Source organism: Paroedura picta, chromosome 9, assembly GCF_049243985.1.
Source record: "Paroedura picta isolate Pp20150507F chromosome 9, Ppicta_v3.0, whole genome shotgun sequence".
NCBI lineage: Eukaryota > Metazoa > Chordata > Lepidosauria > Squamata > Gekkonidae > Paroedura > Paroedura picta.
In genome coordinates, this window is record NC_135377.1 from 63,727,535 (window position 1) to 63,799,623 (window position 72,089).

Genomic DNA, 72,089 nt, shown 5'->3' on the forward strand with positions numbered 1-72,089 from the left:
GCGCCACAAGAGGCTCATAGATATATTCTAGTCTAGGAAATAGATTCAGGTGGGTAAGCTTTTTGGGGGGGACTCCACTTTTTAATACCTGGAGTCTCAAAGCTGCTTACAATTGTCTACCCTTCCTCACCCCATGACACCCTGTGAAGTAGGTGGGGCTGTGAGAGCTCTGAGAGAACTGTGACTGGCCCAATGTCACCCAGCTGGCTGCATGGGGAGGATGGGGGAATCAAACTTGGTTCTCCAGATTAGAGGCCGCTTCTCTTAACCACTACACCAAGCTGGTTCTAGGCATCAGAACAACGTTTGAGTCCAGTGGCATTTTTAAGACCAACAAAAGTTAATTCTGGGTATAAGCTTTTGTACACAGGCACATTTCTCCAGAGACACTGAAACAGACTTCCTCAGTCCTTACATATAAGTAGACAGAGGATGTGCATAAATAACTGAAGAATAAGTATAGCTAAGATTGGATTAAAGCAGTAGGTAAAAACCTGTGAATAGCAGCAAATTAGCATACAAGTGAAAGAGTTAACAAAATATGTGAGAAGTAATGTTGAGTCCAGTGGCACCTTTAAGACCCACAAAGTTAGCCACTAAACATAATAAAGCTCAAGTTGACAACTTACTCCCTACCAGATTGGCCCTCCCTGCGGGTGTGCCACCAATAGAGAAAGAACACTCTGCTAATGAGGGCCAATCAGTTCAAATTGCATTCTGCCAATGAGGACCAATGAAAATATTTAATTGACAAAAAAAAAACTGGCTTGAAGAACTGAAAACATTTCAGTCTGAACATTCTTCAGTTCAGTTCAATATCAAAGTAAATAAAAAACAGTTGTATGTTACAATCAAACATGAAAACGTTGGTTGCCTTATTAATCACACAATCACCTCTCCATGTAGGGAATAGTGTCTCTCTCCTTAGGTTGTTCTGAGAAGCCATTGGCCAGAAGATCCAAGTTTAAAGGAAAAGTATCCAGTAACAGTCAATGAGCAAGTCAAAAAAGACTTACACCATTCTCCTGCAACAACTTTTTCTGCCTGTGCTCTATCTACATCTCTTTAAGGCAATGGCAATTTGTACAGCTTGGTGTAGTGGTTAAGAGCAGTGGCTTCTAATGTAGCGAGCGGGATTTGATTGCCTGCTCCTCCACATACTGTGCTAGTCACAATCCTGTTAAAAACTGTTCTCACAGAGCAGTTTCTCTCAGAGCTCTGTCAGTTCACAGGGTGTCTGTTGTGAGGAGAGGAAGGGAAGGCAATTATAATCCATTCTAAGACTCCTTTGGGCAGTGAAAAGCAGGTATAAAAACCAACTCTTCTTATGTCTAAAGTCACCAGAAATCTGGGGCCGTAATGCAGGACGCGCGGCGGTGGCGGCGGTGGCCCTCCCGCTCCCCAACTGGCCTCAGAAGGGCGGCAGAGCAGCGCAGCATGGCAATGGCAGCCCGGGTAGAGCCCCGCAGATGGATCAGAAGGCGCGAGCAGGCGGCAGCAGAGCGGCGGGCCCTGGCGGGAATGGCAGCGCCGTGCAAGCCCTGCCCCAGAGCCCGTGCGCCTGTGCGGGGGCCTTCTGAGCCCGGCCTGCCTGCTGGGCTGCCTGCTGGGGGGAAAAAATAATATTAAAAAAATGAAAAAGTTTTAAAAAATGAAAAAACTGGAGAATGCTGCGGGACATCTGAAAAATGCTGCCGGACGTGGGGAAAATACCCCAATATGCGGGACTGTCCTGCCAAAGACGGGACATCTGGCCACCTTACTTATGTCCCAAGGTATGACTGGAAGGCACTGCAATCTTGAATACTAATCAGACTTGGAACTAGTCCAGGCTTTCTCAGGCCAGGCTTTGTGAAACCCCGGGGTTTCTTGATGAGCCTGGGTGGAAGTTAAATATTTAATACATTTTTAAATATATGAAAAATTAATTATCAGGTGATATGACCATATATGGTCAAGTTGACCCCCCTCCCATCACAACATGATGGATCTGGAGGGGTGGGAAGGGGAGGGGCCCTGGGTGGTCATTTATACAGCTATGCTTTTCAGCCATATTCTGCTCCATGTCTAAATGGAATAGGCCTAGGGATGCCTCCTCCAGGTGGGACCTGGGGACTTGCTGGAATTACAGCTTATCTTCAAACTTCAGAGATCAGTTCCCTTGGAGAAAAGGACTGTTTTGCAGGGTGGACTCTATGGCATTGCACCCTACTGTGATCCCCGTCCTCCCTGGGCTCTGCTTCCAAATCTCCAAGGGTCTCCCAACTTGCAGCTGGCAGCAACCCTACCCCCACTCCCTGCCAATGACCAGGGGGAACCATCAAGCTCATGGACCTCTAGCATACCTTATGCATATCCCATTGAGTTCCATGGTGGAAGAAAGGTAGGTTATAAATGGAAAAAAACAGAACTGTTCCAGATTAATCGCCTCAATTTAAAGCACAGATATTTCATTCCCTTAAATAAAAAGGTTATCCAATGCAACATTTAAAGTTGAGTAAAATCAATCTAAAGATGAAATCAGTGCTGAAAGTTCAACCCTGTTCTTGACGCATTAAAATTATAGTCTTCCTTACGTTGTTATGAACGATCTAACATTTGGAATTTTCCACACAGAGTTATATACAGCCAGTTACTAACCAGAAGGAACCAACTTAAATGTCAGGTTTGCTTAAGTGTATAATAAAGGACAGAAAGTTGAACAGGCAGGTTATTGCAAGTGTAGTACAAGAAAAGGAGGGGGGATGAAGTTAGAAGAATGAGAAACAAGAATACACACAATTTGTTCTCTCCCAGCCATACAAATGTAGTACCCATGGACTTGTAGTCTCTATTGGGGCCGGATTTCAACTGTAAGTCATTGATTGCCCAAACAGTAGGGTGTAAATATGCCTAATCTAAACTGGAAGGTCAGACTGATGAAAGAAAAAGGATCTTGGAGATTCTCCAAGAAAACCTACAACAAGACAACCCTCCTCCTTATGCCCAAATAGGTGAAAAAAGAAACTCATCTTCCAGTTTGGATTTCAGGTTATTTAACGTTCCAAAGTCAGGCCCTGAAGGTTTTGCTTTGTGATAATGATAGGACATCGCAACATGAAAGTGCTCAAGGGAAAGCAAGGTCTATCTTTGATCTTGGTTCTTCTGCAATATTAAGGTACCCATGGACTCAAACTTCGTTCTGCTGCTTCAGATCAACATGGCTACACACCTCAATCTTTCTTGGTTGAGGTAAGTATATAAATGGAAAGTGGATCTAAATCTGGTAGGAGAAAATATTTATAGAAACCTCATCTTCTAATATACAATAACTCCTTTTGTTTAGACTGTAACTTTGCATACTGCAAATCAGCTTTAGAATCCTGCCCCCCCCAAAAGCACCACAATGATAAAAAAACAATTAAAAAAAAATTGAGCAGGAGATACAGAGTTTATGGAGTTGGTACAGGGCTCCAAATCACCAGACCCTTGTGAGGAATTCACTCATAGTCTTCAGCCTCTTTCAGGACCCATTTCAAGATTAGGAGGGCCCCTGGGTACCCGTCAACCCACTACGAAGGCTCCCTCCTGCCTTCCTTTCCATCCCCTGCCTGCATGGCCCCCACATGCTCACGCATTATTTACCCAATTGCAAGCCCTCCCTGTGCTCAATGGCCTGCAGCACCCTGGCCAGTGTACATGACCCTCTCAGGACTAATAGATACTGTCATTATGAGATTGGTGGCCTTGGGCTTCACCTGCCCCCTTTTCCTCTCCCTTGTTGGGTAGAATTGGGATTCATATGGGTTTTCTTGTTTCTATTGTGTCTTTTTATGTCTGTGGTTTTAAGGGAATTTTATTGGGATTTTTATACCAACATTTTGTGACCCGCCATGAGCCATTTGGGAGTGGTGGGCAAGAAATCTAAATAATAAGAATAAGAATAAGAATAAGAATAATACATTGCTGAGTGTGTTTCTGCCAGTACCCCTAACTGCCTACATGCCCTTCCTCAATGTGCAGCTGGGAGCAGCTGTGACGGAGTGGCCCCACGGTCATCGTCCACAGTGCAGGAACTCACAACTACCTGCTCACCCACTCACAATCTGCCTAAGTTCATAAGGGGGGCCAAGGTCCCCCTTTTTCAGAGTCCAGCCTTGCCATTTTACCACTCGATCATGTATGTTGTTGGGAAGGTTTTGCTTCAAGAGCTTACTTGTATATGCCTACATGCTTCTTTTCCAGAAGAGATGCATTACTTTAGATCTGCTTTGTTCCTTGGTAATTTAAGACTTCAAATATTTATTTGGAGATTATATGCATGGACCCAACCAATGTCAACAGTCACTTTTTAAGGAAAGGAAAAAGTCATTGCAATCTTCTTGGTGACTTCTTGGCATTTGAACAAATGTTTACATTGGCCTTAAGGCTTTCTCAACTATGGTTTTGTGAAACCTTCAGGTTTCTTGGCAGCCCTGGAGGAGTGTCCTGAATGGGTGGGAGTTAAATAATTTGGTATATATATTTAAAAATGTGTTAAACACTTACTGTGTGATATGACCATACATGGTCATGTTGATTTGCTTCCCTCCCAAAATGGCCAGTGATGGGTCTGGAGGGGGTTGGAAGGGGAGGAGTCCTATTGAGCATGTACTCAACTATGCTTCCCAACCATATTCTGCATGATCGTGCCACTTCTGAAGTTTGAAGCCTGAAGAATGTTCCAGGGGTTTCTCAATGATAACAAAGTTGAGAAAGGCTGTTTTAGGGGGTCTCAGTAAGAGGTCCTTGATCAGAGAGCAAACCGGCAAAGAAACAGAGTACATCTGCATTTCTTATGGGTACCTTATAGGGAAATTATATTTAAAATTTTAGAATCCAGCTGAGTTATCAGAAGATTGGTTGCAACATGGATGATTTCTATGCTTCAGTGAAGACATTATGTACCCAAGAAGAAACTGTAATTACAAGAGGAAAAATTGGCAGGAAAAACAAAATAAAAAAAAACAAAAAGGAAAACAAAGACCTAACTCGACTGGACAAGTTAGGAACCTAAAGGTTGAGCTGCAAAAAAGTTTGTGTTTAAATTGCAAATATTTATTATAATCAGGTGCACATAATAAAAATTAAATCTTCATTAAAGGTAAAGGTAAAGGTATCCCCTGTGCAAGCACCGAGTCATGTTTGACCCTTGGGGTGACGCCCTCTAGTGTTTTCATGGCAGACTCAGTACGGGATGGTTTGCCAGTGCCTTCCCCAGTCATTACCGTTTACCCCCCAGCAAGCTGGGTACTCATTTTACCGACCTTGGAAAGATGGAAGGCTGAGTCAACCTTGAGCCGGCTGCTGGGATCGAACTCCCAGCCTCATGGGCAGACCGCTTCAGACATTTCTGCTGCCTTACCACTCTGCGCCACAATAGGCTCTAAATCTTCATTATAAACTGTATATTATAATCAGTAATAACACATGGCACATAGGAGGAACTAAGACTAGGTGCATTTCGATCTTAAGGGTCTTCCTCAGTGGTCAAATAATTTAAAATGCACATATACAGTTGGGACTCATCTGATGGTAAATGTTACAGTGTACATTTCCGCTCCCTATTGGTTCCATGTTCACTGCCCTGAGTCATCACAATAAGGGGCAGTAAATCGAATGAATGAATGAATGAATGAATGAATGGGGATCCCCCTGCCAGCCAGCTGATCTATGGAAGGGGGTGATGCTTTCACTGGAGGAAGTGTTGGCAAACCTATCTGCCATTGGGAGGTCTGGAGAGGACCTCTGCCCCAAACTACGGGGCTTTCCGCACCGGGATCCATGTAGCAAATTGTTTGCTGAACGAAAAATCGCCATTTAAAACAGTGGAATTTGTTGTTATGTATACCTGCCTTTGTAGTGGAATCCAGTTGCGTTTCTATCGTTTCCCACAGGCTTCTGGTCTCGGCAAAAATCGCTAGCCAGGAAGCACTATTGCCAAGCTCGTCCCGCCCCTGGCCCTCAAGCAGCCAATGGGCGGCCGTTAGCATGCTCCCAAACAGCCCCTTTCCCTTTAAGAAAGGTTTAAAAAAAACACACCCGTTGCAACGAATATGCGTTGATTCGTTGCTACAGAGAGACCCATCCAGCTAGCAGGTGGTGTTTGAGCTGCCGTTTCATCGTTGCCACGCTCCCCCCGAGTGAACCCCCCCCCGTCACGGGCACGATTTTTGGCCGAAAACAGTGTGAAAAATAAAGGGAAAATAAATCAGCAAATGGGCTTCTGTGTTGCTTGTGCTTAGTGACTGTAAACAGAGGGACTGCAGACGGGGAAGCCTTACTGGCTAAACGGAGGCTCGCCGGTGCGTTGATTTCCGCTCGCTCGGAGAAAAAAAAATGGCGATTGCTTCGCCGGAAGATCAGAGGAGAGAGCCAGGGGGAGGGACTTTGCAGAAACCGCAACAATGGTAACGCACAGAACTTTCCCGCTAGTGTTGCAGATTGGTTGCAGTAGTGTAGCGCTTTCCGGAGGGTGAATCCACTTTTTGGGATTTCCCTGAAAGCGCTACAAGGAAGCGCTTTTTGCGGATCGGTTTCAGATGTGTGGCAGATTGTCAACGACGTTGTGCATAACGGCAAATCAGTAGCGATTTCAATTGGCAACCATTGTGCAATTTTGAAGGAGTGCGGAAAGCCCCTACCTCTTCACTTGGCAGTGGTCTTCCAGCCATGGGTCAAGATCTTTATCTTTTGTTTAAGTGTTTCCTAAACACTTCAATATACATTCTTGAACTTATCTTAAAATGGATGATGTTAAGAATGAAGTTGTCTATTGCTTGGGTCCACACAGTACAAGAAACATTACATTGCTATGCAGAGCACAAAGGAGAATGAGATCAATAATGAAGATGAAAAGATCCAATCCAAGTGGGCTTGAGCTGCTCACAGACTAGTAATAAACCGGCCAACAAAATGAAGTAGGGTCACTAAAGAAAGTTACTTTCTGTTGCAGCTTACCTGTGAGCCAGTGGTACAGTGTATCAGACTGGTATCTGGAAGGCTACCGGTTCAAATCCCAACTCGTGCCACAAAAGCTTGCTCGGTGATGTTGAGCCTGTCACACGCTCTCAGTCTAACCTACCTCAAGGAGCTATTGTGAAAATAAAATAGGAGAGAGGGGAATTATGTAAACGACTTCGGGTCCCCACTGGGGAGAAAGGGGAGTACAAATGAAGTAAATCAATAAATTCTGAGTCTCTGTTGCTCCCAAGTGTGATAGGGTCACACCTTCATTTGAAACATTTTGAGGCAAAGAATAGCAACTTTCTAGTCTGTTACTCAGTGTGCTGATGAGTGTACGCATTCTTGCCCTGGATGCTGAATATCCTCTTCCTCTAAGGAGGCAGGCTATACTGGTAGGTCTAGCATCTGGGAGTTCCCGGTTTGACTCCTTGCAATTCCATGGAAACTTGCTGGGTTGCCTTGTGTCAGTCATTCTCAGGGCCTTTTCGCACGGGGATCTTTGTTGCAAATTGTTTGCGGAATGAAAAATCGCCATTTAAAATAGTGGAATTCGTCGTTATGCATACCTGCCTTTGTAGTGGAATCAGTTGCGTTTTTTAGCGTTTCCCACAGGCTTCCGGTCTCGGCAGAAATCGCTAGAAAGGAAGCGCTATTGCCAAGCTCGTCCCGCCCCTGGCCGTCAAGCAGCCAATGGGCAGCCGTTAGCATGCTCCCAAACAGCCCCTTTCCCTTTAAGAAAGGTTTTTTTAAAAAAAAAACCGACCCATAGCAACGAATCTAGGTAGATTCGTTGCTACGGAGAGACCCATCCAGCTGCCTAACGTGAGCTGTCGTTTGATTGTATGATCGTTTGCACGCTGCCTCGAGTGATAAAAAAAAAATCCCCCCCCCCTCTCACGGGCCCGATTTTCGGCTGGATTTATGTGTAAAAAATAAAGGGACTTTATTTCAGCAAATGGGCTTTTATGTGGTTTGTGCTTAGTGACTAAAGGTGAAGGACTGAAGCCAGGGAAGCCTCTAAACAGAAAGAGGCTCGCTGGTGCGTTTATCCCCGCTCGCTCGGAGAAAAAAAAATGGCGATCGCTTCGCCGGAAGTTTGGAGGAGAGAGCCAGGGGGAGGGACTTTGAAGAACCAGCAACAATGGTAACGCACAGGTCTTTAGCGCTACTGTTGCAGATTGGTTGCAGGAGTGTATCGCTATCCGGAGGGTGAATCCACTTTTCTGGATTCCCCCGAAAGCGCTACAATGAAGCGCTTTTTGCGGGTCGGTTTCAGGATTGTTGCAGATTGTCTACGACGTCGTGGGTTATGGCAAATTAGTAGCGTTTCCAATTAGCAACCATTGTGCTATTTTGAAGCCGTGCGAAATGGCCCTCAGTCTAACCTACCTCACAGGGATGTTGTTGTGAGGCTAAAACGGAAGAGGCAAGAATGATGTTGTATATTGCTTGGACCCACACCGATAAGGAAAGCAGGGTTAAAACATCACAATAAAAGAAGGGATTGAGGGCAATGGACCCTTTGTAATATTATCCTCATAATGATCCTGTGAATTGTCTTTCTCAGTCTTGTTCTGGGAACTGATCCAAGGTCACTTCTGAGAGCCAAGTCCAGCACTTGATCCGCACTGGCTGTTCAGCACTGCTAATGGCCCCTGAAATTCGGCCGTTTATTTATGTCCTTTAATTTGTGGACCGAAGGCTCAGGTTGAGTAGCAATCACAGCAAACATATAATCAGACCACATAAAGAACTTTTAAAATAAAATCCTCCAAATGTCCCTCTGAATAGCTTCTCGGACTCACAAATATCTGCTGGTTTTCACCTTGGGTGACAGAAATGATCAGGCAGCCAAAATGAACGACCCCCTGGTTTTGGATCAGAGAATTACTGCTCAAACCTGAATAGAGTCCACTGGCACCTGTCATGTGGGAATCTAGCCATCGGGCTACAAAAGATGACTTGTCTAGCAAGCTGAAAATTTTGAGCACCCCCCGCCCCCATGCTACAGTTCTATACTTCATGTTGGATCTATTATCTGAATCCAAAAGGAGAAAAAAAATTATGAAATCAAAATCTACCTCACAAGGTGCTTGTTGTGGGGAGAGAAATGGAATGTGATTGTGACTGTATGCCACTTTGAGACTCCTTAAAGTAAATAAGAGGTAAGAGCCTCTTGTGGCGCAGGGAGGTAAGGCAGCAGAAATGTTGTCTGAAGCTCTGCCCATGAGTCTGGGAGTTCGATCCCAGCAGCCGGCTCAAGGTTGACTCAGCCTTCCATCCTTCCGAGGTCGGTAAAATGAGTACCCAGCTTGCTGGGGGGTAAACGGTGATGACTGGGGAAGGCACTGGCAAACCACCCCGTATTGAGTCTGCCATGAAAACGCTAGAGGGCGTCACCCCAAGGGTCAGACATGACCCGCTGCTTGCACAGGGGATACCTTTACCTTACCTTTAAAGTAAATAAAAGTGTGGTGTAGAAATCTACTTTTCTTCTTCCACATTTTTGTGGAAAGGGCAAAACTGGGTCTGGATGTTGGTATTATGTCTCCAGGTGCCTCCAGCAGAGACACTTTAAAATCCTGATTAGGATTCAAGACCACTTTTACCCTTCCTGCTGTAGCTTCTGGGTGTTCCCCCTCTGCTCCTCAAAGGTGCTGCATATTTTCATCTCCCCCGCTCCAACACACCCTGCTCCTGTATCATTTAACAGAAGCCTCATTCACAGATATTTAGCCTGTCAAACATTCACCATAGTTCCCAGCCAGGAAAAATAAAATCGTGACATCTTTTTGTGATGAAGGTTGTTGTTAAAGCAATAGTGCCACAAAGAAAAGCTGACAATCTTGTTTGCCATGTGGCTTCCAGTGTAAATTGTTTTCAGCAACGCACACGTATCCGTGTCCTGTTTGACAAAACACTGAAATCAGACTTTGGGGTTGTACTGAACAAAGTCCATTGTTTAAATCCGCCTTTCCAAAGCTTAATCCTTGGGAACCAAGGCTGAGCTTTCAAATCTTCAATATTGCCCAGTAGGTTTGGGGATTACTGTGTGTGTAGGCACTACATTTTTAGAGAACCAATGAGCTTACATCTTAACAGAAAGATGTGTCATATCTCCATATCTCCATATCCGTATTTGTGGACTGTGTGTTATTACAGGGGAAGATGTCCTTTATTCCCTGTCTTTGGCTCAGTGTAGATCACAGTGCTGAGTAGTTGACAAAAATTATTTGTGCAAAATGTCTTCCAGCCAGCCTGCTTTTAAAATTGGATCCTTTGCTGCTCTCTGTGCAGCATTAGCCTGTACACAAAATGTTTCCCATGGAATTCAATCTCAAGTGAATGCAAACAAATCCAAATTGCTGTTTTTTTTCCTATTTATCCCTGGAATTTGTTAACCATGTTCATTATACTGTATGTAAATTTACTCTTGCACTTTGCCTATAGGTATGAACTGATTACTTCCATTCCATTCCCTGACATTGTATCTGAGGAAGTGTGTGTGCATGCCTTGAATAAAACTGTATTGGTCTTAAAGGTGCCACTGGACTCTAAATTTGTTCATTAGCCCAAATTCAGCTGATGAAGGGAGGTATGGTGACCTCTGGAGGCTAATGGAAATTAGCAAAGTGTGTGCAACATCGAAAATTCATCTCCTGCAAACAATGACTTTAAAATGATTTCTGCTACTCTTCCATCCAGAAACGTAATTTAAAGGCTTTCAGGAAAAACTACTGCTGTGGAGTTTAATTGTTTTATTACCTCTTGCTTTCATGACCTATAGCTTGACGCAACCTGAAATCTAGTTATTCTTTGCTTGCAAGCAATTCTACCATCCTACATGGGCATAAGGAGTTGTTGTTTTTTTAACACATGACTTAAAAGGTTGCTTAAAATCTGCTTTTACCCCTGTTTTTAAGTCTCATATCATCTGACTGCTCTGACCCAGATAGTCCAGGCTAGGCTGATCTCATCAGCTCTTGGATTTGAAATAGGGAGTATTTCTGCATGCACACCTTACTTTTGATTATAACTGAATTAGAGTCGGCATTCCTTTAATTCAAATTGTGTGCCTGCACTCTGTACCTTATTTTAAAATTTGATTTTCTCTTGGGAATCACAGAGTATGTGTTCTGCAAAATAATGGGGGGGGGGGGAGGTGGGTTAGTATCACAGCATTGATTTTGTATGTGCATGCCCCATGGTTGATTTTTCTTTATGACAGTTTCATGCTGGGAACATTTTGGGAATTGCTAGGAGAGATTCTTCATTTACTTTACTGAATATTTAGTGCTCCTCCCACCCTTCAGTACTGTTAAGCATTTAAAACTTCCTTTTTCTTTTCTTTTTTTAAACAAGCACCTAAGGTTTTTTTCCCTTTACACCTTAGGGCAGGCCTTCTCAGCCAGGGTCTTGTGAAATCTTGGGGTTTCTTGACAACCCTAGAAGAGTTTTCTGAATAGGTGGGAATTAATTAATTGTGTGTGTGTGTTATTTATTTATATAAATATTATTTATTTATTTATTTTTATACCACACTTCTCCTGGCAACTGCCGGCCCAAGGTGGCTCACAATAAAACAATAAAAACAAGAATAAATATCAACAATAAAACATCTCCAGCCCTAGTTAAAACAATCCAATATTAAAACAACAGCAACAGCAATATGGCGGAAACAGCACAAAAGAACCCCATAGCTTCACCGCTCCAACCATCATTGCCTACCACAGTTCTCATGTGGTGAGATCTTCCATAGCAACCAGTCACAGGTTGGGACCCCAGATTGAAACTCCTGGCTCCCTTTCCCTGGCCTCAACCAAACGCCTGGTGGAAGAGCTCTGTCTTGTAGGCCCTGCAGAACTTTGACAGCTCTGGCAGGGCCCTTTGCTCCCCCAGGTTGGGGCCAAGGCCGAAAATGTTAAACATTTATTGGGTGATATGACCATATATGGTCATGCTGATCTGTCCCCTCCCAGAATGGCCAATGAGGGGCCTGGAGGGGCATGTAAACAGCTATGGTTCCCAACCGTATTGTGCATGATAGCACCACTTCTGGCATTTCTCTGTGTCTCAATAATGCTGCCTTAAGCCTTGAATCTGCCAGCAGAAACTACTGTCCCTAACAGAGCCCTCATGAGGGACAGAATTCCAGCAGCCCTGATTATCCTTGGAAGTTCACACAGTTAGCCATCATATGACATTTGTTCTGGGTCTGGGTAGGCTAGAGGAAATCTTGAGGCTGTGGTGACTCTCAGGGGCCCTGGCCCTCTGTCCTTTTCACATGCTAGTAAGAAAAATCCCTCTGAAATTTTGGGAAATTATCTTAGATAACAAAGAATCTACTTTAAAAAAAAGTCCACAAATTGTGACAGTAGTGTCAGGCTTTTCTCTGTGACTCTTCTTTTCTGACCCTAGCCTTTTATACACTGGTGTTTTCCTTTGGTTTTTCAGTGTATTCCCTTCAGGATCTTTCCATTCCACATTTTACCCCATTTTTTCCCCTCCAGATATGTATTGGGCTTGATTTTCCTCCTTTCCCTTTGCTTTCTGACAATATTTTGTGAGAGTAATTTTGTTCTGGTTTTTCATCTTGCTTCGCTCACAAGACAAAGGTAATTAAAAAGCAAAAAGATTTCCTCAGATTTTCCTCTTTTTCAGCCCTTTGGAGACCCCCTCCTGCACTGCCCATATTGTATGGCATGGTTGGCCTCTACTTATTTGTCAGTTTCATGCAGGGCATGTTTTTTTGAAATTGTAAGGAGAGATTCTTCATTTACTGGGGAGGGGGGAATTCTAAAACCTGTTTGGTGTTATGGAGTTACTCACAGAGTCCCTGATAGAGACAGGGGTGGTGGTGGTAAGATGTCATGCCTTCTTTCCCCCACATCCTCTCTCCTCCTTTTAGGTAGCTTTATGGCAGAGGAAAATTAGAGAGATACAGCCACCCTGTCCATCATAAACCAGGCGTACCTGCAAGCTGGCCTGGGAACTCCCAGAGATAACTTTGTTTGTCTTTTTAAAATGTATAATCCTTTGCCCTTTATGAAACAGAATGAGGCACATAGTAAACAGAAAACAAGGCAGTGAAAAGAGTGTAAAACACGACACATATAATCACCTAATGAGGAAGTTAACACAGTTTCTGCAGGCTGTTGGGCAGGAAAACAGGATTCCTCACTGAAGAAGAAGAAGAGTTGGTTTTTATACCCACCTTTCACAGCCTGAAGGAGTCTCAAAGCAGTTTACAACTGCCTTCCCTTCCTCTCTCTACAACAGACACCCTGTGAGGTGGGTGAGGCTGAGAGAGCCCTGACAGGACTGCTTCATCAGAATAGCATTATCAGGGTGGTGATGAGCCCAAGGTCACCCAGCTGGGTGCATCTGGAGGAGCAGGGAATCAAACCCAGTTCTCCAGATTAGAGTCCATTGCCATATTAGAAGCTGTCGTTCCTAACCACTACACCCCACAGAATTCCTGATGTGATCAAGTAGGACTATGCACATGCAATTGTTCTTTTGTAAGGATTCCTGTCTAGTAGAGCAGCAAGGCCTACCACACTCACATTTTTAGTGGCCCATATATCGTGCCTTTACAACCCCAGAAATGTAGGCGAAACTGTTCCTGGCATGAGAATAAACAGTAGAAAAGTTTAACTTCCTCCAGAAGATTAAGCAGGAGATAAAGATCCAGACAGAAAAAAACGAAGGCAGCTTATACAAAGATGTTTGCTTAAATCCAGGAATCCTGCCCTTTGGTTTACAAGCATTTAGTGGTATTACTGACAGTGTAATTGCTACCAATCACAGTCAATAATGACGCAGTTTCTCATGTTTGGATCATTGTAAATCTGCATATGATTTCACATCAGTAATAAGGCAGTAGGAGTAGCGGTAGTATAAAATATTTTATGTCCTAATATAATATTTGTGTGTGTGTGGGGGGGGAGGGAATTCAATAATGTAAATTTTAGTTTCTAATGCTGTTATGGGGGTATATAAGAATTAAAACTAGAAAGAAAGAAAGAAAGAAAGAAAGAAAGAAAGAAAGAAAGAAAGAAAGAAAAAGAGAGAGGGAGTGAGGGAAGAGAGAGAGAGAGAGAGAGAGAGAGAGAGAGAGAGAGAGAGAGAGAGAGAGAGAGAGAGAGAGAGAGAAATTCATATCGATCAGTTTTGGGTTAAAAAACATGAGCAGGGCTGGTAAAATAAAAAGGGTGGGTGGAGGCAACCCTAACCCCTCCAACAGGAACTGCTCCTTTGGAATTATGTAACCTGCTATTTAATCCTGCTGTAATTAAAGCTTGTGGTCACAATCCCATACACAGTTATGCACGCTTTAATTTCCATGGAACGAATGCTGAGTTTAAGTACATATCACTCGCTATCAGGTTACGGCGTGTTGAGGGTGAGGAGGATCTTGTTTATTTCTAGGTAAATGGAAGATGTCCTCAAGGTTATCTCTCCCCCCCCCCCCCCAGTCCCAGCCCCCAAGCAGTTGCTGTGACCTTCAACCAAGTGGGATCCTGGCCCAAATGTACCAGCTGCAAAGACCATTTGACAGATTTGTCAGGTTTCATGGAGACAACTCATAGAAGCCAATTCCAGCCACCTGGAGAGGACAATTTTCAAAGGCTGCCTGGTTGCTATCAAGAGATAAGCAGCAAGCCAAAAATAAACAAGGAGCCCTAACCAATTTCAGTCAGGAAATTGACTTGGGTTAATTTCAGCGTTTTCTTTATTCTGTTTTGAGACCCCCTGCAGCAATACACACAAGCTTCTATTTCCTCACCGGTGGTGTACACATTTGCACAGATGGCAGTCACAATTATACTGTGGTTAGGATTATCAGCTAGGGTTGCCAACTGCCTGGAGAAAAAAAGATGTCCAGTCTCTTCAACAGAAAAAGAGAAGAACAGACAAGATTTTTACATATTAAAGGGGCTTTTATCTCCAGGCATGTTTGTTTTATGTTATAGATTTCATTTGTGTGTGTGTTAAATGGTCATTCCTGTGTCTTCATGCTGAGAAATGAGTCACCTTACTGAATTTTTGCAGGCTACAAAACTGTTCTAAGTCTTGCCTGGAAGTGAGCTGGCAAACTTAGCTGTGGTTAGAGTTCTTAACACCAATTATTATTATCATTATTAATATTAGGATTTATTACCCACTGCTATCTCACAGCATCTCCTGATGGGTTACAATAAAATGATAAAACCCCCAGGCAACTCTGCTCTAATCATCCAGCTATGGCTTCCAAACATCTGGAAATTGTATCGGGGGGGGGGGAGTCTAGGCATCTTTCCATGAGGAGAAAGAGCTGGGTGTCTTCTGTGTATTGATGACAACCCCGCCCACAGCTCTTGACCAGCTGGGCCAGAGGGCACATAAAGATGTTGAAGAGCATAGGGAAGAGAATGGGTCCTTGAGGAACTCCACAAGGGAGTTGAAAGGGGCGTGAAAGCTCTCCCCCCATTGTGACCTTCTGTGTTCGGTTCCGAAGAAAGTAGAGTAGCCACTGAAAGGTTGTCCTGGTGAGTTGGTGGGCCAAGAGATCATGGTCGACCACATCAAATGCAGCCAACAGATAGAAACACAACAGACCAACTCATTACTATGTCTTGAACAGAGATTTGATGCCCAGAAGTCAGCAGGTGATGTTTTCATAGCATAAAGCTCAGCTTTCCTGCCTGTTAATTGCTGGAAATCCAATGGCTGCAAGGGGTCATATGAAAATTAGCAATCCTATCATAAGCTAGTTTCAGAGGTCTAATAATACAACAGCAGAACACCACTGGTGGTCATATATGGCTGTGAACTCAAATTGGTTCAAGAATCATTAACGACCTCCCTCCTATGCTGGATAATGGTACTCTTCTTTCAGAGGTGTTGGAAGGCAAACCTTTTCTGGCCCACAGGCAGCCTCCTAATCCTTAAACAACATCTCACCCACAATGATGCCCTTCCTAATATGGACACAGACTCAGGGACCACAGCTTGCAACAAACCAAGGTGCCAACTCTGTCCTCATATTTCCATCTGACAACATAATCACGGGACCTAACAACTCCAGACGCACTATCTCATGTTCGTTCCCTTGTTCATCTTCATGAAATGTCTATGCTATCAAATGTCAGCAGTGTCCTTCCACTCTCTACATCAGACAAACGGCTCAGTTCAGTGTAAAAGAATAAATTGACATAGCTCCAAGATAAAAAAAATCCACATCCATAGGGGGACATTTTAACCTTCCAGATCATCCCATGACTGACCTGTCAGTGTTCAAAAGCAGAAAATTCAAGGGGGGAGTACAATGTGAGATAACTGAATCTTGAGTTCATTCACAAGTTCAGAACAATGGACGTCCCAAGGGCTGAATAGGGACACAGGAATCTTATCTCAATTCTTGTTGTTAGGTGCGAAGTCGTGTCCGACCCATCGCGACCCCATGGACAATGATCCTCCAGGCCTTCCTGTCCTCTACCATTCCCCAAAGTCCATTTAAGCTCGCACCAACTGTTTCAGTGACTCCATCCAGCCACCTCATTCTCTGTCGTCCCCTTCTTCTTTTGCCCTCGATCGCTCCCAGCATTAGGCTCTTCTCCAGGGAGTCCTTCCTTCTCATGAGGTGGCCAAAGTATTTGAGTTTCATCTTCAGGATCTGGCCTTCTAAGGAGCAGTCAGGGCTGATCTCCTCTAGGACTGACCAGTTTGTTCTCCTTGTAGTCCAAGGGAATTGCAGGAGTCTTCTCCAGCACCAGAGTTCAAAAGCCTCAATTCTTTGACGCTCGGCCTTCCTTATGGTCCAACTTTCACAGCCATACATTGCAACTACCAATGCTGATTTTCTGCTAAGCATATCCCTTCTGCTTTAATCAAGCTACTTACTATGGGCACTGTACCTCTGCATCCAGAGTTCCTTTTTTGTGACCTCCCTTCCCTCACTGGGGTAAAAGGACACCATTCCAACTCATATCTGATGATGGGAACTTTGACACTTTAAAGTTTATATCCTCAAAATCTTAGTCTCTAAGGTGCTACTGGACCCAAATCTAGCTATCCTAAGCTGTGGTGGATTGGAAGACAATATATGGACTTCAGGAAGTGGTAAACTGCTTTTCCTCTTTAATCAGTTACCGAAAGATCACTTTGTATCAGCGACAAAATAAGAGTCCAGCAATCACTTTGTGTCAGCGAGATGCACTTCCTTATTAGAGCACCCCGGCTGATAGAATGTTGCTGTTGTTTTTCCTTGTTAAAACTGCCACCATTTGCCAGAGAAGCTCAAGGCTTTTGATGCCTGAAAGACAGAAACCAAATAGATAAAGCTTTTCCTAGCAAAGACATGCAGTGATTGGAGTGGGAGGCAGAGGATTTCAGCTCCCCCCCCCATTATGTTAAAAGTTCTCCAAATGTAGCAGCTGGAGAGAATTCATAGGTGTGCTGAGAGAAACTGGTGAAGTTTTCAAGTAACGTTCCGCAATCATCTGTGAGATTTCCCCCATACCGTCCCCTTTGGCTTCCCTTCTCTTTCTGCATATCATCTGATCATTTTACTGATGGTCCCGCTTCCCCATTCTTTCAAACAACATCAAAAGCAAGTTTCCTTCTCTGTTCTTTGAGTCTTTTCATTCCCCTTCCTCTCCCGACACAAGCCCATCTTCCGACTGTGGGGAGCCGCGTCGAAAGTCTGGGACGAAGGAGAAAAAACGCTGCAGTCTAACCTATTTTGTGCCAGCGAGAAACCTGCTGTTTCTTTTTCTTCTTCTGGTCCAAATGATTCAGCCTTTGAATGGCTAGGGCTCCCCAGCAACCAGAGTAAGAAGCGGCCTTTCTGATTGGCTCTTGCCTGAGGAGTTCAGCTTTGTGCAGGCGCTCGGAATTCTAATCGGCCCAAAGAGAGAATTGCAGTGCTCATTCACTCCCCTTACAACCTTCCTAAATCACCCATCAGGCACGGCTGGCTTCAACCGAGCCCCCGCTGCACAGAGCTCGAGGGAAGCGGTGGAGCATCGTGCGCATAATTTCTTACCTGCACTGTGCCCTGAATACCATATGAGCTGCTGCCTTCTCCTCTTCCTTCTGTGGTAGTTTTGGAATGGCAAGCAGCCCTGTCAACTCGAGAGGGCATCATCAGTCTCTTATTGCTCTGGCTAACTCTGCCGGCGTGATGCTGTTGGCGTTCCCAGGACAGTGGGAGCCAGGTTAAAGCAAAAGGAATGCCAAATTCAAAGAAGAAATAATCTTTTGGGCTTGCTTTTGAAAGCTTTCGCAAGAATAGGAGCCACCTGGCTTGCAAGGGAGGAGGGGATAAATATTTCCCAGCTAGTATATGTGAGTGTCTCTGTTTTGCATTATGCTCTGGTCCCTCATGGAGGATTTAGAGGCAGGCATCCCTGGGGCACCAGGCTCACGGTGCACTTGTCAGGGGCTGTCTATTCAATTTAGCCACTTGGCAGCCGGAACAAGTAGGCCAAACGGTCCCTCTTTGCCTATGAAACTAGCAACACTAAATTGCGTGGTCAGCATGATGCTCATGTTTATTGGTTGGCTGGCTTATGGAAAATCGACAACACTGATGTTGACAACACATTACTTGACATGAGTACATTTTGATAACAAGCTACAGGAATAGGAGAAACACATTTCTTTTTAAAATTTGCTCCTGTAGGACATGAATAGGAACAAATTCTACTGCATAAATATGAACGTATACTTCCTCAGACGTAAAACTCTGTTGGTCTTAAAGGTGCCACTGGACTCAAAGTCTTCTACTGCTCCAGACCATCATGGCTGTCCACTTGAAACAACTGCACAGATGTATTTGTTTCTCCAGCTATGATACCCACTTTTACAATTGACCTCCAGGTGACAGAACTCATCGAAACATCAACAAAACCGTCATAAAATCCTGAGCAACAGTAGCTACCCTCCATCCACACCCTTGTCCATCTCTCGCCACCATCAGGCTGGTCATTCATTGGGGGTCCCTTTGGAGAGGGGAAGAACACTGCATGGAAAAAGTAGGGGGAGAAAAAGTGGAAAGTGGAAAAGTAGAAAGAGAGAACCAACTGGATAGTAGGTTGCCATGGTGTCAACCATAGGTCTGGTAGAAGACTGCTGAACTGCAGGCTATACAGAACTTTGATAGCTCCCTCAGGGCCCGCATCTCCATTGGCCATTGGCCACTCATTCCACCAGGTTGGCATCTACACATGCTTAGTCTCAGTTCTCACTTATACCCAGCATTGAACCTTGTTGTGACTGGACCTAAACTTATATTTTTTCATCTGCTTGTTCACTCTTCTATTTGTATGCTAATTTGCTGCCATTCCCCAGTCTACCAATTGCTGTAATCCAATCTCAGCTATATTTTTCATTCAGATACTTATGCATCTTGACTCTAACTAGCCCTTACCGGCAACTAATCCCTCCCACCTACTTTTGAGGCTTGTGGGAAAATGTTTTGATGTATCCGATGTAAACGTATGCAAAAGCCTATACCCAGGATTAAACTTTGTTGATCTTTCCCCCACTCCCCATTTCAATGGAATTTTAATGAAAATCCACCCAGGAGTCTATTTTAGTCTTGCATCTTTTCGAATGTTTCTTCCTTGTACTTTCCCTTCTCCTTTACAGCTTGGTGAGACCTTGCTTTATGTTCCAAGATATTTTTACAATCCTTAACCAGCTTTAGTCTTGTGATGGACTCTTTGCTAGGGTGGGTATCCGCATGAACAGTTGTGCCGTTGGCTTCCTCATACTGTACACACTCCACGTAGATGACGTACTTCTTTCTGTAGATCTGAACCACCTTGCTGATCTGCTGCCCTTTGCTATGGCTCTGGATGTCCTGAACTTCATCATCATTTTGGATTGGCATAGAACGAACATGGTATTTTTGCTTCAATTCCCTGGAATGGGGGAAAGACAAGAGCTTCCTGTGAATGCAAGGCGATGTGTTAAAGTGTCATTTGCGGTTCTTGCTGTGGTCTGAGGTCACAAATGGATTCAAAGTCATTTTGACTGCTGTTGCCTCACCAGCATGATGTTGTGGTTAAGAGCATCAGATTCTAATCTGGAGAACAGGGTTTGATTTCCCACTCCTTCACATGCAGCCAGCTGGGTGATCATGGGCCCGGCACAGTTCTCGTAGGGCTGTTCTCGCAGAACAATTCTTGTAGAGATCTCTCAGTCCCACCTACCTGACAGGTGTCTGTTCAAATTTCAAAGGCCTTTAATGGCATAATAACAAATTGTGGGGAGAGAGGAAGGGAAAGATGTTTGTTTGTAAGCCACTTTGGAACTCGTTCGGGTAGTGAAAAGCAAGGCTTAAAAATCCCAGCTCTTCTCTCACAGTGGCTGTCCAGAAAGAGCTTTGTTGGTGACACTGGACTCTAAATTTGTTCTGTTGCTTCAGAACAACATGGCCACCCACCTGGTTCTGTTGGGGCTGCAACTGATTATGCAGTATGAGACAGCCTAATGATAGAATGGTTATTTTCAGCATGTCAGTTGAGGACTCCAGAAACCCAGATTCTTATGCTCTCTTCCCCACGAAACCTGCTGGGTGACTTTGGACATTCACTGCCTCTTAGCTTAACCAACCTCACAGAGTATTTGTGAGGATAACATACAGGGGGGGCAGAACTCTGCCTCCCAAAAATCCTGCCCAACCTTTAGCCCTCGTTTCACTCCTGGGACGTCATACTTATTAGGATGACAATAATAGCGACAATCTGGATATTTGAAAGACGCAGTTCTTAGGGCATCAAAATGCAAATCAACTAGAAATTTCTGGGATATTGGAACTGCAGAATCCTCAGAGTTTTAATTGTATTACTATACAAAGCTGGGGTGGGGAAGGAGGAAAACCAAATAAAGAGTCCAACTACGTCCCATAAAATCTATTATGTGTGGCGAATATATCTAAATACTTTGAAAGCAGCACTTAATGAGAATATTATGATATTTTGATGGGGATTTTTCTTTTTGAACAATCTGTCTGCAGCAAATTACCGTTTCAGTTCAAAATTTTCACCCTGTAAATTTTGCTCTTGGCCTTCAAGCCATTATATCTCTTTAATCTTACCTAATTTAGTCAGAAAGGAAATGGAAATAGCAGGGGGTTCTCTCCTTAGAGAAAAAGAGACAGATTTTGACTGCTGTCCTTTCTTGTTATCATGCTTCAAAAGAAATATTCTCAGTGTTTGGAATTTAAAAAATACAGAAAAAAGGTAGTGCCTTTGAATTCTGTAGAATGCTATAGTTTCCTGAAGCCTAAAATTACATTGCTTTGGCAGGGTTAATTTGGATGGTACTTTCTGTTCGCAGAGTAATTAACACAGCAACATGCACAACCTGATTAAAAAAGAGATAAAGGTTTATTTCGGAATTAGCATACTTGGTAGGAAAGAGGAGAGACATATCCTATCTACATATCGAGCTGAGCGAGGGGGTAAGACTGAGTAGGGCACTTTTGAGAAGGGGGGGAATACAAGATACAAAACTGTGTATGGAACAGGTTGTAAACTAAAGTATTCTCAAGAATAATCTCAAAATTGATTGAAGTACATCTTCAGATAAGCTTCTTATTCAAATACACTTCTCTGTAAATTAATGATTTAATTTATCAATATATATAGTATGATGACAAGTATAGCAGTAATGAATTTGTTTCATTCCACTTCTTCAGATACTGAAAAACTAACAATATACTGAAAGATTAGCAACCTAGTTGTACCACATTAATCAAGAACAATGCTCTTTAATTCAATACCACATAGTGCTGTGTTTAATTATGTTTATCACATAGTGCTGTGTTTAAATCCATATCACTCACTGTACATATATTCCTCTAGACCTAAGCCTTATACAGCATTCAATTTTAGCACATTTGCTCATCTGCATGCCTTTAGTTAAATGCTGGCTTTCAAGTTTGGTAACTGCACAATTGTCTCTGTGTCCCAACCATCTGTTCCATAGCCAGGAACAATTCTTGCAATCACAATGTTTAGTAAAGTTTGCTTTCTGAAGACAAGTCTCAAGAGAACATAAATTCTGATGTTCTAAATTCGTGGTGATCAGCAATTCCCTGAGTATGCAAGGAAGGGCCACAAGAGAAAAACACCGACACATCCATTTCTGCCCACACAACTCACAATCTGCTTAAGTTAATAAAATCAACATTTTAGTTCATAATAAAAACATTTATTTAATGGCTGCCACTTAAATCTGATTGGAACTTCCTCACCATTTCCTGACAATCCCTCCTTATTTGTTTGTTTGTTTTTTATTTAGATTTTTAGCCCGCCACTCTTCAGAGATTCATGGTGGGATACAATATATAAAATCTCCATAAGACATCATAAAACCCCCACCCCAATGACAGAACAGACAAACATGGGCTAGAATAAAATAAAACAAGATTGGCAGCATAATCCCCCCCTCCCATCCCAGTAGCCGTCCACCTCTTGGGCTGGAGTACACGGAATGTTGCTGCGTAGCCATCTGATCAGCATTTGATTAAAATTCTTTGTCAGTCTTTTCAAAGTGTCTCTGGGTGTATGTTTCCTCAAACTTATTTATAAGTTCTGTGAGGGACAAATTACTCTTAGATTCAATCTGAGACCCTGCATTTTCATGACTCTGGCTGGCGTATTAATTTCCTTTTCTGAATTCCTCAGTTGCTCAGCCAATCCAAGCATTTCATTCAGATGATGGTGAAAATTACCTCCCTCTTTCATTTTAGGACTGAAAAGTTTATTTTGTAGATAAATCTGGCTCTTTACCAAAGAATTCATATGCAGCCTTTCCAGGTCACATCACTTAATTTTGGCTGTTGGCATCTGAATGATTCTTAAGATATTTCTGTCAGTTAAAGCCTTAATTATGGCCCCGTTTGGCTTTTCATTGTTGGTGGCCCAGGTTTTCTGCTTCGCCAGGTCATCATCTCCTGGTCAGGCATCCTAGATAATGTCCCATAAGCCTGTTTCCAGAAGATGAGTCTTCATTTGTTCTCTTCAAATTAGATAATTGTTCTCTGTGAGCCTATCTATCAAATGACCATTATATTTACCAAAGGAGGTTGCCATCTTTGTTACTTTATTCTTGCCTGATCATGCCAAGAGCTTTCAGCAATATTTCTACCTTTAATCAGAGAGGTGCTTAATCTGGGCCACCCTAACCCCTGTTGGCAAAGTAATTAACACAGCAATGGTGCACAACCTGATTAAAGAGAAGATAAAGGTTCATTTAGGAGTTAATATATTTGAAAGAGGAGAGACATATATAGGTTCTGTGGACTGTGTGCACCGGAGGATTTTGTCCCCTGTGCTTACACAGGAAGAGGCGGGACATGCCCACTGCCATGTATAATCAGTCCTGGAGTGTCTTCTCTTTTTCCTTTGTACTCCAGACACATTGCCTTTTCCAACAATTTCTAGGTGTTACAAATGCTGGATGGCAATAAGCAGTCTTTAAAACAGTCTTAGCCCCAGGTTCCAATGAATCCCTCCCTCGGCTACCCCCTGTAAAGTTTTTCTGTGGAAGCCCAGAGGCTAAGCACAGGTACATCTCATGGAAGGCCATAGCAGAATTACATATACTCAAAGCAAAATACACACATACATTGGCAAACCTGCATGATGTGAACAAAGTGCAGTCCTGACCTGGATGTCTCAGGTTAGACTGGTCTCATCAGATCGCAGAAGTTAAACAGGGTAAGCCCCTGTGGGTAACTGGCTCTGAGAGCCAGTTTGTTGTAGTGGTTAGGAGTGGGGACTTCTAATCTGGCGAGCCGGGTTCGATTCTGCACTCCCCCACATGCAGCCAGCTGGCTGACCTTGGGCTCACCACAGCACTGATAAAGCTGTTCTGACCGGGCAGTGATATCAGGGCTCTCTCAGCCTCACCCACCTCACAGGGTGTCTGTTGTGGGGAGAGGAAAGGGAAGGCGACTGTAAGCCGCTTTGAGCCTCCTTTGGGTAGAGAAAAGCGGCATATAAGAACCAACTCTTCTTCTTCTTCTTCTTCTTCTTCTTCTTCTTGAATGGGAGATTACCAAGGAAGACCTGGGTCACGACCCAGAGTCAGACAATGGCAAATCACCTCTGAATGCATCTTGTCTGGAAAACTCATACATTTCCTTAATGCAGGCTTTCTTAACCAGAGTTTTGGAAAACCCTGGGGGTTGTTGATGGCCCTGGAAGTGTTTCTTGAATGGGTGGCAATTTTTAAAATACTTTAAATTTTATTAAACATTCATCAGGTGATATGGTTATTTTGACTTGTGTCCCCCAATGGCCAATGGTGGGCCTGGAGGGGGTGGGAAGGGGAGGGGCCCCAGGTGGGCACGTGCACAGCTCTGCTTCCCAGCCATATTCTGCACAATTGTGTCACTTCTGGGGTTTCTCAGTGCCTGAAGAATGTTCCAGGGGTTTCCCAATGGTAAAAAAGTTGAGAAAGGCTGCCTTAATGGAAGGAATATGGGGGCTGGAGCTGTCTGCCTAGGATTAATTTTTTAAAGGAGACACAAAGCATTGCAGGCTTAGACTGCTAAACAGTCTTTTACTCTGAAGTTGCATAAAGGGGGAAGGCTATGTCAGCTTCCATCCTGCCTCACTCCCCGGAGATATTCTGGCAAGCTTTACAGAAAACAGTTTTTAATTGGGATGCATAAAAAACGTTTGGCTCAGTTCCTGTAGCGTATTCATAATACATCTCACGCTGTTGTCCATTTCAATATTATAATTATCTATAATTACTATTAATAATATAGCTGTTGCACTGTCTTGATTGCAAACAGACCATTTTCATTTGGAAGCCTCTTAGATTAAAATTGCTGCCTTGTTTTATTAATACAGCCCCCCTCCCCATTTTTAATCTGCAGCATCCTGTAATATCCAAAGTATCAATGCATGACAAACATTGGAAAACATAGACTCTCTCTCTGGTGGGCTATAAGTAGCATTTCTCTGTTTGAGCACATAGATTTAATTACACATCTGATAACTTGGGCTTCAGCAGCAGAGCAATACTGAGCAGGGAGAGAGAATGTGGTTCTTTACAAACGTATTTCAAACTGTTGCCCTTAACATGATCTCAGCCCTAAGGAGAGTCACTGCTTTCAAAATAGTGCCCTTTGCCCAAAAGTAGAATCTCATAGTGGAGGGTGGCCTTCTCCTTCCCTTCCCCCTTCCCTTCTACAGGCAGTGGTTAAAAAAATGATGAACTCTAATCTGGAGAACCTGATTCCCCACTTCTCACATGTAGCCAGCTGGGTGACCTTGGGCTAGTCATAGTTCTCTAAGAGCTGTTCTTGCAGAGCAGTTCTGTTAGAGCTTTCTCATCCTACCTACCTCACAGGATGTCTGTTGTGGGGAGAGGATGAGAAAGGTGTTTGTAAGCTGCTTTGGGACTTCTTTGGGTAGTGAAAAGTGGGGCATAAAATCCCAGCTCATTTTTTCCTTTCCTTTTCTTTACAGAGGATCTGAAGAGCAAAGTCTTATTGAAGTGTGAGAGCAGAGCAACTGCGAAGAGGTGATGCAGAAGAGGTTAAAAAAAAAGGGGGGGGGGAAATCAGCAGTTTCTACAAGACTTTTGCACATGGAGCTGATGGTCTAGGGTGCAAAGAATTGCAAGGCCTCTGGAAAAAAGGGAATGTGTGACTATAAAGCCGACATCAAACATTGCTGCATTCAAGACAGTTGCTCTGATGGCTTAAAGAAAAGGGTTTGCCTTATAATGGAAGCATTTTGCCTTTCATTTCTTATTTTGCTCAAAGCCATCTGGTCCTCACTGTACTTTTAAGTGGGAGGAGTTTCTATGACAAATGGAAACAGGGGAGCAGAGAATAGAGGGCTTGCCTAGGCAAAAAAACAGACAAAAACCAAATCAACCCCAACCCCCTAATACCTTTGTGCATCTGAGATGTTTGTTTGTTGGGTCACTTGTGAATGTGTTCGTTTGTTTGGCAGCCTGATCCACAACTTGGGTTGTGAGCTCTGTATGGGGAACTACCTGGATATTTTCGGGATGGGGCCAAGGAAGGGGAGGGGAGGGATCTCAGTAGAGAGGCTGTAGATTTAACCTGGGACCTTCCTTCTGCATACAAAGCAGACACTCTACCATTGAGCCACAGCCCCTCCCCTACTTGACTTGAAATTGCAACGCTGGATGACACTTTTACAAGACTTCTGCTTCTGGGGTTGCCTTGCTTGTATGCTTAGAATCTGTGTCACACATAGTCCTAGCCTTGTAGCCCCTCCCATTCCTCTGGTGGCAGTGTTTAACTATACAAACAGGGCGAAGTATGAAGCTGCTTAAAAGAATAAAATACTTTTATTTATAAGAGAAGCAAACTTTGTACAGAAAAAGGAGAAGGAGACCTAACTGTCTAACTGTTCTGATGACTTCACTGTGTCTATTGTGGAGGCAAGCAGGGAGGAATTGTGCTCAAAGGACCAGGAAGTCTCCAGTTGTGTCAGTCAGGACACTGGAGGAGACTATTTGAAAAATTTCAGGAAGTTCCTGTTCTAGCTATGCTAAATACACATCTCCTCCAATGCCCCCTGTAGGATATTCCTCATATGCTCTTGAATCATGCACCCTACAGATCTTGCATATTCCAACACCCTCAGCTCTTCTTGTGCTCCCCCTCCAGAAGCTATTTCACTTTTTGGCTAATGTCTTACATCAAATTAGTCCACACAGGTCAGTGTTGCTGATTCTTAACTAGCAGAACTGTGGGCAGAGAACGGTCTTCTTCAACATCTTTCTTCCTATGAGGAAGTGCTAAAGCAGAGATTCCCTCACATTGTACTCACTGCACTTTCCTGGTTCCTGCCAAGTGTTTGCAGAAAGTGGGCCGGGCCCGGTGGGGCCTTATGCTCAGCAGTGCTTTGAACTGTCCGTTGCAGATTGCATGGATTGTGCAGATTTTTAGGTTGCTTTGGTAGCACCAGGTGTCCTGCTGAAATGTGTCCCCAACGAGGATAAATTTTAGCACCAGAGTGGATCTGGCACTACAATATGTTCCCTATGGTCCTCACAGTAAACTGCGGAGCTTTATGCTCCACAGCACTGCGGTTTCGGTGGCCCGATGGGCTAATGAGAGTTCTGTATGACCTCACTCCCTGACATACGGGGTTAGCTCCATCTGCTCAGGTTGCCAGGTACCCCTTGCAGCCAGTTGGAAGTGGGGCGGGGATGTACTGTGAACAAGAGGGGCCTAGGTTGGTATACACTAATGTAATGCCTCGTAGCAGACGTTTTGTGCTTGTGTGACCACCTAGGGTTGCCAACTCTTGGTTGGGGAATACCTGGAGTCTTTGAGAGTGGAACTGGGAGTGGGTGGGATGTGGGGCGGGAAGAGATCACAGTGGAGTATAACCCTATAGAGTCCACCCTCTGAAGCAGCCTTTTTCTCTAAGAACTTTCACCTGGGGATGAGCTATCATTCCAGGTAATCCTAGGTCCTACCTGGGGACTGGCATCTCTATGACTACCCTATTTTGAAATTCCAACAATTGCCACCCTCCAAAACTGAGGACCCTGGGATAAAAAGCCTGGAGTTCTTCAGTTTAGCAAAAAAGTTGAGACACAAAAAGAGGATTTCTTCTCTTAAAGAGCAATTAAACTGTGGCATTCTCTCCCAGTGGACATAGCATACCTTGCTTTAAGGGTGGATGAAACAAATTAATGGAAGCTAAGCCCATTGATGACTATGGTGACCAAGCAAAACCTTCTCATGCACAGGCACTAAGATGCTGAAAATCAGTGATAGGAGGTAACATCATGGAACAGTCTCATTCTCTTTCCCCAGTATGTTGTCCTCTTAGGGAAAATGGCTGGTCACTATGTGAGAAAGGACGCTAGCAGAGAGGGACCACTGGTGGTCTGATCCAGCAGGAGTTCTTTTACTTCCTTATGCTGAGATCTTTCGGACGGAGATGCCAAGGAAGAAACTCAGGACCTCCCACACACTAAGCAGTACCACTGAGACAGACCCTATCCCTCTGCCTAGAAGTATGATGCTCTAGTTGTTTTTTGAGATGCCGTATAAGACAGCAAGAAGCGGAAAAGGGCAGCAAGGGGATCTGCTTCAGCAGAGCTGGAGTCACATACCTCTGCAGCTGTTGTTACACAAGCTTCAGTTTTTTCAAATGCCTCCTGCCAGAACTTAATCTGAGTCTCATCTTCCCATCACAACAGGCAGCCGCACCTTTCAGCTATTTTTTTCCTTTTCTTTCTGCTTCAGGTGCAGCTGGAAAGAACTGCTTCCTTTTGGCTCCCTGGACTGTTCTCCTTTGTATCCTTTCAGCCATTCGCTGTTGTCCAAAAGGCCAACAACTGGGGGGAGGCGGTGCTCTTATCAATGTGGACCATCTTTTCTCAGCAAGGACATGGAAGCGTCATTCCTCAGGCTTCCCTTTGCAATTTATTGGAAAGGCACAGGCACAATACTTGCTCAGATTTAGCAGGCCTTCTCATTGTGCACAGGCAGCTTCTGAAAACCCAATTACTGCTTACAGCAGGGTTATTCTTGTGTCCCGTTGCGGTCGTCCCGTCCCCCCCCCCCCATATTATTCCAGATAGTTGCTTGGAACATTTCAGCATACTGCTATTGTTTACTTCCTCCCCAGCCCCCCTCTGTATTGCATATCCTGATTGTTTCCTTCTTTGTCTCATTTAAATACCATAATGCCCTACTGTTAGTATTATTGCTGTGTGTTTTTAGTAGCGCTGATCCAAAAGAGCGGGACTGAATTGTGCGGAGAAAACAGCAGAGTAGGGCCCTATGCAAATGGGACCCCCTGTCGGGAAGCAATTATCCGGCGCTCCCTATTGTGAAAACAGTGGTGTTTTTCTCTCAACTTTTCAAATCCTCTGCAGTTGAGCACATGGTGAAACTGGGCTGCCTTGTTCTCCACTCCCACCCCCAGTCACTAGACCAAAGATCACTGGGCATATTCTGTAGCAATCCCAACACAGCGACTGGTTATTTATCACCATCATGTTTTATTTATAGTGTCAGAAATTACTAGGCACTGCACCATAAATTATTTAAAAGACGGTTCTCTGCCCACAGGCCCAGTTGAAGATAATAAGCTGTGAATAAGGATACAGGCCTTCAGGTGGGATCTGGGGACCCCCAGAAATTGCAAATCATTTCCAGACTACAGTTCTCGTGGAGAAAACGTTACACCCCACCAGGCCTGTGTACAGGATTTTAAAAGGGGGAGGGTTATAATGCATTTCAGTGCACTTTGTGGAACTTCTCAATTTGTTCGTTCTCACTTTTTCTTGAATTTTTAAACTTTTTCTGTCTCGTACCATTGTTGATAAGTTTTCATTGATCCAATGAGTTGTTTTTTGTATTATTTCTTTTATTTAACCTTTTTTTGAGGTTAACCCCCCCCAAACCCTCCAACCCTCCCAGTCCACAAGAGAAGTGCTGTGCTGTGATTGGTGGCTTGCTGTGATTGACAAGCCAAGGAGTGGAGGGAGAAGTTCGGCTTGTTTTCCCTTGCAGCCTTGTCAGGAGGCAAAAAGCCAGGACAATGAGGCAGAGGGAAATGCAGGAGGGGTCTCCCCGTGAGGAGGGCTGCAAATGCGAGATTTAACATCCCGCATTTGCAAGCAGGAAGCCACTCATGTTTTGCTCCTCCATGTGGAAATAGTCTAAATTAAGACATTAAAACGTAAAACCATTAAAACTTTTATAATCGAATATACCGACTGATTTGCCAGCAGACATTACGGTTTTCAGATTTTGGTTTTGGAGGTGGTGGATGAATCCACATAGAAGGAGCTGATGGATGTTTTATTTCAGGTTGTCATGATACTCACTGGCTTCAACCAAATGCTGGGCAGAAGTGCTCTGTCTTGCAGGCCCTTTGAAACTGAACCAGCTCTGAGAGGGCCCACAGCTCTTCCAGGAATTTGTTCCACCAGGTTGGGGCCAGGACTGAAATCATCTACTTCCTAATCCTTTAAGGTGGGGATTGAACCTGAGGCCTTCTCCATACAAAGCAAAAACTAATAAATTAAAGCCAGCCAGTCTCTTAAGATCAAGGGATGCATGAAACTGTAAATTTTAATTCTTTGAAATGTTATGTTATGATAGTGGAGCACATATTTTCCCAATGTAACTTCTTTTGAAAATTTCCAAAATTCCATTATTGCTCTTATAACTCTTTGATAACCACCTAATTTATGTTTTACGCTACTTTGGGGTCTATTTTACAACTGCTAAACTTCTCCTTTTGCTTGCTGTTGCTCTCATTCAATTGCTCTTATTACCCCGAACACTGAGTCATCCCAGCTCGTGCTTTGCTCCAAGAAGGTCAGTTCTTATTTTTAAAAGTATGTTATGTCTTTGAGGCTCTGGGGGGGCAGGACTTTTGAGGCTTGTTGGAAGAGGCAGTGAGTCTTAAGACGTTTTCGTAATAGTTTTATTTGCAAAGATTCAATGGAATGAAGAATTCTCACTAATCTCTGTTACCTCCTCTACTGTTTCTTCCATATTAAACCTGCTGCTTTTCTCACAGGCATATCCCCTTCCCCTGAGCAAGGAAAGGGCCACTTTCTCCAAACTCTCCTGGTAGATGATTATCACCCACTGGGAAACTTTAGCCAACCATTTTGTGCCAGCAACAAAACAAATGGAATGCAATCAGAAGCTGCAGCTTCAAGGGGGAAGGGAGCGACTTTTAACCCCCCAATCAAGGGGCGGGGGAAGTTATTTATTTCATTTTTTTAAACAGAATTTTGATTAACATGATTAGGAAACTCATGTCTGCATTTTCATCATGAGGCTTTTGACCTGGCGTGGCCAAACTGTGGCTCTCCAGATGCCCACGGACTACAATTCCCAAGAGCTCCTGCCAGTGCATTTGGAGAACCACAGTTTGGCCACCCCTGCTTAGTTTAGACACTACAAACTTTCAAAATTAATAGGGTTGCCAGGTGGAGGTGGGCTGGCGGTGGGGGGGTGGATTGGGGGGACATGGTTGGGAGCTCCCCGACACGCTGAGGTCACACAGAAATAATGTCAGCACATCAGAGGCAATGCTCCGGTTTGGGGAAAAACTCTCTCGTAGAGTTTTGCCCACAAACCAGAGTGAGCAGCATGCCATGCAGCCACTCCCCCTCGGAAACTTGCAGAGCTGATATTGTCGCTCTGCCCCAGACACCATCTGCTCCCGTTGTACATACTTGCTCCCCCCCCCAAAAAAAAACAACTCATAGTGCTGGCATTTGTGGCCCCAGATACCACCTGCTATTGTTTTGAATATCCACTCCCCCCCCATCCAAAACTCATGGAGTCAGCATTTGCAGCTCTGCCCCAGACTCCACGTGCTGCCATTGCACCTATCTGCTCCCCCACAGCCTGCCCTCCAAATTTCAGGTGGGAGTAACACAATGACTTGTGAAACTCCAGCTCTGCAAGTTTCCAGTGGGTGGGTGCTAGTTGTTAAATGCTGACTCCATGTGTTTAGGGGGGAGTGGCCTGTGGTGATGGGCAGTGTCTCTGGTAAAGCCACTAACACTCCTCTACAAGTTTTGGGCTGGGGGGGGGGATTCCACCACTTTCTTAAACCCCCCAAATGGGGGTGCCCCAATGGGGGTCTGGAATCTTTCAAATTGAACCCGAATAGTCATGAAATCCCTTCTTAGATCCAGAGACCAGAAGCAAGTAGTTAAGGCAACAGCCAAGGCATTTGGTTTCTCTTCTGACATTTTACCATTATGGATCCCTTGTTCCTTCTTTGAAGTGACGTCCTGCCTCTTAGGACAGCAAAGTGCACTGAACTGGAGGAGTTCAAACACCAGCCCAACAAACCAGCCAGAGAAAAACTGGTGGGGCACTTTGTAGAATAAGTACAGTTTACTCAGAGGCAACAGTAACTCAGCAAGGGGTCCTTCTCATGCCAGGCTAGCAAAGGTTCTAAGCATTGGAAAAGGACAAATGCTTAACATTGAGTTTAATTACACAGTTCTGCTGAATCTGTGAACTTAGTCAAGTGTCCATGTGCATAACAAGACATACAATATACCTCAGGGAGATAAATAGCCCATCAATATTTCTCTCCGAGAGGACACTTAGTGAAAAAGATATCTAATAATAGGAGCACAAGTCAGCAGAGCAGAAAATGGCGGAGCTGACAACGCAAGTCTGTCATGGCAGAGACGGATACACAGGTAGCTGCGGGGGGCCTTGTTCTGACACTTCAGGGTCTCTGCCTCAGCACTTTGGCACTTCTAGTGGTACTTCTCAAGGAACAGAAATCCTGAGCATCTGGCATTTGCATAGCACACAACTGGCAGCGTGAGAGGTGTTATGAGGAAATATATTTAAGTTTTCCATTGATTGCTCCTGTAAGAGACAGCCTGGTGGTGTGGTTAAGAGTGGTGGCTTCTAATCTGATGAGCTGGGTTTGATTTCTTGCTCTTCCACATGCAGCCAACTGGGTGACCTTGGACTAGTCACAGTCCTGATAGAGCTGTTTTCATAGAGCAATCCTGTCAGACCTCTTTCAGCCCCACCTACTTCATAGGGTGTCTGTTGTGGGGAGAGCAAGGGAAGGCAATTGTAAGTCCCTTTGAGACTCCTTCAGAGAATGAAAAATGGAGTATAAAAACCAAGTCTTCTTCTTCTGGGGAGTGTACGTGCCTCATGCTGGTTTGAGCCGCGGAATCAGAGTCATGTGCCTTGGAGCAGGACTCCTAAGGATAACCCCATCCCCATCTCACACTCCCTGGAGAGAGGCCCAGAGTTAGCTTCTCCGCTTTGGTTTGAGAAAGAGCTGGAGATGTGGGGCTGGATCTTGGGGGTGGCAGGGTTTGGGGAAAGGCAGGAACTCATCAGGGCATGCTGCCATAGAGGCCTTCTTCCAAATCACCATTTTCTCCAGGGGAATTGATCTCTTCAGTCTGGAGATGAGCTATAATTCCAGGGGGTCCTCAGGTCCCACCAGGGGGAGTGAACCTCTCTCCTTCCACTAAAGTGAGTGTTGGGGTAGGGAAATGGTGGTGGTGGTGGTGGGAACGTCCTGTGGGAGGCCCCCAAGGAAGTGAGAGGTTGAACCCTTTCCTCACCAGGTTGGGCTGCGCTCACACAGAGGTTGTCCCTACATAAAGTTGCCCATCTCCAGGTAGGTTTGGAGTTGCCCCAGAATTACAACTGATCTCTGGACCATGGAGATGTGTTGGGGAAAGGGTTGCTTTGGAGGGGGACCCTATGGCATCACATTCCTACTGAGCTCTCTCTTTCCCCCAAACCAAGCCTTGCCTGTGCTCCACCCCCAAATCTCCAGGTCTTTCTCACCCGAGAGCTGGCAGCCCTATACATCCAACTGTGATTGATTACTGTAGCCCAGAGATAATGCAATCTCTACTGGTGTGTGGAGGCACCCCTGGATTGTTAACCCTGAATTTAGCACTACCAAGGGGGGATTTTTCAGGTGCAGGCAGATCTGTGTGGAATAAGCAAAGGCAGGATTCCACCCCCCACCCCACCCTGCCCCCATGCTGCAAATACTCTAGTCCTATAGGGACAGCCAACTCCCAACTTGAGCAGTGGGGGCAGAAGTAGGGATATAAACTCTAGGTTTGGAAATTCCTGGATATTTGGGGGTGGAGCAGTGTAATTTGGGGAGGGAGGGATCTCAGTAAGGATACAATGTCACTCTAGGACTTCTGTTTCTCCTACACTATGATATACCATTGAGTCTGCCCTCCAAATCTGCCATTTCCTCCAGGGGAACTCATCTATATAGCCTGGAGATGAGTTGGAATGCCAGGAGATCTTAAGGTTGGCAGCTTTAGAAAGTCCCCTTTCTACTTTCCACATCCTGCCCAGAGTCAGGTTATTCTTTCTGCCTTTTGCAGAATGGGAGCTTTGCGTACTACTTTTCATGGGTCTACTGATCTGAATACCTCTCACTGGGAGACTTTTCAGTTTGTTTCCTGTTTTCCTTCTGCATAGAAGTGAGTTTTCCAAGTTTGTGGGTGGCCCACTTTCAGTGGCGGCTGGCACAGAGCAACCGAGAAAGAATGATAGTTTCCTTATAGTTGGCGGTACTCACTGCTGAATCAAAGCAGAAGCCAGCAGCAGCCAGGTTCTGTGTCAGTTTTGCTATGAGTACTGGAGGGATTCTTGAGATCATGGCTTCAGAGTGCCAAATGCAGAGAGCAAGCAACTCAGAACACTCTTGAATTCCTCAGAAAAAAATGGAACAGTGGAAGTGACTGAAGTTTGTGGGAGAATTGAATCCAGTTCTAGAAGACCGAAAGCTGGACCTCTTCCAATACCGTCTCCCCTTCCAATACCGTGTTGGCTCCAGTGTAAGAACTGGATGGCAGGCTCCAGAAATGGATAAAGGGAAGTGGTGGTGGTGGTGGGGGTTGTCTGGGCATGAACTTCTAGTGTGTGCTTGCTTCTTATGAGAGAAGAATATCTACTGTACTTGAAATCCCATGGGAATAGACTTGCCAACTCTGGCTTAGGAAATTCTGGCAGATTTGTGGATTTACTAGGGAAGGGGAAAACTCAGTTGGGATGTAATTCCATATAATCTACCCTCCCAATTTCTGCCAGAGAAACTGATCTCTGTAGTCTGGAAATGAGTTGTAATATTACTACCATTTCTGCATGGAGGGCTAAAACGCCAGTGGCCTCCTGCTTGCAAATATGAGATAATAAAGGAGTTTTCAGCTCTCCTCATGGGGAGACCCCTCCTGGGTTTTCCCTTTGCCCTATGGTGGCTTTTTGTCCCCTGACAAGGTTGCAAGAGAAAACAAAACTTCCCCCCCCCTACACTCCTTGGCTTGTCAATCACAGCAAGCCACCAATCACAGCACAGCAGTTCTTTCGTGGTCTGAAACTTTCTCTTTCCCCCGAGCCCTGAAATTATTATTTTTTTAGAAAGACACTTCCACATAGCTATGCTGTAAAGCCACAACAGAGATGCATCTTTAATAAAAACACTGCCCCATTGCTATGGAGAAATGCCAGAATGATACAGCATTACCCCCCTTTTTGGATTTGTATTTTTTTGGACTTTATTTATGTCTGGGTAGATTCTTGAGAACCTGTATATGGGAAACTGGAGCCCAAAAAATCATTCTGTGTAAATGGAAGGCTTCAAAACAACAGGCATGCATGCGTGGATGACCAGAAGAAAGCTTCTTGATCACCCCCCCTTCCCCTTTCATTCCCCAGCTCCAAAAAACATAAATGGCTCTGTGTTTTGCCTGCCTGATCCCAAAAAGACAGTGGACACTTTAAATAAGATTTTATTTTACCTTTGACGATGTAGTTTTGTGGTAAACACAGACCACACCATTAAAAAAATACTCAAAGCAGGAAATGGAGAGGGGAGTGTGGATGCAAGGGTGGGACAACCCAACACAGACTACTGCGCCTTTCCCCCTCCATATGGGCTTGCTTCTGGTTGCTCACTGATGGGATGTGAGATAAAGGTGGTAAATCCACATTTTGCGATTTTTCTTATATCAAGGCAAATCTTGGCAAAACTCTAACCAGCCCCTGGATAGCCCTGGGATGCAGGCAACATTATGTGGAGGGGGCTCTAAAACCTGCCAGCAACCAGAAGCTGTCCAGGAAAAGATTCCTCATGTGGAAATGGTCCAGATTTTCTCCAGCCCTGCCTGGGGGGAGAGCTGAAAACTCCCTGGCAATGCCTAAATGTAAATGATAGCAAATGATCTGTTTAGCCATGTATCTGTGTTTAAATTCTTTTGCTTTATGAATTCAAGATGAATTTACCTGGAGTACTGTGTGCAGTTCTGGAGGCCTCACTTCAAGAAGGACGTAGATAAAATTGAAAGGGTACAGAGGAGAGCGACGAAGATGATCTGGGGCCAAGGGACCAAGCCCTATGAAGATAGGTTGAGGGACTTGGGAATGTTCAGCCTGGAGAAAAGGAGGTTGAGAGGGGACATGATAGCCCTCTTTAAGTATTTGAAAGGTTGTCACTTGGAGGAGGGCAGGATGCTGTTTCTGTTGGCTGCAGAGGAGAGGACACGCAGTAATGGGTTTAAACTTCAAGTACAACGATATAGGCTAGATATCAGGAAAAAATGCTTCACAGTCAGAGTAGTTCAGCAGTGGAATAGGCTGCCTAAGGAGGTGGTGAGCTCCCCTCACTGGCCGTCTTCAAGCAAAGGTTGGGTGCACACTTTTCTTGGATGCTTTAGTATGCTTTAGTATCCTGTGTTGAGCAGGGGGTTGGACTAGATGGCCTGTATGGCCCCTTCCAACTCTATGATTCTATGATTCTAAGATATATCATCCATCCATCTATCATTGTCTGTCTGTTGGACATTTGGTCACACTGAATGTTCTGTTTTGATTTTTGAGGTCAACTGTACTTCTTTTGGGCAAAGCCAAAACCATTTCCCTAAAAACACAGCAACCTCTTTTGGTTTCTGTTTACCTTCATCTATTTGTTAATTCTGTCGCAGCCAACCATTATTGTCTTTGCTGGGGCTTTCCCCCCAACCAATCAGGGATCACATTATGAACATGATGATTTCACATGCTGGGTAGTCGCTGAGGACAAATAAAGGCTATTCAGAGCGAGACCCCTGCTTCCTGATGAGACAAAGCATTTCATTGCCTTTCAAGAAATGGCTTCAGTGGGGCTCTTTTCCACAACGAGCCCCCTCCCCGATGATCCCTCCCTTTGTCTTAGCATTAATTAGACACATACACACTCTATCACAATTGCAAAATACATTAAAACAAAACCAGTTGGTGGAGAGAGTGCTTTGAGCCTCTCTGCTTCCATGGCAAATTTCCAAGACAACAGAAGCCCAGCATACTGTCACTCCACATCAGCTCTGCCTGTCTGAACTCCTCAATGAGGAAACACAGGGGGAAAAGAGCAATTACTTTCCCAAAAATCCTTGGGCAAGCCTCTGCCGTGGTTTGAATAATGCATCTGTATTTTAAATTACACCCACTCTGGAGATGCTCATTATATTCACAAGAGGGAGAAAACACAATCAGGGGGATTCCTGCAAATTCAAGATGGATCTCAAAGCACTTTAGTAGTCAGGTGACGGAGCAACAAGGACAAGAGCTGTCGTTTGCCAAGGCTGGGGCAGATGGAGGGAGGGGCATGGGCTTAGTGGAGAGCGCAGGCACGGAACACATATGTGTGGCATTGCGGCAAAATGGATATATCCCTCCCTCGCTCCCTTCCTCTCTAAAAGTACCAAACCTGACTGGAGCTAGCCATCCTGGAGATATTCCGTGTTCTCATTTTCCTAGTTTGGGTTTTTTTATTGCTTTGTCCCCCCTCCTCCTTTTCCATATGTATTTTGTTCCCTCTGCTGGATGATTAGAAATTACACCACTGTGTGGCTGGCATAAAAACCAGCAAGATCAGGTCATGATGGAGGTGAGACCTTCAGGCACTGCAATAGCAGAAGTGGCTAGGCAATTTGTTGCATTCTTGGGGGCAGCATGCAGCATAAAAGTCATTTCTGTAATCACCACGCTGACTCCTTATCCTTCTGATTTCCACCTAGTTGAGATGGGAACCCAGTGGGAGTCTCAGTGGGTAATGATAGATTCAAGTGAGTTACCTTTTATTCTATTTTATTTATATACCACCCCTCTCCTGCAACTCAGGGCAGTTTACTATGACAAATTTTCATGGTACAGTACAATGATTTTCCATACGACATTTCAAATGGTAGAATTTGTAGCAATAAAATATTTAACTTGGTATTAGAACATTTCAACTCCACAACTCAGCGGTTGTACATTGTTTGCTGCTCTGCAATTTCAATTGTTCCATCTGCAAGACATAGTTGTTGGTGGGAGGGGCCTCTGGGCTCTAGATAGGTGGAGTTGCTTCACTGGCCTTGACTGAAAGGTTGGCGGAAGAGCTCCATTTTGTAGGCCCTGCAGAATTGTTTCTGGGAGCTCATTCCACCAGGTGGCTGCCAGGACAGAAAAAGCCTTTTTTCTGGTCGAGGCCAGATGAGGCTCCGTGGGGCCAGGGATCACTAGCTTATTTGTATTTATAGAGTGCAGCGCTCTCTAGGGGTCATAGGCAGAGAGGAGGTCCTCAGGTACTCATGGCTCAGACCATGTATGGCCTTGAAGGTGATTACCAAGACCTTAAGCCTGATCCAGTATTCAACTGATAGCCAGTGCAGCTGTTTGAGCATGGGCTGGATGTGAGCCCTCCAAGGTGTTCTTGTGAGAACCCTGGATGCTGTGTTCTCCATCAGTTGTAGCTTCCGGGTCAGGGATAAGGCTAAGTCCGAGCAGAGCGAGTTACAGAAATCCAACCTAGAGGTGACCATCACCTGGATCACTGTGGCTAGATGATCTGGGCACAAGTAGGACACTAGTATCTTAGCTTGGTTCAGGTAAAAGAAAGTTAGCCATGCTGCTCTTGTGATTTGTTCTTCCATGGAGAGGGAGGTGTCCAAGATCATGCCCAGGTTCCAGGGTGACTGTGCTACTTGTAGCTGCACCCTGTCCAGGCAGGGCAGTCACTCTTCCTCGCCAGGTCCCTCATCAGGACTGAGTTTCAGGCAGCTCTGCTTGAGCCAGCCCATCACTGCTTCCAGACATCTGACTAATAACTGCTTCCAGACATCTGGGGGTGAATCAGGGTGGCCAACCATCTCTCAGCTCTCTCAGCCTCGCCTATCTCACAGGGTGTCTGTTGGGGGAGAGATAGGGAAAGGTGTTTGTAAGCTGCTTTGGAAGTCCTCTGGGTAATGAAAAGTGGGGGTATTTAAAAAACAGCTCTTCCTCGTAAAGCGAGTGTTTTTTTTCTTTCATGTGACAACTGCAGCAAGGTGATGCTTGCAAGAAGACGGAGACAAGAAGATATACCAAAAATAAAAGACTGTATAGAAAAGTTGGGAGAACTGACCAAACTGGCAAAGCTTACTAATCTAGTTAATGGAAGACCAGCAGAAGAATTTGAAGAACATTGGGGGTATTTCTCACAATATTTAGCCAGATAGGTATATATGTATTAACTAAATATGAATTAATATTTAGCCAGACAGGTATAGGTATTAGCAAATATGTTAGTAGGGTGAACTGACTTGTTATGGAACTATAATCTTTTGTTCTTTCTTTTTTCTGTTATTCTCTCTCTTAAATAAAATAAAGGCTGGAGTTATCCAGCATTTTAAACAAACAAACAAACAACAGTGCTTCCACTTCATTTAGTGTGTAGTTTTTCTTAAAATTGAACTCCTATAAAACAAGTAAATATTGGTTTATATTTATTAAGATCTCTAAACAACGTATTTATTTTTATGGCATTGCTGAGCCTGTTGCAGTTCATTGAAAGCACATTAATGCCAATTATCTTCTTAATTCCAGGCGGCTGTATCCCATTAAAGTCTTATGCAGAGGGAGGGGTGCAGTGTGCTCAAAAAGAATAACAGAAGGCTTCTTTAGCCTTCAAATCAATGGGGTCCTTTCCTCGGTATTTTATGTCCAGGGTCCTCTGCTATGAGAAATAAATGGCTCAGCTGAGGTGCATAAAAATATCAGTAAGGCCTTAATCTCTTTCAAACTGTCAGTAATTGTCTCTTTTCCTTTTCTCCATGGACTTCCCTCCCTTTCTATGGGGGCTCAGATCACGAATGTAGCCCGGACGGCATTTTTCCAGCTATGCCAAGCGCGGCTAGTAGCGCCCAACCTGTCCTCGGAACACTTGGCCACAGTGATCCATGCAACTGTCACTTACAGATTAGACTTCTGTAACTCGCTCTACACTGGCCTACCCATGTCCCTGGCCTGGAAATTACAACGGGTACAGAATGTGGCTGCGAGGGTCCTCACTAGGACATCTAGGAGGGCCCATAGCCAGCTGGTGCTGAAACAACTGCACTGGTTATTAGTTTCCTTCTGGATCAAGTTCAAGGTCTTGTTTTGACCTTTAAGGCCATACACGGCTTGGGTCCTACCTACCTGAGGGACCACCTATCTGCTCATGCCCCCCTCCCCGGGCTCTTCACTCTGCAGGCATGAATCAGCTGGTGGTCCCGGGACCCTGGGACATTCACTTGACCTGGTGGAATGACCTCCCGGAAGAGCTAAGGGCCCTGACAGAGCTATCAAAGTTCCGCAGGGCCTGTAATATGGAGCTCTTCTGCCAGGCATTTGGTTGAGGTTGGGGGGGGGGCAGAGTTACAAACTGGGGTCCTGCCCAATGCTGAGCACTGTATTTCTGGCATGGAAGATCTGTGCATGAGTAAGTTGGTTTTTGAAGATGCAGCAGAAAATTGAAACAGCTGATTGGAATAGAGGGCAATTGTCATTTTTAAAATGCCATCTATGGAATTTGGTTATGGTAAATGTTGTTGTATGGAATTGTGGGCTTTAACTTTTATTTAGTTTTATGGGATATGTTGTTTTATTGTTTGTAAACTGCCTTGAGACAACCTAGTCAAGAAAGGTGGAATATAAATCAAATTATAAATAAATATATACATAAATACACAAATAAAATGTATAATTACGAGGTTTTCTTGGCTTTGTCAAAGGTGGGCTGGGAAGTGCTGGCAGAAGTTGGCTGCTTCTTAAAAGAGAATCCAACTCTAAGCTTTTACTCAGAGGGCTTATTTACATTCCTCTTACGAAAAAGAGTTGGTTCTTATATGCTGCTTTTCTCTACCAGAAGGAATCTCAGAGCACCTTACAGTTGCCTTCCCTTTCCTCTCCTCACAACAGATACCCTGTGAGGTGGGTGAGGCTGAGAGAGCCCTGATCTTACTGCTCAGTCAGAACAGCTCTATCAGTGCTGTGGCGAGCCCAAGGTCACCTGACTGGCTGCATGTGGAGGAGGAGTGGGGAATCAAACCCGGCTCGCTACATTAGAAGTCAGCACTCCTTCTAACCACTACACCAAGCTGTCTGTCTGGAGGCTAGACATTCATATCCTGAAAGACACGAACTGGAGTAATTTGAGACTTTCACAGAAACTGTTTTCCTATTTTGTGGAGCTACATGCATGCACCTTCAAGTCTTGCTTTGAATTTTATGATGCAAATCTGGCATGCCGGACACCTGAAGAAACTGCTGTCTAAAAGCGGTCTTTGCTTTTTACTGACACAACAAGATTTATTTAGGACTTGGGCTCAGAGATAGTTTTGGGAAACAAATACACCTTCTGAAATAAATTTGAATGTATTCTGAAGGCTTGTGGGAGAGGGGGAGAGTAATGGATGGGCTCATTACTGGAGCACTTGACACCATCCATTCATATTGAGTGAGAGATGAAACTGACGAGGCCTGTCTTGAAGGATGAATAGAGGAAGACATTTCATCTTCACATAGCTGTAGTAGAATTCAATTGAGATGTTGAAAGCAGCTACTTACATATATTTGTTTATCCTGCCCTTCTTCCAAGAAGCAGTGCCCCCTTTATCCTCACAGCATTTATGGGAGTTAGGACAGGCCGAGTGACTGGGAATGGTCTAATGGCAGAGCGGGGATTTGAATGTGATCTCCCCGATCTTATCCTTAAACTTCTGGATGAATCAGATTATCTAGATCCTTTTCAATCTAGTTTTGGCCTAGAAATGGGATCCTAGGAAATGCCATATATTTGCCAGGCAATAGGGAGAATGCTTCTCTATTGGCTTAGTGATTGTGGGGATGCTGGACATGGGGATCAACTTCTGCTCCTCCCCAGACTACAAAGATCAGTTCCCCGGAGAAAATGCAGGCTTTGGAGGGTGGCCTATGTGGCATTGTATCTCACTGAGTTTCCTGACCTCCCCAGGCTCTGCTCCTAAATTTCCAGGAGTTTCTCAAACTGGATCTGGCAACCCTACCCTCTCCCAAATCCTCTAATGGTGGTCAAGCAGATGGTCTAAGGCAGCTGTCCCTAACCCCCAGTCTGGGGACCAGTATCGGTCTGTGGATCAGTCGGTACCGGGCCGCGGTTGCTCCTCATCCTCCTCCCCAGCTGCTGCCTCGGGGGCTGCCCTGCTCACCTTTGGTGTTCTCCAGTGGCTGCCATGGCTGGGGCTCCCCATCGGCATGGCACTGCTGCTGGCAGCGCCCCCCAGTGGGCAGCGGGAGGTCAGGGGCGCCGGCAGGAAAGCAAGCGGAGCAGGGGCTCAGGCGGCGGTGACGTCCCTCAACAAAAGACTACCCCCCCCCCCCCGGCCCTCAGTAAAATTGTCAAGCGTTTACTGGTCCCTGGTAATAAAATGGTTGGGGACCACTGAAGGTTCAATTCATGGCATCAAAAGGCTTAGGGAGTAGGTAATGGGGAAGACACTGGATAGTCACTGTTTTGGGTTGTGCAAGTATCAACCTTTCAGTCATGAAAGGGTTAAGCTGAAGTTTCTCTAAGCTAATAGCAAGTTTAGTATGGAACCAATTAGGTGTAGAGTAGATTCTAATAATAAAATAAAATAAAAATTCTTCCCACCAGAAAAGGGGAAGTTTCATTCTTGATGAGGTAACTTGAAGATTGACTATTGGCTCTTTGTAGCCATTTCTTTTCTCCACTGAGAAAGCATAAGATACAGGCTAGCTATATCAGCAAATAATGAACTTACTTGCTGTTCCTCCCCTTTACTGTTCTTTGGCTCTCAAGATCAAATAAGCACAGTGTGTTTGCAGAGATCAGGCTTAGAACATTCATAATATAAGAAACTTGAATAAATAAAAATAGAAAGAGCACATCAGGGACTGTTCAAGTATCGGGCTGGCCAAGGATATAAAGAAATGGCAAAATTCATAATCCTGCTCACAATTACTGTAGTTATTTGTACACTGTACATCAATAAAATTTCCTGGCTACAGGCCTGCAGCCTAAACCCAAACTCTCAATTTATCCTAAATGAATTAGGACAAGCTAGAAAATCTTAACGTTGCAGCAATTTAAAAGTTCATTGCCTTAGCCCTCATTGTTTTTACTTCTCCCACCGTCCCAAAGAACACATGATTAAGTTGGAATCCCTAGGCTCACGGGAATTGTAGACCATGGACATCTGGAGGGCCGCAGTTTGACTACCCCTGCCCTAGGGGAACAGTTAGTTCTTCATGTCTTGTGCCTCCCTGACCCCACACTAGATAAGAGACAGCTTCTTTCCCATGTCCTGAGAATTTATGATTTCCACTTTGAGACTCCATCCCCACCCTTCATTCTAGTATCCCTTCTCCTAGTGGGAAAATTTACTCTATCTTGCCTTTTGGCTGTTTCAGTCTCTGTCCCCTTTAGGTGTACCTTTAAGACCAACAAAGATTTAAGCTCATGCCTTGAATAAATCTTTGTTGGTCTTAAAGGTGCCACTGGGCTCTGATTTTATTGTGCTGCTTCAGACCAACAGGGCTGCCCATTTGAATCTACCCTTTAGGTGTGACATCCCAACAAGGTGTGAGATGTTAAATCTTTTGTTCTTATTTCCGTGAAGTCATTAACTGGAGAGCTGTGTGCTGGGGGGTGGGGATGGAGAGGGATGACTAATCTTTTTAAGTTTTCCTTTTGCCAGTGTCCATCTTGCAGCCAGGTTCCATCTCACAGGGACAATCCCAGTGTTGGCATTATAGGGGTGATTAATAAGGTGGTGGGCCTATTTACACAGCAATCCTACACAAAAAGTTGATTGGATTGTTTCACATTGTTAGGAAAGAATACACGGAAAGAACAGACTGAACACCTAGGAGCAGGTTAACAAATCATCTGTCGAAAAATCTGCTTCCTGTTTGCAGCTGGCAAACAGAACATGAGCCAAATCAGGTGGTGTTCAAGATCCCTAGCTGGATTGGGGCTTGGCTTGTAAAATATGATTCATCAGCCATAAAATGGGTTAGATTTACGGTGCCAATTTGGCACATTACTGGTTTATATGCCCAAATTTACTGCATGACAATTCGTTGAAAATAATTTCCTGGCATCGGGTTTTCTTTTCAGACAAAGGGTAGACAAGAACGTTCTAAAAGTTTATAGCGTTATATTGAGTTCTTAATTACTACTTTGTGTAAGGTTCGGGGGGGATAGGCAGGAGGGGCAAATGGGAGGGCTAATGTTCTGTAATGAGTCTGTAATAGGCTTAAAAAAATCTGAGCAACAGTTTTAGTAATGATAGTATTCTAGGTCATGCTTTTTTCTTATGCAAATAGATTTCATTCATTCATTCATTCATTCATTCATTCATTCATTCATTCATTCATTCATTCATTCATTCATTCATTCATTCATTCATTCATTCATTCATTCATATTTCCCTTGGTGTGGCCCAGACATTGAGGGATGACAATGAAAACTAATGAGCAACTAGATTGTTCTTTTCAAAAGCTATCTTAGAATATGTTTTGGATCAGGTCCCTTCAACAAAGAGGAATGGTTCTGAACCATTCCGTCCTGAATGTAGAGAATGTGTACCACCTATCAGTATGGCAGACAGCAAACTTAATTGGATTTTTTTGAAACAAGACTGATGTTGCTTTTGAAATTAGAATTTCTAGACTTTGTGCTTGCTTTTGCACCTTCATAATTCTTATTCACCTTATACATTTGTACATAAATGCATTAGTATGAAGAAAACCTTGGTCTCTACTACAAGGGAAAATGCCCCTTGTAAGGGCTGAGGCCAATTTGATACTGAAAGAGGCAACAAGGAATAAGGAAAGGTTAGTGTTCTGGTGCTCAGAATGTAGGAAAGTGATGCATTTTGCTGAAATCACTGATCTGGGTCTCTTAATTGTGCTATGGCCTCACCTACGGTGGAAACTACCTGAAAAAAAAACATCCTGCCCCTTTAACAGAAATATAATGAAATGTTATATACCAGATGATGACTTCTTGCCTCTGTGCTATGTAAGGTGGACACGTCTCCCAACTAGAGAAGAAGGTCTGTTTTTTTATACCCTGTTTTCACTACCTGGAGGACTCCCAAAGTGGTTTACAAACATCTTTCCCTTCCTCTCCCCCCCAGCAGACACCCTGTGAGGTAGTTGGGGCTGAGAGAGCCCTGAGAACTGTGACTGGTGCAAGGTCACCCAGCTGGCTGCATGTGGAGCAGTGTGTCAGGAATCAGGCTGAGCCCAGCCGGTGGAGTCCCAAGTGAAAGCGCATCAAGAATCCAACAGTCGGTTGCAAATTCCAAAATAGAGCTTTATTAGGCAAAGTCCACAGTTAGCTAAGCATGCCAAGATCTTCCTAAGCAAAGATCTTGATAATAACAAAGTACAAGTGAAACGGGTGGGGTAGATATAGGGTGCACCAAATAAAGGAGGGGTGCTCAGGGGTTTTGGCGGGAGAGCGGGTAGAAACGACAAAAGGGGTCCTGTTCCCAGGCTACCAGATGGCCAGGTGCCTTATCGGGGAGATGGCACATTGTTGAGATTTGGCTGTCTCCGCAAGGACACTTACAGTGAGATTGATACAGTTGTTGGGCCTCCTCGCCCGCTGGGAAAAGGAAGGGAGGAAACATCTCAGAGGACAGGTTTATTGCTTTATGGCCTTGGGTCGGAAGAGGCCTGAGAAAGTGGGAATATGCAAGAGCAGGGAATATGCAGGAACAGGATGGCATGAACCAGGGGGGTCATGACACTCGCCTCCCCTTAAGGCCCCTCCCCACCCCTCGCCCTCAGGCACCGGCAGCTACGGGGGAAGGGCCCGGCTTATCGGGGAAGCGGGTGTGGAATTTGCGGAGGAGAATCGGGGCAGCGACGTCCTCCGCGTCCACCCATTCATTGTCGGAGTCGGGGAAGCCTTTCCAGGAGACTAAATACTGTAATTGCTTGCGGAAAAAGCGAGAATCGACAACGTCGGACAATTCATAGTGCGTTTCTTCCCCCACCATTACGGGGGGTGGTGGATGGGATTGGGGGTGCCACTTATCGGGCGGAGGAGCCTTTTTGACCAGGCTGACATGAAAAACCGGGTGGACCTTGCGGTAGGTCTTTGGGAGTTCCACTCGCACGTTCAGCACTTGGGTCACCTTAAAGGGGCCCACGAACTGGTAGCTCAGCTTTTTACACGGCTGCCTATTTTTGAGGTGTTTTGTGGAGATGTACACCTCGTCTCCCACCGCATATGCGGGGGGGCTCTGGCGTTTGCGGTCAGCCCACTTCTTGAAGTCGGCCTTGGCCTTTTTCAGGGACTCTGATGCCTCCCCCCAGGCCTCCCGCACCCGGGTCGCCCACTCGTCCACCCCCGGCGGGGAGGCGGCGGGATCTCCCGGTGGTTTCACGAGAGCGGGGAAGGGGGGCGAGGCGTAACCATGAACCACTTCAAAGGGTGCTTTCCCAGTGCTCGAGTGCGGGGCGTTGTTATAGGCATACTCCGCGAGGGGCAGGAGGGAAACCCAATCGTCCTGATGGTAGTTCAGGAAGCAGCGGAGCTACTGTTCGAGCACCTGGTTAACCCTCTCAGTTTGACCATTTGTGGCGGGGTGATACGCGGAGCTCAGCCCCCTAGATACCCCCGCCAGGTCCATAAGGGCCCCCCAGAATTTGGCGACGAACTGTGCCCCCCGGTCGCTAATCACCTTGCGGGGGAAACCATGTAGGCGCACCACGTGGGTGACGAACAACTCAGCCAGGCGCTGCGCAGTGGGCAACCCCGGGCAGGGAACGAAGTGGGCCTGTTTCGAAAATTGGTCCACCACCACCCAAATCACCGTTTTCCCCTGGCTGGGGGGCAAGTCGGTGATGAAGTCCATGGAGATGATCTCCCAGGGGCGGTCGGGGATCTCCAGGGGTTTAAGAAGACCCTGGGGTTTACCCACCCCCCGCTTGTGCGCGAGGCACACTGGGCAGCCCGCGACGTATTTCCCCACGTCCCGGCGGGCCCCCGGCCACCAGAATTGGCGGCGGAGCAGCCCCCAAGTTTTCAGGAAGCCAAAGTGCCCCGCAGCCTTGCTGTCGTGGCATAATTCCAAGATCATCTTGCGCATCGAGGCGGGGACATACAGGCGATCCCCTTTGTACCAGACCCCCTCGTGGGCACGAAGCTGCGAACGGAGGTTGGCAAGTTGTGGGTCCGGACCCAGGGCCGAGCGGAATTCCGACAGGGGAATCGAGAGCGGCACCGTGGGGGGAGGCCCTGACGGGTCCGGAGGGGGGCCCTGGGCCGGGCGCCCCGCCTTGGTCTGGCTGCGGGTTTGAGCCAAGAGCCCCAATTGTTTGGGGGTAAAGACCGTGTCTACCCGGGAGGGGCGGTGTTCCCCCGGAAACATGCGGGAGAGGGCGTCCGCCATGAAATTCTTACGCCCCGGGATGTGGACGAGGGTGAAATCGAATCGAGAGAAGAAGTCCGCCCACCGAATTTGCTTCGCGTTGAGCGTGCGTGGCTTCCGTAGGGCCTCGAGGTTTTTGTGATCGGTCCAGACCTCGAAGGGGATGGGGGAACCCTCCAGGAAGTGCCGCCAGGTGGACAGGGCGGTTTTGACCGCCGCAGCCTCTTTTTCCCAAATGGGCCAGTTCCGCTCGGTGGGGGAAAACTTGCGGGAGAGGTAGGCGCAGGGCCGGAGCTTGCCCCCCTCCCCCCTCTGGAGGAGAACCCCCCCGACAGCCTCGTTGGAGGCGTCGACTTGCACCACGAAGGGCTTGTCGATCTCTGGGTGGGCCAGGATGGGTTCGGAAGTGAACAGGTGTTTGAGGTGTTCAAAGGCTTGTGTGCAGTCCTCAGTCCACGGTAGTGGCGCCCCCGGACGGCCGTCCCTGGCCCCCTTCCCCTTGGTCTTGAGGAGGTCGGTGAGGGGTAGGGTCACCTTGGAAAACCCTGGGAGGAAGTCACGATAGAAATTGGCGAACCCGAGGAAGGATTGGAGCTGTCTGCGGGTCCGGGGGGTCTCCCAGTCGAGAACCGCTTGGACCTTCGCGGGGTCCATCCCAATCCCCTCCCCCGAAACCCGGTAGCCCAAGAAATCGACCTGGGGTTTGTGAAACTCACATTTCGGGAGCTTGGCGTACAGTTTGTGATCCACCAGACGGCGTAAGACCTCTCGGACGAGAGCTGTATGCTCTTCCTCCCCCCGGGAATAAATCAACACATCATCCAGGTAGACCACCACCCCCCGGTACAACAAATCGTGCAATACTTCGTTGATAACGTTCATGAACACACCCGGAGAGCCGCTTAACCCGAACGGCATGACGAGGTACTCGAACTGTCCCAGTGGGGTGTTAAAAGCCGTTTTCCACTCGTCCCCCTCGGCGATGCGGACCCGGAAATAGGCGTCCCGTAAGTCCAGTTTGGTGAAGATGCGCCCCTCCCCCAGGCGGCTGAGCAGGTCCTTGATGAGGGGAAGGGGGTAGGCGTTGACCCTGGAGACCGCGTTGATCGCTCGGTAGTCGGTGCAAAGTCTGAGGGTGCCGTCCTTCTTTTTGGCGAACAGGACCGGAGCTGCCATGGAAGAGGTGGCCGGGCGGATAAAGCCTCGGGCTAGGTTTTTGTCGACGAAGGCGCGAAGCTCCCGAAGTTCAGCCGGGCTCATGTTGTAGAGTTTGGCCTTCGGGAGTTTGGCCCCCGGGACCAACTCGATGGCGCAATCCGTCGGGCGGTGCGGGGGCAGCTGGTTGCATTCCTCCTCCGAGAAAGCTTCAGCGAGGTCGCGGTAACAGGCCGGGATGGCGTCGTCGGGGTTCGAGTAGAGGCCCATCGCCCTCAGCCAGGGATTGAGCGTGGCCGGGCTTTCGGACCACGGGACCACGGTCCCCGCGATGGCCACGGGCGGCGCCTCAGGTTGGTCCCGATACCAGAAGTGCAGCTTGCAGTTCGGGTTGGAGAAGACGAGGCGTTTTTCGTCCCAATCGATTTCGGGGCGGTGAAGGTCCATCCAGTCCAAGCCGAGCAGGATGGAGAAACCCGCAACGGGGGCGATCGTGAGGGAGATCCGTTCCCAGTGGGATCCCAGGTTCAGGGCCAGGGCGCTGGTGGCGTGGCGGATGGCGTCTCCCCCGACCGGGGCGCCGTCCACCTGACGCATTACTATTGGCTTGGCCAGGTCCTCCTGGCGCGCGGCGAGGGCTTGCGCGATTCCGGGGGTCACCAAAGATGTCGAGCAGCCGGAGTCCACGCAGACCTGGACCTCCACCCGGGTGTCCGCCTCCTCGTTGATTAGTACCGCCGGGAGGAGGATGGGGGGTAGGATTCGTCTTGGGGGCGCCGGAGTGCCGACAGGGAGGGTCCGCCGAGGGGCGCCCGGCATGACGGACCGTCCTCGTTTCCCGAGCTGTCCGACTGGGAGGACTCGGGGCTGGTCTGGGAGGAGATTTCCGCCTCCCCCGAGGATAAAACAGGGGCGAGGAGCGCTCGGGTCCCTCCGTGCTTACCCGCCGATTTGTCGGGCGGGCGCTGGCGGTCAGCCGGGCGCTTGTCCGGGGGGCGCTGGCTTTTCTCCTGCTGGGAGGGGGTTTTGGATTTCGCCAGGCGCGTTGGGCACACAGAGGCAAAGTGTCCCTTCCCCCCACACTCGTGGCAGAGCCCCAGCTGCTTGCGCTTCTCCCGGTCTGGCGCACCGGTCGAGGCAGGTTGTGAGGCGAGCAGTTTCGGGGCACTTGGGGTTTTGTCGGACCGCGACGAACGGAGCAGGCGGGCCGCCTCCTGGCGACGCTGATAGGCACGGTAGTTCGCGAGGTTCGTCTCGATTACCCCCGCGGCGTCGATCCACTGCTGGAGGTCCCCGTCCTCTGGTGGTCCCCGGTTGAAGATTCCGTCGGCCACGGGGCGGTCCAGGCCATCCAAGAAGGCGTTGATGATCTGGGTCTCGTTCAAGGTAGTGATTCGGTCCGAGATGGCCTGAAAATCAATTACATAGTCCATCAGGGGTCTCCCCCGCTGTTTCAGCTTGGTTAGGGCCTCTGTCGCCTTTCGTTCACGGAAAGGGTCGCGGAAAGCCGTGCGGAGGGCGGCCCTGAAGGATTCTAAGGAGGTGGCTGCCGCCGTCCCCCTCTCGTACTGGGTAACCCACCAGTCCATTGCCTTGCCCTCTAGGTTGCAGCCCAGCGTGCGCACTAAATCGGCCTCGTCCGTAAAAGTATCTCCCCATTCCGCCAAGAAGCCATCCACCATAATCAAAAAATAGGTGAGTCTCTCCGAAGTACCATCGAACTTCACCTTGAATTTCCGGCCCCCCAAATGGTCGTGGCGGCCGCCGCGGGCGGCTCCGTTGTTCGGCTGATTGGGCGGCTGTTGGGGGACCGGGGAGGGCGGCGGGGCGATCGGCGGTTGAGGTTGGGGTTGGGGAGGTGGGGCGGCCGCGGCAAGCGGGGCATAGGTCCCCCTCCTCGGGGCTGTCGGATGAGTCCAATCCTCGGCCGGGTGACGATCGCGGGGCGGTGGGGCCGGGTTCGGGGGAGTGGGGGTCCTCGTCGGGGGTTCCCCCCAGGGGCCCGACAGAAACGTGACGGGGTCCTGGCCCCCCGGCCGGGAACGTGATGGTGAGGCCTCCCTCCTCCTCCGACGAGGTTCGTGGTGAGGGGGGATCTCGGCGAAGGCTGCGCCCCGGTCGGGCCCCGGCCCGGGCTCGGGTTCGGTGTCGACATCGTCCTCCTCCAGCCAGGTCATGGCTCCGGCTGGACGGGAGTAGGTCAGGTGTTTGGGGGGAGCGAACGTCGAGATCAGACCCGTGGTCGCGATCCCCCCTAGGGTGTCGAGAGTCCCGTACCCCAGAGACGGGGTGCTGTGATGTTTGGGCTTGACAGCGGGGCCCACAGGGGGGCGCGTAGCAGCTCGGGTGGCCGGGGCAGCTGGCTCGCCTGGCAGGGATGCGGGAAGGGAGAGTCGGCCTCTCTTCTCCCTCTCGGAGGCGAGGGGGGCGCTCCAATGCTCCCGACGGGACTCGGCTTGGCGCAGGGCCCGGCGAAGGGCTTCGTTTTCCCGTCGTTGGTCCCCCACGCGTAACATCAGGCTCTCGAGTTCTTCGACCGGGACAAGGTGCTGGGGCCCTTCTTTGGTGAAGTCGACCCCCACCTGGCGCCCCATTTCGACCAGCCGGTCCGCATCTCCTGGGTCGCCGGGAGAGTCCTCGTCCTCTTCCTCGAGGGAGGGTGGGGGCGATTTCCCCGTCGCACTCGCAGACTCCTTCGCGGGGCTCTGGCATGGCGGGGATCGGTGGTCCTCGGTGTCGGGGGGAGCGTCTCCGGCTCCGGCGTCTGGAGGGGTGGTCAACGGTACCGTGGTGGCGCCGTCCTCCGCCCGCTCTTCGATGGGAACGTGGATAATCAGGTGTTGCCGGCCCCCGTCCGGGGACTGTTCCACGATGTCTAACCCTGAGTCCTCCGGGGCTGCCGCGGCCATGGGAAGCGAGGCGCACCAACGGATGGATTAACAGGGAGAAGTGGTTATTATCAATTTGTCAGGAATCAGGCTGAGCCCAGCCGGTGGAGTCCCAAGTGAAAGCGCATCAAGAATCCAACAGTCGGTTGCAAATTCCAAAATAGAGCTTTATTAGGCAAAGTCCACAGTTAGCTAAGCATGCCAAGATCTTCCTAAGCAAAGATCTTGATAATAACAAAGTACAAGTGAAACGGGTGGGGTAGATATAGGGTGCACCAAATAAAGGAGGGGTGCTCAGGGGTTTTGGCGGGAGAGCGGGTAGAAACGACAAAAGGGGTCCTGTTCCCAGGCTACCAGATGGCCAGGTGCCTTATCGGGGAGATGGCACATTGTTGAGATTTGGCTGTCTCCGCAAGGACACTTACAGTGAGATTGATACAGTTGTTGGGCCTCCTCGCCCGCTGGGAAAAGGAAGGGAGGAAACATCTCAGAGGACAGGTTTATTGCTTTATGGCCTTGGGTCGGAAGAGGCCTGAGAAAGTGGGAATATGCAAGAGCAGGGAATATGCAGGAACAGGATGGCATGAACCAGGGGGGTCATGACACAGTGGAGAATCAAACCCATATCTCCAGATTAGAGGCCACCCCTTTTACCCACTGTAGCACACTGGCTGCTTGCTAGAGTAGCCCAAGGTAGAATAAAGAAAAAAGCATTGCGGTATTGTATTGTATGTTTTAATTATGTTGCTCACTGCCCTGAGCCGTCCTTCAGGAGGGCGGTATAGAAATATCAATTAATAGTAATAGTAATAGTAATATAGCCATTCTGCAGTATCACTTCTAGTTATGTACCCAGAAGAGATGTCACAGTGTCGTGATGAATGTCTAGGGCAGCCTTTCTCAACTTTTTTACTGTTGAGAAACCCCTGAATCATTCTTCAGGCTTCGAGAATCCCCAGAAGTGGCGCAATTGTGCAGAACATGGTTGGGATAATGGTGTAAACACTTACCCAGGGCCCCTCCCTTTCCAGGCCTATCCCTGGCCATTTTGGGAGGTGTGGAATGGATCAATGTGACAAATTTTAAATAAACAAACACAAAATTAATTAACTCCCCCCCATTGAGGAAACTTTTCCATGGGCATCAAGAAACACTGTTTGAGAAAGCCTGCTCTAGGGACTTCCCAAATCTCTGTTCCATCCACCAAAACTTCCAACTCTAGGTCCAGAAAAGCTTCAGTTCACGATTTCCATACATCAGACCTTTATAAGACAGGACATTTTTTTTCTCCAGGCCTAGTCACATCTGTAGCCTTACTGTCAAGTTTCTCACTCTTTCGAAGCAGTGCAGAGGATGTAGCGGCTACCTGTGTGAAAAAAAAGCTTGTTCGTTTAAGCTGATAATGCACCCCCCCACCCCCCACCCATTACTCTGTATTATTACTGAATTTCTTTGATTGCAAATGCCAATCCAACCCATCTGCTAGCACGGTTCAGTTTATGTCTCTCTTATCATTTTATGTTTTGGTTTAAAAGTGTCCTGCGGTCGGCACAGCCAATGTGTCGTGCTGTGGTGGTTTATCTGGGCCAGAAAACAGGAGATCATGCTGGGTAGTTGATCTACTTGAAAAGATAAAAGACAAACAAACAAACAAACAGCTGAGAGTGAACTAATGTAAGTCCCAGAGACTTTCTCTCCCTCTCCACTTTCTTAATCTTTCTCCCATATAAAGATAAGGTTGAAACATCATGTGCCTGCTTGCAGGGGAGCCTGTGGGGTTGCCAGCCTCCAGGTGAGGGCTGGAGATCTTGTGGAATTCCAGTTGATCTCCAGCCTATAGAGATAGGCTTATCTGGAGGGGAGGGAAGTCTTTATGGCATTATGCCCCACTGAGGTCCCTCCCCTTCTCAAACAACACTCTCCCCAGGCTCCACCCCCAAAATCTCTAGGAATTTGCCAATTTACAGCTGGCAACCCTAAATCAGAACCTAGAGTAGGTGTGTCCAGACTGTGGTTCCTCAGATGTCCATGGGTACATCCCATGATGCTGGCAGGGACTCATGGGAATTGTAGCCCATGGACATCTGGAGAGCCACGGTTGGGCCACCCCTGATTCTAGAGCATTAGGTAGGACGTGCTGGGTCAGGAGCAGAGTCAGGGATGGAGCCATCTTAATAACAGAAAATCGAGTCCTGCTCAAAACAGCAGAACAGAAGCATATTGTACCTATGCTACAATAATAATAGTAACAAAAACAACTCTCCCATAATCTCCTGGGGATGGTGAAAAGGGAGCATTCAAATCTTTTTGTCAGAACTGTGAACCATGAGCAAATAAACACTAGAGTCATCATAACTATGTGTCGGATTTCAGGGTTTGTCCTACCAGGAAGCATTCTGAGTTCCAGCCCATGTGTCAGACTTTGCAGACTTTGACAGAAGACACTCCTAGAGCTGGGAAATTCCTAGGGGCTTTTTGCACGCCTTCAAAATCGCACAATGGTTGCTAATTGAAAACGCTATTGATTTGCCATAACGCACGACGTCGTCGACAATCTGCCACACACCTGAAACCAATCTGCAAAAAGCGCTTCCTTGTAGCGCTTTCAGGGAAATCCCCAAAAGTGGATTCACCCTCCAGAAAGCGATACACTCCTGCAACCAATCTGCAACACTAGCGAAAAAGACCTGTGCGTTAACATTGTTGCGGTTTCTACAAAGTCCCTCCCCCTGGCTCTCTTCTCTGATCTTCCGGCGAAGCGATTGCCATTTTTTTTTCTCCGAGCGAGCGGGGATAAACGCACCAGCGAGCCTCTTTCTGTTTAGAGGCTTCCCTGGCTTCAGTCCTTCCCCTTTAGTCACTAAGCACAAACCACAGAAAAGCCCGTTTGCTGATGTATTTTCCCATTAATTTTTACACATTTATTCAGCCGAAAATCGGGCCCGTGAGAGGGGGGGGGGGATTTTTTTTTTCACTCGGAGGCAGCGTGGCAACGATCAAACGATCAAACGACAGCTCAAACACACCAGGCAGCTGGATGGGTCTCTCCGTTGCAACGAATCTACCCAGATTCGTTGCTATGGGTCTGTTTTTTTTTAAACCTTTCTTAAAGGGAAAGGGGCTGTTTGGGAGCATGCTAACGGCTGCCCATTGGCTGCTTGACGGCCAGGGGCGGGACAGCTCGGCAATAGCGCTTCCTTTCTAGCGATTTCTGCCGAGACCGGAAGCCTGTGGGAAACGCTACAAAACGCAACTGGATTCCACCACAAAGGCAGGTATGCATAACGACGAATTCCACTACTTTAAATGGCGATTTTTCATTCAGTGACCAATTTGCAACAAAGATCCCGGTGCGTAAAGCCCCCTAGATTTGAGGGTGGGTGGAATCTGGACAGGTTGGGGTTGGGGAGGTCCTTCAGCAAGGCCCCATCCCGCGTCCCACACAGCTATTTTCTCTGCAGGAACTGATTTCTGTAATCTTGCTATCAGTCGAATGAAGTTTCAGTCCAGTGGCATCTTTAAGTCCAACAAAGTTTTATTCAAGATATACACTTTCATGCACACCCACCTGAATCTTGAGATCAGTAACATCTCTGGGTCTCAAATTTAGAAAGTTAAATTGTTATTGACTTTATTGCATGCATATGCCATTTGTTACCTGCCCTGAGCCATCCGGGAAGGCTGGTTGCTATATTAGTAACAATGATGATGATAAATGTTGGTAACCTTAGCCAGTACACAAGTGAGTCCCGAAGGACAAAACACTCCAACTTGCAACGAGTTTTGAGAACTAGTGAAGCAGAACTGTTTAATGCTGCTGCTATTGATCAGGAAGCCTCTGCTTTGTATCTGCCATAATTGTGTCTGAGGAAGTGTGCTTGCACACAAAAGCTCACACCTTGAATAAAACTTTGCTGATCTTCCAGGTGCTCCTGAACTGGAACTTTGTTCTGCTGCTTTGGACCAACATGGCGACCCACTTGAATCTATCACAATTGTGCTAGGTGGCCTTTGGTAGACCATGATTTGCCAGGTTTTGGGCCACCGTACCATAGCGCTACCAGCTTTGGGCTGGGAAATTCCTGGATATTTGGGGGTGAATCCTGGGGAAGGCAGGGTTTGGGGAAAAGGGGGGACCTCAGTGGGCTATTATGCCACAGAGTCTGCTCATCAAAGCTGCAGTTTCCTTAAGGGAAACAGATCTTTGTAGTCTGAAGATCAGTGGGAAAGTTAGGGAACTGGCAGGAATCTGGAAGGGATATTGGAGGCTGCTATCACTGATGGCATGATGGTTTTTCAGGGGAAATCTGGCAGCGTTGCCACGCCACTCTTGGAATCACAAGAATCTCTATGAGTTAACACCCCTCCCCCAGGAAGTTATGTGACTCTGCAGGCTGGCCAGACATTTCTTTTCACTCATTGTTGCAATGAGAGACAGTGACTGGCAGCCTTATCTAGGGTTGTCAGCTCAAGGTTGGCCTATACCTGGAGACGTTGGAGAGCAGAGCAAGGAGAGGGCATGATTTGAGATAAGGAGGGACCTCAATGGGTTCCAATGCCATAGAGTCTACCCTCCAAATCAGCCATTTTCTCCAGGGAGACTGATCTCTTCAGTCTGGAGATGACCTGTAATTCTAGGGGATTCTCAGGTCTCCCTGGGTGACCAACATCCTTAATTCAGCCACATAGTATCCGTAGAAGAAATTATGGGAAGCAATACATTAGCAAGATGTGGGCTACAGACTCAGAGGAGTGGCAGCAATAGTTGTCAGACACTTCCTGAGCATCTCATTCAAACAAATAAACACACACAAACACAGATACACAGTAGGATCAACACAGATGAATCAGAACAGCTGGGCTTTGGAATGAATCCAGGGATACTAAACCAAAAAAGGAACAACACCCAACCTTAACAGGTAGGAACTCAAAAGTTGAGCTGAACAATAAAAATAATGTAAAACTTGTTGGTTGTTTATTATGGTGCACAATTAAGAAGTTTTTATTCTGTTTTTAATTGTGCACCATAATAAACAACCAACAAGTTTTACATTTTTTTTATTGTTCAGCTCAACTTATGAATCCAGGGATGCCAGACCCCAGGTGGGGGGAAAATCAAAACCCGTCAGTCACCAGAGCCAACAAACTGAAAAAAGGACCTATGAAATCAGTTTATTTCTATTAAATGTTTTGTCAGTTCTTGCTCTACTCCTCTTTGCAAATTTAAAGTCTGCCAAGAATTCTGTCATTCTGTGTTTATGCTTAATCCAGAATTGTACATCATGCACTGGTAGTTCATGCACAGGTTGTTCATGCTACCTTATGTGTTCAGCTGGACTTGCCAGATTGCAGGGGGTTTGCTTTGCTGGCAGCAGTAGCAGCTGATGACGACAAGCAGCTCCATTCTGGACACAAATACACCAATATAAGATGGGGGGAGACTTGTCTTGGCAGTAGCAAGTGCAAAAAGGATCTAGGAGTCTTAGTAGACCATACATTGAACATGAGTCAGCAGTGTGACCCAGTGGCTAAAAAGGCAAATGGGATTTTGGGCTGTATCAAACGGATTATCATGTCCAGATCATGGGAGGTGATGCTACCGCTTTACTCATCTCTGGTTCAGCCTCATTTGAATTACTGTGTTCAGTTTTGGGCACCACAGTTGAAGAGGGATGTAGACAAACTGGAGCATGTCCAGAGGAGGGCAACAAAGATGGTGAGGAGACCAAGACATATGAAGAAAGGTTGGAGAAGCTTGGTCTGTTAAGCCTGGAGGGGAGACAACTGAAAGGGGATCTGATAACCATCTTCAAGTATTTAAAAGGCTGCCATATAGAGGATGGAGCAGAGTTGTTCTCTCTTGTACTGGAAGGAGGGATCAGAACCAATGGGATGAAATTAATTCAAAAGAAATTCCGTCTAAACATCAGGAAGAAGTTCCTGACAGTTAGAGCAATTTCTCAGTGGAATAGGCTTCCTCTTTGGAAATTATTAAACAGAGGCTGGATAGCCATCTGATGGAGAGGCTGATTCTGTGAAGGCTTAAGGGGGTGGCAGGTTACAGTGGATGAGCGATAGGGATGTGACATCCCTTCTGACTCTATGATTCTATGATTCAGAGGCAAAGAAAGTCATTGGCCCCCTTCAGCACTGGCCAGCTTCTGCAAAATCAAAGGCCTTTTGTACAAATTAGATTATATCTGAGCACTTAATGCCGCAGTGCTTTTACTGATGCTTTGTTTTGAGCTGTTATTGCATTCCATTTGTATTCTCTGAGCTTCTCAGTGCAAACCTTGACCAGGAATTCTGCTGTATATTTTGTTTCCACGCAACACATTCCTACCTCTCTTCCCCACCCTTGATTGAAAGCTTTGAGAGGAGGAGTCAGAATGAGTCAAGTATCAGCAAACAGACTTTGCCAAGAATTTTTATTAGTAGTGGTGGTATACCTGCAAAGGACATAAAAGCCAGGCCCTGCAGGTATCTTTCCTGTCTCACGTCCTTAGGCATGCTCTGTCTCTGGTCTTGAGCAACATAGAAATTCACTACAGAAATAAATGTATTACCATAGTCATTTGTTTTAGTAATGTAAAGGCCTTTGTCATGTTTTGTTTAAATTATGGCTGCTTAGGAGGAACTGAGCCCCGTCTTTGGGACATTTGTTCTGGACCAACAACTTTACCAGAACCAGAAATATTGAACAACAACAATTGGAACTATGGAACTTATATACAATTATGAGGCTCCCACCAAGACACGTGATTGGTCCTTAGCATAGGCTCATTATTGGACCTTCAGCCTGGCTTGTGATTGGTCCATGAGTCTCTTCTATTATTGGCTAAGATATCAGGGCTGGCAAATCTCTCACGAGGGCTCAGAATCCCATCCTTAAGCTCGAGGTAGCTTATGTTAACTTTTGAAACATACATACACAATGTTAGTTGTGATTCCAGGAGATCTCGAGGACCCCCTTGGAGGATGGCAAGCCTAGAAGAGTGTCAGCTTTCTGCTGTTTCTGAATGTCTTGTATTCTGAAATGTTTTGGGGAGAAACCATGGCTCAGGACCAGAGCATTGGTTGTTTATACAGAAGGTCAATCACCAGCCTCTCTGGTAGTAGGTGATGTGAAGGACCTTTCCCTAAATCCCTGGAGAGATGTTGCCCCAGCTGCTGGCAGGGACTCATGGAAATTGTAATCCATGGACATTTGGAGAGCCACAGTTTGGTCACCCCTGGTGATAGACAGTACTAACTAGAGTGGCCACTGGTGGGGGGAGACTCCAAGAGATTTGAATAATTTCAAGGACAATTATTCAAGTTTTGTTTAAAAATAAGTAAAAGACAATATGCAAAAAATATTTTATTTAAACTGTAGAATTTATTGTACAAACTATGGTAAAGTGTTATATATGTTTCTTGAAAGTCTTGTGACTAAGGAAACTGGGGTGAATGCATTTTTCCACCAGGGCTCGTTCTGGCAAGATTTTTGTCTACCATTTGACCAAAGGAAAATGGATAAAAGGAAGAGGTTTCTTAACATTAACTGTGTAGCAACCTGGAGGCTGGCATCTCTAGTACTAACTTAGACAGGCTAATAATTTCACTCAGCATAAGGCAGTTTCCCTGCTTTTTTCTGATAGTATCCATGTTATTCATTCATTCATTCATTCATTCATTCATTCATCCATCCATTCATTCATTTATTGGATTTTTATGCCGCCCTTCCCTACGGCTCTGGGCTGTTTACATAAAACATGTCGGAACATTTACATAGAACAGTATCAATATCAATATAACAATTTTGAACATGAGACTTATGCCCCTTTCTTCTCTTGTAGATAACCTGAGAGCACAATGATAAGAGGTGGCACTTGTCAATCCAGGAGAGAGTGTCAGGGGGAGAGAAAGGCAGCATTTAAGATTAAGATCAGGATCTCCAGCTCCAAGGAGATTAAGTGGGCCTCAATCAGGGCCAGCACTTTTTCAGACCTGGCCCCAACCTGGTGGAACATTCTACCAAATAACATCAGAGCCCTGTGGGACCTTAATCATTCTGCAGGGTTTACAAAGCTGAGCTGTTCTACCAGGTCTATGGTTGAGGCCTGAAATAACATCTGAAACCACTGGTCTCCCTGCCAGAACCATATTCCATCTTAAGGGTTTTATGTGACCCTCCACGACCTTTCCCCAAGAAAGCAAGAATGGGAGAACTGTGAACTAAATTGTGGTTTTAATGGTTTAACAACATATCGATTCAACGTTCATTTCTAGTTTGTATTTGAATTTTATTGATGTGATCTTATCTAAATGAAATCGGCCTGGAGTCCACAGAGGGAGGGCGGAAAGCAAATTCAAATATAAATTTAAAAACATAATCTCCCAAAGATTATGTTTTTAAAGGCATCTATAGTGCAATCCTACTCAGAACGGCTCCTCTCTAAAAACACCGAAATCAACACTGCAATTATAAAGTCACACTCTTGTAAGTCTGTTGAAGTTAATGGACTTATCAAGGGAATAACTATTTACAATTGCTTTATTCGACTCCCAAAGGTATTCAGTAGTTGCACGGGTACTCTGACAACATGAAATTTATGAGACTTGTCCTCCTCTCTTTTAAGTAACTGTTGTTCGCCTGCTTTCACAGGCTGCCAATAACAAAGCAAAAGGTAGAGTGGGGGTGGCTGATGGGAATTAAGACAGAGAAATGGTGTGTTCACTTAAAACCCATCCCTTCCACCTCTTATCTTGTAGCGAAGCTCCAAAGAGGCTGCTAAATTATGCATCCAGAAAAGAATGCAGCTGGGAGAGATTCCTGCTGCAAATTAAGCTCTTCCGATTAGATTCTCCCACTGATGTGCAAGGACATCTTGGCGTGTTCCTTGCTGCAGCGATTCTGCTGCCAGCTTCATTCGCTGTTGATCGGGGTGCCGCCCAGGGTTTCCCCTCCCAGCCATGGCAAGTCTGTCTCTGCGTATTGTAGCTTTGTCATCGGTGTAGGTAATTCATCTTGCATCTCTTGAATACTGCAAGAGACCCAGTGCGGTGGAGTGGTTAAAGAGCAGTGGGCTGTAATATGGGGAGCCGGGTTTGATTCCCCAATTCTCTTCCACATGCAGCCAACTGGGTGACCTTGGGCTAGTCGCCCTTCTGTTAGAGCTGCCATTAGGACTTTGTGTAGCATGTACTTAAGCAGAAAAATGTGTCTAGTGCCCTGTTCGCATGAAATTATAACTGTGGGAGACTCCACTCCAGCAGCACCACTATGGGCTGCTGCTGGTGCGTTGCGGCACATCCCCCACTGCTTTCTGTGTCCCCACTGGGGACCCTTTTTTGGTGGTGGACCTGGTCAGCCCTGGATTATTGCATTCTGACAGATGCAGCCAGGGCAGAACAATTCCACTATGCAGGGGGCTGGTTGGGGGGGGGGAGGGGTTTGCAGGAAGCTGGGATTGCATGAGAATGCAATCTCACCTTCCTGCAAAAAAAAAAAAAAAAGCCCCAATCAGCCCCACAATACTATGAAGTACTGTGCAGCCAAGTGGGGCATTTTTTGTCACCTCCAGGCCTCTGCCGGGCTAGGCCCTGTTGGCCCCCAGAGCGCCTAAGGGAATGTGAAAAACATCTACGGTATTTTCTGTTTCATTCTTGCACAGACACAGTTTAGTGAACACTCTTGCTGTGGAAGAGTGCCGATTGATCACAGGGAAACCTCTTCTTGTCGACCTGTTGTAATCAGTCATCGTGTAACGCCATTAAGAATGAGAGGGAGAACAAGTCTGGCTCTATCACAAGCTCTGTCAAAACATAATGCAGCGGATTTGTTTTGGCCTCCGCTGTTGTACGGATGATCTCCTATCAGCTGTGACAACTTGTCAGCTCCAGCACAGCCCAGGAAAGGGAGGGGGGGAGACGGACACTGTGGTGAAAAATAACAATAATACAGGCAGGGCCAGAAGACTTGGTGATAAATGTTTTGGATTTGTTTGGGAAATGCTCGAGCTTGGTTTTCAAACCCTGGGGTCTTGGAGCATTTTTCAGATGACTGATCTATTGTACAGAAAATCGAAGATCATTAGTAGCATGAAGAAAAGGTTCCAAACCATTCCAAACATGTTTCCTTCAAATGACTCCTACGACTGATGAGAAACTCTGAACTTCAAGAGCCAGAGTCGTGTAATGGTAAAGAGTGGCAGACTCTAATCTGGAGAACTGGGTTCAATTCTCCACTCTTCCACATGAAGCTGATAGGTATTATTTCTTTATCATATGGCATGTGTCATGTGGCCAGGAGGTCATAAGATTGTCTGGCAGTCAAGCGAGGGATGTTCAGGGGTGGCTTGTCATTGCCTGCCTCAATGTCATGACCCTTAGTGTTCCTTGGAGGTAAAAGGTAAAGGTATTCCCTGTGCAAGCACCAAATCATGTCTGACCCTTGGGGTGATGCCCTCCAGTGTTTTCTTGGCAGACTCCAGTACCTTCCCCAGTCATTACCGTTTACCCCCCAGCAAGCTTGGAGGTCTCCCATCCAAGTACTAGCCAGGGTCAGGGTGAGCTTCCAAGTTCTGACAAGGTTGGGATAGCCTGCTCGGTGACCTTGGGCAGGGGTAGTCAACCTGTGGTCCTCCAGATGTTCATGGACTACAATTCCCATGAGCCCGTCATAGTTCTTTCAGACCTCTCTCAGCCCTACAACTCTCACAAAGTTCCTGTTGTGGGGAGAGGATGGGAAAGGCTGCTCTGAGACTCCTTAAGGCAGAGAAGAGCAGGGGTATAAAACCTACTCTTTTCCTTCTTTTTCAAACTGTGCTCATCTAGCATATAAATGGTAGGGAAATTACACATTGAAGCTCACACTGCAATTTTATGGTTGTTTTGCATTCATTGGGGTTTTTTAAATTGGTTTCAGCAAATAGGACTGACTGCCTTCGCTGTTGATTCATATCATATTTTACACTGCTGTGTGTACGTAAGTAAAAAAGCAGTTCTAACATCTTAAAAATAAATAAATGGTCTGTTACCAGGAAACTTCAATATTTCCTAAAGCTGGTATTTACTTTGCTATTTGCAATATCATCTGGAATGCTATTGCCCAAGTATTGCAGGCACTGATTGGTTAGTGTACGTGTTATCATTGTGACAATACATTCTTTCCCATGTTGCATGGCTGTAACCTTTCTGATCTTAGCAGTGCCCTTTAAACCAGAAGATCTTTATCCTTCTTTTTTTTTTCTTTTAAAAAGAAGATCTTTATCCTTCTTTATTTATTTTTAAAATTTAATTTTTGGCACTGTGGTGCGTCATCTCTTCAGAACGAAAGCAGCAATCCTAAATACATATATTAGGAAGTATGCATCATTGAGGGGAACATCACATACTTCTGAGTCAGAACGTTTAGGACTTTGTATTGTAAAATTTAGCATTGTTAAACTCTTTGGCTACTGTGTTAATAATTAAATAATACAGTAATTTTTATATGGCCATATCTATGCACATGTGTTGCATAGAGGAAGGTCAAGAGAAACATAGCTGGTTGTCCTGTCACTATTCCCCTTCGCAAGTATATACTGCATTGTTACTATTTTTTGATATAATGCTAGTGGACCTCTCTGATCTCATTCCTTTACATAAGGACTACTATTCAGCCAACTGAAAATGTTCAGTAACAAGTGTGATGATTTCACAGTACTTGGCAAACGAGAATTATTTGGTGTTATGGTTTTGCTGTTATCTTCTACTGTGGGAGGAACTGTAATACACATGTGCGCAGCTATGCTTTCCAACTGTATTGGGCACAATTGTGTCACTTCTGAGGTTTCTTGAAGCCTGAAGAATATTTCAGGGCTTTTTAAACAGTTAAAAAGTTCAGAAAGGCTGATTTATAGCATTTATAGAGCCTCTTCTGGCGCAGAGTGGTAAGTGGCAGAAATGCTGTCTGAAGCTGTCTGTTCATGAGGTTGGGAGTTCGATCCCAGCAGCCGGCTCAAGATTGACTCAGCCTTCAATCCTTCCGAGGTCGGTTAAATGAGTACCCAGCTTGCTGGGGAGTAAACAGTAACGACTGGGGAAGGCACTGGCCAACCACCCCGTATTGAGTCTGCCATGAAAATGCTGGAGGGCGTCACCCCAAGGGTCAGACATGACTCGGTGCTTGCACAGGGGATACCTTTACCTTTACCTTTTATAGCATTATCCCACATACCCTGTAATATTTCACAGTGAAAGCAGGCATATACTTGCAACACTGATTTCTTGCACCAAAGATCATTCTCAGACTCCAAATGTTCTATTAGAACATGCTTCCTTTTGATTAATAATAAACTAAGAAAAATTGTTCTACAACAATTCAACTACACCCCAACAGCAACAGTATGTGTAATAGTAGACTGAGTAATGTGAGTACCGTAATGTCCATGCAGAGGCATAAAAAAATTAATCTGCTTTAGTCCAAGATTTCTCTTCTGGAAAGGAAGCTGAATCTTGAAGAATGATAACGAAGTTTAACAAAGCATGGGGGAAAGGCAAACACAGGAACTACACAAGGACATCGATCTGCCAAGGACAAGGAGTAAAACACTGGGACTAAACTCAGCAAATCAAGCCAGCTGCAATGTATAAATCTAGATTTGGTGGACAAGAAGAATGAATTGAGTTAGGGATCAAAAGTAAAAATTACTTTTCTGGTTAACCTCCTGACTGAATGTGTTCTGTCTCAGGGAAGGAAATGTACACATACAAATATATCTGTCAGGCCTTGGTTTCTCTATATACATATAGTTATGACTAAATAGTGAGATTGGGAATCTAGAGCAGTCTTTGGATTCCAGCTCCAGTTGTTTCTGTGAAGTACGTGAGTGAGGGGTGGTTGGTAAGTAGACCGGACTTCCCTGTCTGGTAGTGTCTCTGGAAGTGAGTGAAGAGTGTGAAAAGATCAGGAGTATATTATAAAAAGACAAGATGAACTGTGACTGCCTGATCTTCCTGTATTCCTGAGCTTCTGTGACGGAGATTCTGATGGGTGGTAGTGCCTGTGATGTGAGTCCATTGATTCATTACCTTCATGTTTCTTGGAATTATGACTCTATTAATTCAATGGGATTTCATCTCTATCTCTACTAAATATATTCAGGGACTTGGATGTCCTGATTTGCTTCCATACAGATATTAACATCAAAGTATAATTGCAGTTAGAGTATTTTGACACTATTCATATCAGTTGATCAATTTTAGCCTCAACTAAAGTTACTTTTCCAAATATCATTTCCGCTGTTTTAGCAGCATTTGTAGCTTTAAGATTATCTTCCTGCAGCCCACTTGTTAAATCCCCCAATTTATCTTCACAATGGGCTTCAGATACAGTGCCAGCAAATGGGGCAAAATGATTTGAAGTTGAGATACTGAATGCAGGTTCACTCTTTGTAAGAAGAAAATAATCCATTTTAGTCTGCTTAGAAGCCAGAGACAGTTCCACTCTGTCATGTAGCCTTTTTCCTTTCCCCATTTTCAAGGGGGATTCAAAGGGCTTCAGCCAAGATTAAAACATCACTTTCAATCAGTTTTAGAATTCTCTCAATCCTTGCATCTTAAACCAATAGGTTCCGAAAAGAAATACTATTTTCCATTTACACTGTTCAAACACAGTCAATATGCTCAGGGATTGTAAACACACAGTCATCGTTGAGAAAGTTAATTAATAAACATAGCTGACGAGCTCTCGCCAATTCCAACTTATTTCCTCAATGACATATCAAAGTAATCTGAAAAATTTCAACATTGGCAAGCATCCAGCTACAAAATAAGTTTGTCTCTCGAGCAGTTCTCAGATCATTTCCAAATAGTCTTCCACTATTCAACCACTAAGACCAACACAAAAGCAGATAACGGGCAAATAATGATGGCAATCAAGCTTCCTACCAGGAGATAAAAGTCCAATTGCAAAAGAGTATCTTCAATAGAGGCTGTTCAAGCAGCCAGAACAGCTCAGAGTAATTTAAACAGCATCAGTCTTGGAAAGAAAAGGATAAAATAAAGTATGGGAGGAAGAACAACTGAGTCATCTTTCTAGCCTGCTAACTGTGTCTACAGTGAGTAGTGAGGAATGGTAAGATTGACACAGCTTCTACCAGTCCTTGTGAGTCAGTTCTCTAACATGGAGCACTTGAGGTGGTTAACATGCTCATGTGGGGGCAAAAAGTACTGTCAAGTCACATAGTGCTTCCCTTAGAGTTTTCAAGGCAAGATACATTCAGAGGTGGTTTGCCATTGCCTGCCTTTGCATCACAACCCTGATATCCCTTGGAGGTCTCCCATCCAAACATTCATCAGGATGGATCTTGCGTAGCTTTGGTGATCTAACATGACTGGGCTAGCCTGGGCCATTTCAGGTCATACATAACAGCTAAACTGGAGCTTCTTTCTCTGTGTGGTTTTCATGAGTCCAGCTGAGGTACTTTTGCCTTGTTGAGGTACTTTTGGTGATATGTATTTCCCTTCTATGGAGCAAAGAGCAGCTGTGGGGAGAGAGAGGGATGGTTGAAATCATGCCAAGAATTCTATCCCATCAGGATTTTCTCACAGTTACTATTTAAAGTTTTTTTTAAAGAGAAAGCCAACTGTCTTGTCTAGTTTGATTTTAACAAAATGGCCTCTATTTCCAGAAAGAATGTCCGCATTAGGTACCTAGAAATCCAAGTCAACTGGTCAGGGAGTCTGAGTACTCAGCTCTTTGGCAATGGGTTGGCAGTTCACAGGTTGTTCTTTCTAGATTAAGAAGAAGAGGATGGTTTTATATTCCATTTTTCATTTCCCAAAGGAGTCTCAAAGCTGCCTACAATCGTCTACCCTTTCTCACCCCCAACTGACATCCTTTGATGTAGGAGGGGCTGAGAGAGCTCTGTGAGAACTGTGACTAGCCTAAGGTCATCCTGCTGGTTTCACATGGAGGAATGGGGAATGAAAGTCCAGATTAGAGTCACCATGCTTTAACTACTACACAAGAGTGGCTACACAGCAATTCAGTTTACAGCTAAAATAGAATTTAACATGCATTCTGAAAATCAATATTTTGAACTTTAGAAAAGTTTCTGGATTTCCCCCCCCCTTGCAAATCAAAACCCTCATAACTCCCACCCCCAATCCACATCATCCCTAATGTTGTTATTTATTTTAAACATTTTAACACCACAGGCCGGTAAATATAAAAACATTTAAATAATTAATCACAGTTTAAATTATTTTAAAAATCAATTAAAAACACAAGCACACAGCACTAGAAGGAGGGCCAATATCCTTATTAGGGTTATGCCAGACAAAGCAAAAAGGTTTTTGCCTACAGGTGAAAGACATAAATAGAGGAGCACAGATGAATCACTTGGCAGTTTCAAAGGTTTGCTGCGACAGCAAAGAAGGCCCTTTCTTGGGTCACCACCTTTCTAGCCCCATATGGCAGGGACAACCAAATCAGGGTCACCGAGAATGACTGGAATGAGCTGGAGTCGGTTTCCACGGGAGACAGAGGTCCTTAAGGTGTGATGTTCACAGGTTGTGCAGGGATTTAAAGGTGAATACCTTGAATTCAGCACAGAAGCAAATTGAAAGCCAGTGTAGGTAGAGCAAGACTGCAGTGCTGTGGTCCCTACGACCCACTGTAGTCAATACTTTGGGTGCAGTATTGTGTGCTAACAGTAGCTTCCAATTCCATGTAAGGCACATCACAGTAATCTAATCTAATCTAATCTAATCTAATCTAATCTAATCTAATCTAATCTAATCTAATCTAATCAATCAATCAATCAATCAATCAATCAATCAATCTATCTATCTATCTATCTATCTATCTATCTATCTATCTATCTATCTATCTATCTATCTATCTATCTATCTATCTATCTATCTATCTATCTATCTATCTATCTATCTAACCAGGGCACACAGAGGCAAGATCTTTTCTGCCCGGGTTCTCCAGCCAGTCACCAAGGCTACCTATCAGGAAAACCAGTTCCAGGAGCACTCCCAAGCTAGCAACCTGCCCCTTTAGAAGTGCAACTAAATTAAGAACTGGGAATAACCAGTTTCCCACCCCCCCACCACCTATAATTTGTGGTATTCAAATTTCAGAAACTATTGTAGCTACAAGAAAAATATGCCTTATCAGGCATTCATCCTCAAGGACCAAGGCTGCATACAAATAACGCATTAAAGCAGAGATTGCTGTGGATTGTTCCAGCGTTGCTTCCTCTTGCCTTTGCAATGTTAATGGCCTTCATACTATGTATTCCAGTAGTGTTTCAGTCTTCCGACTTACCCTCCCCACATGATCCAGGGCAGGTTGCTTGCCTTTGATATTTAAGTATCGTATGCAGGGGGGTTCAGATTACTTTTACTCTGGGCTTGAATAGACACGTGGAACTTCTCACCCATGACAGGTTTCATTTTAAAAGATCTTATTTTAAGGACAGCTTAGCTTGAGCGGTGAATGGTCTCTCTATTTTTCTTGATTAGATCAGAATTTTGCACAATTACATCTCACTGTGTACTTCCTGCGTTTATCACACCCTTTATCATGCTGATGTGTTTTTTCAAATCCCTGTATAAAATGAATGCAGGACTGGGATCTGTTCCGTGAATTTGAAAAAGTGGGCTCTAGTCCATAAAAGTTATTTTTTTCAAATTTTTAATTTGTCTCACGTGCAATAGGCAATGCACACATGCACCTGAGTGTATATGTTTCTTTAGTTTACAGGCAGGAGAATGATGGTCTGTACTTGGATGAAATTACCAGATTTCAAGAAAGACAGGCGGACTCACCAAACTATATTAACACTGCAACACAAACTTACATCTAGGCTTTCTGATGAAAGAATTTGTCATTTGGAAGCCCAATGAATCTTTCATTTAGTTCAATGGATGGGCATGAACTGGCTCATAAACTAAAATGCCCCCCACTTGGATTGTGATTGAGCTGGCATTGCCACATTGGCATTGGGTTCTGTTCAGCACTCTGTAATTGCATTGGTGTTACTCTGCTTGCATCCCCCCCCCCCCATTTGCTTGGAGTGTGATTCTCTGGTGGACATCTGCTGAGCTGACGTGGCCACAATGGCAGTAGTACATTGTACTAGTTCTGCTGGGCTTGCAAAATGCCCATCTTCAGTTTCTACTGCAGAGATTATTTGGGTCTTTGATTCTGTTCTGCTTGGCTTCTATTGCCCTTCTTTTTTGCTGCCCCCCCTCCATTGGAAATGTTAAGGGCAGGGACCTTTTTTGGAGGGCCGTAACTCAGAACTCATAAATTCAACCCTCACAAAACATGGAGGGCAGGAAGAGGAAAGTCATCCAGAGATCCCCTGTGAGTTTCATATCTCTAGCTCATTGTTCCAGCCAACCTGGTGTTTCTAGCTCGTTGATCCAACCAGCTGTTCCACTGATACAAAAGGAAGGAAGATGTCTTTTTTCATTAACAAAAAGACTGCTGGAGATCATGGGAACTGCATGGACAACAACCATCTTGGAATGTACTTTGCACAAACCACTAAGAAGGGGAATAAACATTATGTTCAGTATATTGCTAACACTACTCTGTTCAGAACCCTTCCAGGTAATCCAAATCAGGACCCAAACTAGAGTTGCTAACCTCAAGGTGGTGGCTGGAGATATTCTCGAATTACAATTTATCTTGAGGTTACAGAGATTAGTTCTCCAGGAGAGAATGACTGCTTAGGAAAGTGGACTCTATGACACTATAGCTTGTTGAGATCCTTCCCCTTCCCAAACCCTGTCCTCTCCAGGCTCCACCCCTCAAATCTCCAGGAATTTTCCAACCTAGAACTGGTAGCATGAACAACACCAACCTGGATCCTCCATTCCTCCAGTACAGGATGCAAAGACAATGCTCCTCACATCACAGGCAAGCAAAGGAGAGGGGCACTATTCCTTAAACGTCGCCTGTTGCCGGGAACAAGCTAATGTTTAGTGACTGTAGCTCAACAGGCCTTTCTCCCGTAACAGAAGTGCAGGGCAAAGAGAAGGCTAGATCTTCAAACATGGTTGCTTATACTTGGTTTAGGGACAAAAAGAGCATTAAGGTTTACAAAGGCTATGTTATAATTCAATGAATAAGGTTTTATGTGGATGTTTTAGCTTGTCCTTTTCTAACATACATGATGGATTTGAAGCAAACTTATTAAAAATATTATATTTCAGAATTCTAGCCCATTGGGTCTCCAGGGTTAGTAAAATTTGGGAACCCTTTCTTTGCACAGAAGAGACCTTCAAAAGATTATGTTCTCAAGGAGGCTGCCCTGCATTTTTCGTTTAGTTTGCTTTTAAGCATTAGGCAACAATGAGAGTTCTACACAGTATGAACAGGCCATATTCCGTTCAAGAAAACAAATTGTGTGTTTCTCTTCTTATGTTTGCAACATCTGCTTTCTCCCCAGGATCTGTTCGTGCATTCCATGAGCCGTACTTCAACTGTTTCAAACAGCTGCCTGCAGAGAAATCTTTCTTTCTCTCTCTTTCTTCTTACCAATATGGAATTTCCTCCTTTTGAAGTTATACTGTTCTACGATCCATAATAGGACAAATACAGTCCTAGATGGTTACAGGCTTGTTTGTTAAAACAAATAGGAATCTTATTGTAGGGTATAGTTTTGTGGAATAAATATTGACATAATTTTTGAATGGGATAAAAAAAACATGAGATTTCATGTTTATTCTGATGTTGCAACAAACTCACATGACTACTCTTCAAGTATTAATGCTGGAAAATTATAATTTGAGAAGAGTGCAGGTTTGTGGTAGAGGTGAGATAACAGGATTAGAGGGGTACTAGAGAAAGACATCCCTCTCCACCTTATTTGAAATACTATCCAATTATTTGGGTAGAACTTTTCTCATTGTTTTGGTGAGGACATCCTTTGGGGAATGGGCAAGGAGAAACACTCAGCAGCATCATACTGGGGACTACTGCACTAAGCAATATCTGCCCTTGGGTCTCTCACCCCTTCCCACTTAACAGAGCTGTTCCCCCAGTGACCAACTTGCATCTGCAGTGCCTCTCAGCAAGACAACATTCATTCCCAGAACTATGAGCCTTTCCTCGCATTCTACCTGCCTTGACCTTGAATCTGTCAAAGTCTAACTCCATCTGTATTCAATGCAGGATTCTCGTTTTTCCTTTCAAACCGGATATGACTCACTTTTTTGTACTTCAGAGTCCTGTTGAGTTAGTCATACCAGCCTCATTTACCGCCTGGATGTATTCTGTCCCAGCTGAATCTTCTTTCATGCTGAATTCCCCCCCCCCCCAGTTGATTTGCAAAATCAATTCCTTGCCATATTCAGTGTAACAAACATTCTAGAGTTTCCAGCCTCCAGCCGGAGCCTGGAATTTATTTTATTTTTATTTATTATTTCATTAGACTTGTAGGTTCGTGGCAGTTAACATCAAATCTGAATACAAAGGTTAAAAACAACAAAACATAATACAATAAAACAAATGAACCCTACCCCACCTGATCACACACACACTGCCAATACCCAAGAAGAAAATGTGACACAGATTGGGAATAATGGGGACAATTAAGCAGGAAGGACCCATGATGTCCCCAAAAGCCTGGCAGAAAAGCTATCTTACACGCCCTGTGGGACTGCATTACTCCCTGCAGGCCTGTAGCTCTTCTAGGAGTTCATTCCACCAGGCAGGTGTCAGGGCCAAAAAGGCCTTGGTTGAGGCCAGATGGACCTCATATGGGCCGGGGATCACCAACCTGTTGGTATTTGCAGAGTGAAGCACTCTGTGTGGGGCACAGAAGGTAAGAAAGCTCTTCAGATATGGAGAATCCTCCTGAAGTTACAACTAATTTACAGAAATCAGTTCCCCTCAGATGTGAGGCTCTAGTCTACAGCATTACATTCCTGCTGAACACCTTCTCCCCTCCCTAAAAAAAAAACAAAAACTCTCTGCCTTCCCCTGACACCATTGCAAATTTCCATGGATTTTGCAGGATAGAGTGGGCAACCCTAACTGGGTCATGTTTATATAAAAAAAGTCTTGACCAATTTCAGTTTGATTTGGGGGATCCGAATTCCCCAAGCTGACCTCTTTCTCAGAAATTTCTTTCTGCCTTACCAAAGCCACTGTATCGATTGTATTGCACTAGGTTAATATTACCACCCATACAGTTAATGAAGATTAAATGGCATGGTGACCAATGACCCCATTTGTGGTGTCCATAGGCATGGTGCCCACCAATAGGTTTCACATAGGACACTTGCTTCTCTTCCACAGTAAATAGGCCATCCCGATTGTCCTCGACATCACTGGAGCAGGAGTTGCCTCACAAAAGCCCAGGGGGCATCCCCTTTGCCCTTGAAGGAAATGCCTGCTCATAAATATCTGACCCCATCATAAAAGGATGTCTGGCTTGGGACCCTTTCTGCTTCTTGCAATTGTCCCCTCTGGCCGCCATTTTGTGATGGTGCCTCCTATCCTTTCTCCGAATTCCAATAATGTCCAATAAGTCTGGGAACCTCTAAGCTACACAAAAGTCTCACAGTTCCCAGTGTGACAAAAAAGGGAAATGCAATCTTGGGCTCCATCAATAGAGGCATCACATCAAGAATGCAAGGTGTCATAGTACTGCTTTATATCATATCAGTCAGACCACACCTGGAGTACTGTCTGTGCAGTTCTGGAAGCCTCACTTCAAAAAGGATGTGGACAAAATTGGGAAGGCATAAAGAAAAGCAATGGGAATGATCTGGGGCCTGGGTTGGAGCCTCTCCCCCCATTTCAGGGCTATAAGGAACTGGGGGAAATCCCTCCCCAAAAGGCAAGAAGCCGGA

At 45.6% G+C, this 72,089-nt stretch overlaps 1 long non-coding RNA gene and 1 pseudogene across 1 annotated transcript; one reads left to right on the forward strand and one right to left on the reverse strand.

Moving 5' to 3' along the window:
* Nucleotides 1–3,164: 3,164 nt before the first annotated feature.
* On the forward strand, nucleotides 3,165–39,419 carry LOC143845072 (uncharacterized). Its single transcript, XR_013234273.1, has 4 exons — nucleotides 3,165–3,231; nucleotides 25,467–25,521; nucleotides 28,241–29,980; nucleotides 38,832–39,419. It is a non-coding gene; the product is annotated as an uncharacterized LOC143845072 (long non-coding RNA).
* Nucleotides 19,565–20,002, reverse strand: LOC143844267 (large ribosomal subunit protein uL24 pseudogene; annotated as a pseudogene).
* Nucleotides 39,420–72,089: the final 32,670 nt, after the last annotated feature.